Raw genomic sequence first — 60000 nt, forward strand, 5'->3', positions numbered from 1 at the left:
GCATCCTTGCTTCCTGCCCGGTATCGAAGGAATTCGAAGAAATCTACAGCCTCTAGGAAACAAATTTCCCTTCATTTCCTTCTAAGCGGGAAGCGTACTTTTAATCCCCATGGCCAAAACTTTAGGGGCTAGAAGGGAGCTGTTTGATTCCCCCCTTAGAGCAAAATTATATATGACGAAAGGAAGTGCTTTATAAATGATCCAAAAAATAAAAAAATATTCCCTGGGGCTAGAGATGATCGTCGTTTTTTTTAAAACAACCCTGCTCCTACGCCAGTGCGTCGAAAAAAGCAAATCTGCACGGTCGTAGGAACCATTTCTACTACTACCATATTCCAATACTTATTTATAGGTCACTACTAAATAGTGACTGTGTGTGTGTGTGTGTGTGAGTGTGTACTCACCTAGTTGTGTTTGCGGGGGTTGAGCTCTGGCTCTTTGGTCCCGCCTCTCAACTGTCAATCAACTGGTGTACAGATTCGTGAGCCTACTGGGCTCTATCATATCTACATTTGTAACTGTGTATGGAGTCAGCCTCCACCACATCACTTCCTAGTGCATTCCATTTATTAAGTACTCTGACACTAAAAAAATTCTTTCTAACGTCTCTGTGGCTCATCTGGGTACTAAGTTTCCAACTGTGTCCCCTTATTCGTGTCCCACCCGTGCTGAAGAGTTTGTCTTTGACAGGGTGTCCACCCTGTCAATTCCCCTGAGAATTTTGTAGGTGGTTATCATGTCTCCCCTTACTCTTCAGTTTTCCAGGGACGTGAAGTTCAGCTCCTTTAGCCTTTCCTCTTAGCTCATTCCTCTCAGTTCCGGGACGAGTCTGGTGGCATACCGCTGAATCTTCTCTAACTTTGTCATGTGTTTAACTAGGAATGAACTCCAGGCCGGAGCTGCATACTCCAGGATTGGTCTGACATAAGTGGTATACAGGGTCCTGAACGATTCCTTACACAAGTTTCTAAAGGCAGTTCTTATGTTGGCCAGTCTAGCATATGCCGGTGATGATATCCTTTTGATGTTGGCCTCTGGGGACAGGTTCGGTGTGATATCCACCTCCAGATTTTTCTGTGTGTGTGTGTTTGTACAATAGTCACAGACTAAGAAAATTTTAATGCAAATACATTGCATTACTTCTGATTTCAGCTAAGGATTTACTATCAACTTTGATCTATGATAACGACAGGGGCAATGTGCTCCTAAATTGAAGTTTAATTATCCAACAAAGGCTGTCTCTCTCTCTCTCTCTCTCTCTCTCTCTCTCTCTCTCTCTCTCTCTCTCTCTCTCTCTCTCTCTCTCTCTCTCTCTCTCTCTCTCTCTCTCTCTCTCTCTCTCTCTCTCTCTCTCTCTCTGCGTGAGAGAGGGAGAGGGAGAGAAAGAGAGAGAGAGAGAGAGAGAGAGAGAGAGAGAGAGAGAGAGAGAGAGAGAAACAGACATAAAGAATGAAAAATAAAGAATGAGACTCAAAGAATGACAAACAAACTGACTGACGCAAAAACAGCGACATACAAGAAAACAAAGACTGAAAATTTAAGGAAATATAGGGATAAATAAAGCAATGATAAAGAGATAACCGGAGAGAGCTGAACATGCGAGAGATCTTGCAAGAAAATGTATGGCAATCCGGCATGGCAGAGTGCACATAATTGCCTTGTGTGCGTTTCACTACTCGTATGATAATTATGTCTTTGTTGGGGCTCATTAGGAACAACTGAGTGGTCTTAAATGTGACACTCCGTGAGTGGAAACAAGTCAACACCTTTGTTATCTAGTTCTTGGTGTCTGTACTGGTGGGGGGTGAGCTATGATTAGGTATTCATCTTCCTTTTAAGTGTTTCATAGAATATAATATAGTTTCCTATTGTGATGGTTGAAACTACCGTCTACCATTGATATATTGTTCGACTACCTTGCGATGATTTCGGGGCTCAACGTCCCCGCGGTCCAGTCTTCGACCAGCTACTCTACAACAAATGTAAACACTCTCTGAGAAGGACGGTGATGGAATCTGTTATTGGGTAAATAAATGCGCATGTATGTGTTTACCCACGACAATGGTTCGATTCCCGGCTACCTTCACTTTTTCTCCAGGACATATCAAACTATTGTGATTCCCTTGTGTGTTTACATATTAATTTTTCGTTTGCTTACGACACCAGTGTTGACGCAGGCTGTACCAGTGACCAGTGTTGACGCAGAGTGTACCAGTGACCTGTGTTGACGCAGGGTGTACCAGTGACCTGTGTTGACGCAGGGTGGACCAGTGACCTGTGTTGACGCAGGGTGGACCAGTGACCTGTGTTGACGCAGACTGTACCAGTGACCAGTGTTGACACAGGGTGTACCAGTGACCAGTGTTGACGCAGGGTGTACCAGTGACCTGTGTTGACGCAGGGTGTACCAGTGACCTGTGTTGACGCAGGGTGGACCAGTGACCTGTGTTGACGCAGGCTGTACCAGTGACCAGTGTTGACACAGGGTGTACCAGTGACCTGTGTTGACGCAGGGTGTACCAGTGACCTGTGTTGACGCAGGCTGTACCAGTGACCAGTGTTGACACAGGGTGTACCAGTGACCTGTGTTGACGCAGGGTGTACCAGTGACCTGTGTTGACGCAGGGTGTACCAGTGACCAGTGTTGACGCAGGGTGTACCAGTGACCTGTGTTGACGCAGGGTGTACCAGTGACCAGTGTTGACGCAGGGTGTACCAGTGACCAGTGTTGACGCAGGGTGTACCAGTGACCTGTGTTGACGCAGACTGTACCAGTGACCAGTGTTGACGCAGGCTGTACCAGTGACCTGTGTTGACGCAGGGTGGACCAGTGACCTGTGTTGACGCAGACTGTACCAGTGACCAGTGTTGACACAGGGTGTACCAGTGACCAGTGTTGACGCAGGGTGTACCAGTGACCTGTGTTGACGCAGGGTGTACCAGTGACCTGTGTTGACGCAGGGTGTACCAGTGACCAGTGTTGACGCAGGGTGTACCAGTGACCTGTGTTGACGCAGGCTGTACCAGTGACCAGTGTTGACACAGGCTGTACCAGTGACCTGTGTTGACGCAGGGTGTACCAGTGACCTGTGTTGACGCAAGGTGTACCAGTGACCAGTGTTGACGCAGACTGTACCAGTGACCTGTGTTGACGCAGGGTGTACCAGTGACCAGTGTTGACGCAGGCTGTACCAGTGACTAGTGTTGACGCAGGCTGTACCAGTGACCAGTGTTGACGCAGGCTGTACCAGTGACTAGTGTTGACGCAGGCTGTACCAGTGACCAGTGTTGACGCAGGCTGTACCAGTGACTAGTGTTGACGCAGGTTGTACCAGTGACCTGTGTTGACGCAGGGTATACCAGTGACCTGTGTTGACGCAGACTGTACCAGTGACCTGTGTTGACGCAGACTGTACCATTGACCGGTGTTGACGCAGGTTGTATCACTGACCTGTGTTGACGCAGGTAGTACCAGTGACCTGTGTTGACGCAGGTTGTATCACTGACCTGTGTTGACGCAGGCTGTACCAGTGACCAGTGTTGACGCAGGTTGTACCAGTGACCTGTGTTGACGCAGGTTGTATCACTGACCTGTGTTGACGCAGGCTGTACCAGTGACCAGTGTTGACGCAGGTTGTATCACTGACCTGTGTTGACGCAGGCTGTACCAGTGACCAGTGTTGACGCAAGTGGTACCAGTGACCAGTGTTGACGCAGGTTGTATCACTGACCTGTGTTGACGCAGGCTGTACCAGTGACCAGTGTTGACGCAAGTGGTACCAGTGACCAGTGTTGACGCAGGTTGTATCACTGACCTGTGTTGACGCAGGCTGTACCAGTGACCAGTGTTGACGCAGGTTGTATCACTGACCTGTGTTGACGCAGGCTGTACCAGTGACCAGTGTTGACGCAGGTTGTACCAGTGACCTGTGTTGACGCAGGTTGTATCACTGACCTGTGTTGACGCAGGCTGTACCAGTGACCAGTGTTGACGCAGGTTGTATCACTGACCTGTGTTGACGCAGGCTGTACCAGTGACCAGTGTTGACGCAGGTTGTATCACTGACCTGTGTTGACGCAGGCTGTACCTGTGACCAGTGTTGACGCAGGTTGTACAAGTGACCTGTGTTGACGCAGGTTGTACTGTTAATACTCAAATTGTATGACAGTTGAAACATAACCAATCACATGCGAGTAGGCCTCTGACGTCATGCAAGACAGAGTGGCACCAGCCGTGCCCCGGCAGGCCTCAGTATTCTCACAGACCCAGAGCAGGTGGGACCTCGGCTGGCAGTTATACTCCTTGTTGCCTCACTCAATAAAACTACTGAAGTGTCTACTGTGTATAACTACGTCCCCAGAAGGCAACGAATACTGGTAGTTGGGGTGTGATTCAGAACTAATTTTCTGAGCTTCGAAATCTCAAGTGCCCGCATCTCATCACTGTGTCCAGCGCCTCTTGCCTCCTGCCATCCTGCCACCCATGCATCAATTATTGTGCCAGTCCGGGGTCCTGCTCTCAGCCACTACTCTAGGTCGACGATTTCAAAAGTAAGGCGCAATATTTGCAAGAGAGAACGAAATTTCCATCAGCGTAGGGAGAGGAATTCGCTGACAGCGTTTTTGAATTTCCCGCGCCATCTTGGGACCTGCATCACCCACCACCACATTCACCAACGCCGACAGCATCAAGTCTTGTGAGTGTTTCAAGCTGCTGCAATCGTCGTCTGTCATCGTCGCAAGTATCAACTGATCATTGTGTGTGTTGTACTGTTATTTAAGAGGAATTGGTGGAAAAAAAGAATTCAACCGTCTGACTAGCGTCGCCAGCTCCCCCTCATACCGGCACATTGCCTCCTCTCACCATCGCTACAGCCTTCTGCTACACCATTCTACAGTGAACCTCTGTCTACACGCTTCCATAGCAACTGGCCTTCACTCGCCATTCGATGATATAATTATTGTCACGCCCTCAACATCACACACATTCCTAGTGTGGGGTCCCCCGAGCTTCGCGCCACTGCCGCCATCAGCGCTGCCTGTTGCTTCAGATGTAAACAAACCGTGCATGTGCCTCTTCACACGCCTTGTCGCCATTTATTTCGTGTTGGCTATGGTCATATTAGCTTGGCCGCAGCCCTGAGTTAAGTAACTAAGAGCCAAGACTTCGTTTGCTATGGTTTAACGTAAATATATCCACAATATTTCATGAATTAACCATTAAGTGACTTTTTAAATATTGAAGCTGGCTCAGTACTCCACTCCCACAGTTTCTTTGAGTCATTTTCAACATTCCTGCTTCTCACAGTAATTTCATTGAATATTAATTGTGCTACTAGAGTGTTATTGGTAAATTCAAGTACCAATGAAGTAAGAAATTATTGTTTTAGTAGCAGTTAAGGATTTGCACAATAGAAATTTTTTTTTAATTCCTCCAGGCCTTATTTTGAAATTTATTCTTTGAACATTTCCCATTATAATGTTACTATAGCAAGTTATATACATTCCTGTGTCCAGTTTCTGTGCTACACCAATTTTTCTTGCATTGCCTCTTGTTGTGTTGAATCATTTTAATGAAATTTTGCAATTGCACTTTTTAGTTTTTATTCTAAATTGCTGTGCTTAGCCTGGTTTAATTATTTTACATGCTTCTAATTCCAGCCATATTCATACCAGACTGCTAATTTAACTCACAATGTTGCTTGTTCTTAATTATTTGTTGCCAAGTACAATTTAATAATTTTAATTCTGACATTTCATATATAACTTTATAAAACTTTCCCATCAGGAGACTCGAACCCTAGCCAGCACAGAATCCTCACAGCAACTGGCATAGCAGGTAAGCCTTTAACCCACTGCACCAAACTCAGACCCTTAAAAAGGATGGTAATTTCGGGGTATTTAAACCCCCCAAAGATCACCACCTCCCAACTGCAACTAGAGGTAGTGAGAGGTCACTCACGTTCTTTCATCAAGTACCTGTTAATATTGGAGATCACTGTGTCTATGCTTAATGCAAACTTGCCTAAAACACGCAAGTGAAGTTTTACAACATTAGAACACTTTTCCATCAGGAGACTCGAACCCTAGCCAGCACAGAAGCCTCACAGCAACTAAAAAAAGGCGTTTTAGGCAAGTTGTGCATTAAGCATAGACACAGTGATCTCCCATATTAACAGGGGCTTGATGAAAGAACGTGAGTGACCTCTCACTAGCTCTAGTTGCCCTTGGGAGGTGTTGGTCTTTGGGGGGTTTAAATACCCCAAAATTACCATCTTTTTGAGGGTCTGAGTTTGATGCAGTGGGTTAAAGGCTTACCTGCTATGCCAGTTGCTGTGAGGCATCTGTGCTGGCTAGGGTTCGAATCTCCAGATAGGAAAGTGTTCTCAAGTTGTAAAACTTCACTTGCGTGTTTTAGGCAAGTTAGTGCATCATCAGAGATATATATATATATATATATATATATATATATATATATATATATATATATATAATATATATATATATATATATATATATATATATATGTGTGTGTGTGTGTGTGTGTGTGTGTGTGTGTGTGTGTGTGTGTGTGTGTGTGTGTGTGTGTGTGTGTGTGTGTGTGTGTGTGGATTATACCACAATCTCCCTTATTCGTAAATTATTTTACTTTTACTTCGTATTTCTGAACAGACAGACGAACTAATAGATAGGAAGACATGTAAACAGGTAAACAGATAGCCTGATTGAGATACCCAGATAAATAAACAACCAAACAGGCAAATAATCTGGCACACAGATAATTTGACTTAACTAGACAGACAGATTTCAAGATAGATAGTCAAACTGACAGACAACCATACAGACAGATAACTAAACAGGCTGATAACCACACACACACACATAGCTAACCAAACAAATAAATATTCAGACATGCAAACACACACACAAGCCCATGCAAATGTAATGTAATGAAGATAGGTGTTGGGAGCAGGAGAACAGATACAAGGTACCATCTGGGAGATGGTACCTTGTATGAAATTCTTCAAGAGATGAAATTCTTCAAGAGTCAGAGAGAGAGAAAAACTTGGGGGTTGATATCACACCAGACCTGTCCCCAACAGCCCATATCAAGAGAATAACATCAGCCGCATATGCCAGGCTGCCCAACATCAGAACGGAATTCAGAAACTTGTGTAAGGAATCATTCAGAAATTTGTATACCACCTACGTCAGACCAATCCTGAAGTATGCAACACCAGCATGGAGTCCTTATCTAGTCAAGGATAAGACTAAACTGGAAAAGGTTCAAGGGTTTGCCACCAGACTAGTACCTGAGCTGAGAGGTATGAGCTACGAGGAGAGTCTACGGGAATTAAGCCTCACTTCGTTGGAAGACAGAAGAGTTAGGGGGGACATGATCACCACATTCAAGATTCTGAAGGGAATTGATAGGGTAGATATAGACAGGCTATTTAACATAACAGGCACACGCACAAGGGGACACAGGTGGAAACTGAGTGCCCAAATGAGCCACAGACATATTAGAAAGAACTTTTTTAGTGTTAGAGTGGTTGACAAATGGAATGCATTAGGCAGTGATGTGGTGGAGGCTGACTCCATACACAGTTTCAAATGTAGATATGATAGAGGCCAATAGGCTCAGGAACCTGTACACCTGTTGATTGACGGTTGAGAGGCGGGACCAAAGAGCCAGAGCTCAACCCCCGCAAGCACAATTAGGTGAGTACAAAGAGCAGGAATTATCCTGTAAATTAAAGTTTAACATAATGGTCCTCACAGGAGCGTAATCCCAATTTAGCTCACTTCCAAGCACAGTATTTTTTAGGGTGGGGGGGGGGGCGTGTGTGGTCTGGTGTTGCTGTGCCAGAGTGGTGTAGCGAGCCACCAAGCCTCAATTAACATAAATGGTGCCAGCACCATCTTTCCTGAACCCAGACTCAGTAATTATGGGCTAATTTGAATACATTTACTCAACAATTAATTTTTTTAAACAAATTATCTGCAAGTCTAATTGGATCTTGTTTGAACGAAAAATAATAAGCATACTCTGATAACTATTTCTGTCATCTGTACGACTAATGCTAATGTTTCTTTGATGCTATTTTTTCATGTTTGGGTACTTTTTTGTTGTTGTTAGTTAGTCAATCCGAGGAACAATTATTTAAGAATATGCTGGTCAACCATCTTTACAAACAGAAAAGCGAAAAGACACAAATGGACAAAGGTAAAGGCAGATCTAAAATTCTCATATATAACAACCACCAAATTACCCCATCCACACAAAAACAAAAACTTGTTTCAAAAGCAATTTTCCAGGTAATTAAGTTGGGTGTATCTGGTGCCAAAACCCCGCCGGGTCAGAGCGAGCATTAATATTGCCCTGAGAGTCTGCAGCTTTCATTAATCAGATCACTCAGCGTTATGAAGCTGACCTCACCACAATATTACCAGAGTCTCTCCACTATGCACTGGTCATCACATCGTATTGCACAAAGATTCATTGCCTGATTTTAGAGATAATAAGGAAACATTAACAATGTTGGCAGCCATACAACCACACATACACACACACAAGGTGTGTGTGTATGTTCGAAGGTGGGTATGTGTGAAGGTTGGGCAGACTGCATTTTCTGGACTGCCAAAAAGCCTTTGATACAGTACCGCACATGAGGCTGCTGTTCAAACACGAGAGGCAGGCGAGAGTGAGCGGAAAAGGCCCAAGCATGGGTATGGAACTATTTAACAGGAAGGAGCTAAAGAGTTACGGTGAGGGGTGAGAAGTCTGACTGACGAACAGTAACGAGTGGAGTACCACAAGGATCGGTGCTGGAACCAATTCTATTTCTAATATATGTTAACGACATGTTTACAGGCGTAGTATCCTACATGTCGAAGTTCGCGGATGACGCAAAGTTGATGAGAAGAGTTGTGACAGATGAGGATTGTAAGATCCTCCAAGAGGAGTTGAACAGGTTGAAGAGATGGTCAGGGAAATGGCTACTGGAGTTCAACACGAACAAATGTAAAGTTATGGAAATGGGACTAGGCGATAGAAGACCAAAGGGACAGTACACAATGAAAGGGAACTGCCTACCTGTGACTACTCGAGAAAGAGACCTGGGCGTTAACGTAACAACTAATCTAACTCCTGAGGCACATATAAATAGGATATCTACTGCAGCGTACTCAACTCTGACAAAAGTTAGAACATCATTCAGAAACCTAAATAGGGAAGCATTTAGGGCGCTTTACACTGCCTATATGAGGCCAGTCTTAGATTATGCCTCCTCATCATGGAGTCCCCATCTGAAGAAGCATATAAGGAAATTGGAAAAGGTTCTGAGGTTAGCAACGAGACTCGTCCCAGAGTTACGAGGGATGGGGTATGAGAAGCGCCTGAGGGAACTATGCCTTACGACACTAGAAAGAAGAAGGGAGAGGGGGGACATGATAGGAATGTATAAAATACTCAGGGGGATTGACAGAGTGGACATAGACGAAATGTTCACAGGGAATAGTAACAGAAAGAGGGGACATGGGTGGAAGCTGGAAACTCAGATGAGTCACAGAGATGTTAGGAAGTTTTCTTTTAGCGTGAGAGTAGTGGGAAAATGGAATGCACTTAAGGAACAGGTTGTGGAAGCAAATACTATTCATAATTTTAAAACCAGGTATGATAGGGAAACAGGACCATAGTCATTGCTGTAAACAACCGATGCTCGAAAGGCGGGATCCAAGAGTCAATGCTCTATCATGCGGACAAAAATAGGTGAGTACAAATAGGTGAGTACACCCACACACCACGAGCGTAGCTCTCATCCTGTAACTTAACTTAGGTAATTACACACTCAGACACACACAAACCTAAACACAACATTAATGGACTGAAAGATTGCTACTAGGGGGGCCATCTCCAGTGTAATCACCCCATTAACATGCCTATGGTAATGAGTTTGACAGCGGGAGAGAGGAGCCAGCAAGCCACCACACAGTGTGGGAGAGGAAGCTCTTGGAGTCGACAAAGTAAAGGTATTTTGAGAGAAATAAAATTCTAGAGGACACGCATTAACAGCCTCACCTCTGCGACATGGAAAAATGGCTAACATCCAAGTTTTTTTTTCGAATTTTTGGAAGGAAATATTCATGACGGTTTACATGACGTACGTCAGACCAGTAATGGGATGTGCGGCTCTGGCGTAAAGTTCATATCTCATAAAGCACTTGAGGAAACTCGAGAAAGTTCTGAAATATACACCAATACATTTTCCAAATCTGAGACAATCAGGGCACGAGGAAAACTGAGGACTCTGGATCTTACTGCATGAAGCAAGAGACGGGAAATAAGTAACGATCGCCCCGAGTACGTCCATACGACGCATTAACAAAGTGACAATCGCCACGAGTACTTCCATGCGACGCATTGACAAACGTACATAACAACGATGTGTCACAGCTGAGGTATCTGAACATTAAGAAGTACTTATTTAACCTTTGAGCGACGAACAATTAATATTATCTTGATGCTGGCACAATCGTGACACAGCCCAAGACCAGCTACCCCGACCCGCAGCCTACACAGGCCAGAACACACACACAGTCTCGTGCAAGAGTGTAGACCCCATCCCCCTCCAGGGTCTACACAAACACGCACCCAGGTCTATATTCAGATCTGGCCCCTCGCGTAAACACTTAGACAATAAACCTGAATGCGGCAGAGGAAAACTTTGTAGCGTCATCTCTCACGGCGGTCCCAACCCTGCCAGTGTTGCCTCTGGACCTTACAAGTTCTGCGGCGGCTGCTGCTGGCGAACAGTTGGTCACCCTCAACTCCCTCTACTACAGCCAGGGACACTACATTACAGACCCTTTGTTCATAGAGATCACACTCACCACCTTCTTCCACTGTGTCAGCCATCTTCGTCATCCCTCCTCGGTCATGGACATTATTTAAATAAGTTCTAATGAGTCATACATACCTGTATTAACTTCGTGAATTGACCTCGTCTACTGGGTCAAAACACTACTATCAACCCTGGTCTCCTTGATCGTAGAGATCATTTCAATTCAATTTTAATAAGGTCAAAGACATCACCTTCACCCAGTTTTAAATTCGGCTCTTATGACCCTGTTAATTCATTATATATTGGACCAATAAGTCGACTCTGACGATGATAATATTTTGCAGCTATATTTATCCTTAACACATATAAACCCGGTCCATTGAGTCATGGAGAACTCTTTCAACCATGTCTGCTGTTCAGTTCACTTTAGTGTGCAGTCGTCTTTGGATCCATTGCATTCGTGTCAATATTGAAATTTAAATTTAAATTGAAATAAGTTTATTGATGTAAAATACACACAAAGGGATGAGGTAGCTCAAGCTATTCTCACCCCGTTCAGTACATCGTGTTAATACATACATAGACACACATCACAAACAATAAACATATTTCCAAACATTCTGAGAGATAAACATCTACATTTCTTCCTTTACACAAGTAGTATGGAATCAGACGTACACACAAATACTTTTATGACCTAGGTATACTGTATAGACAATTTACAAGAGACATGCAGATAATTCAACAAAAAATTAGTCTTGGGTGTCAATATTATATAGTGAATTTGTTGATGTTTTGCATCTTATTAATCGTAGAAGATTCCCGATTTATTAACGTTATTCTATCTCCTTCTCTGTCTTTGTCTCTCTCTCTCTCTCTCTCCTTCCCTCTCTCTCCTTCCCTCTCTCTCTCTCTCTCTCTCTCTCTCTCTCTCTCTCTCTCTCTCTCTCTCTCTCTCTCTCTCTCTCTCTCTCTCTCTCTCTCTCTCTCTCTCTCTCTCTCTCTCTCTCTCCACTCTGTTCTCATAGTCCCTTTCCGATGTTCATCTTATGTTAATGTAATCATTCCTAGCTCTGACGCTTCTGATCCTGTTGTCCTCTGTCCTTTGTCGTCTGTACTTCCTCCACTCCCGCCTGCTGGTAATTTTTCCTTCCTGACATTGTCAATTAAACCATGGTTTTTTTTATTTTCTCTTATTTTTTCCCTTTACTGTTGGTATAAATCTTTCTTCGGCCTCCTGGCATTTCTGTATGACTAGGTCCATCATATCTTGGACTGTTTTTCTTCTAATTTCTTCTTCCCACTGCACTTCTCCCAGATAGTCCCTTATCCTCCTGTAGTCCCCTTCCTTGTAGTCAACTCTTATTTTCCCAGATCTCTTGTCCCATGGTCACAAGTTTGAATTCCATCATGTAGTCAAAAACTAAAACACAATGGTCGCTGGCCCCTAGAGGTATTTCATGCTCCAATTTCTCGATGTCTTCTACGTTCTGGGTGAAAATCAGGTCTAATAGGCTCGGTGCATCTTCTCCTCTTTCCCTTGCGTCTTCCTTCACATGTTGTGTTGGGAAATTCCTGTCTATAGCATCTACTAATTCGCCCCCCTCCCCCCCCCCGTTTTCGTCCCCTCCATGGGGATTTCTTGATTCCCAATTTATCTCTCCATGATTTAGGTCCCCCATGACCAGCAGTTTCGCTCTCATTCTGTGAGCTAATGTTGCTGCCTTCTGCAGGTTATCTATGCATGCCTTGTTGCTGTCATCATACTCCTTCCTGGGTCTTCTACTGTTTGGTGGGAGATTGTAGATTACCAAGATCACAATCTTCCTCCCATCTGCTGTCAGAGTTCCATGTATGAAGCTCGTGCTCTCATTGGTAATCCGATTTCCCAGGTCATCAAACTTCCATTTCTGCTTTATTAGGAGTGCCACTCCCCCTCCCTGTCTCTGTGTCCTCTCTTTTCTTATCACCTGGTACCCCGCTGGAAAGATTGCATCTGAGATCATGTCATTTATTTTAGTTTCCACTATTGCAACCATGTCAAGATCTGCCTCACTCACTCTTTCTTTTATCTCTTCTGCTTTATTAGATACCCCATCAGCATTGGTGTACCAAACCTTGAGATTCTTCATGGAAACTCTTTTACTAGATTTTGCCCTTTTTCTGGGGGTTTGGCGGGTGCCTGGGGGGATCCGGTGGGTGTCTTGGGGAACCGGGGGTGTCTGGGGGGATCAGGGAGGTGTCTGGGGGATCCAAGGGGTGTCTAGGGGGATCGGGGAGTGTCTGGGGGGATCCGGGGGTGTCTGGGGGATCCGGGGGTGTCTGGGGGGATCGGGGGGGTGTCTGGGGGGATCCAGGGGGTGTTTGGGAGGATCCGGGGGTGTCTTGGGGGATCCGGGAGGTGACTGGGGGATCCGGGAGGTGACTGGGGGGATCCGGGGGGTGTCTGGGGGGATCCGGGGGTGTCTGGGGGATCCAAGGGGTGTCTAGGGGGATCCGGGGAGGGTCTGGGTGGATCCGGGGGTGTCTGGGGGATCCAAGGGGTGTCTAGGGGGATCCGGGGAGTGTCTGGGGGGATCCGGGGGGTGTCTGGGGGGATCCAGGGGGTGTCTAGGGGGAACCAGGGGGTGTCTGGGGGGATCCGGGGGGTGTCTGGGGGGATCCGGGGGGGTGTCTGGGGGGATGCGGGAGGTGTCTGGGGGATCCAAGGGGTGTCTAGGGGGATCAGAGGGGGTGTCTGGGGGGATCCCGGGGGTGTCTTGGGGATCCAGGAGGTGCCTGGGGGGATCCAGGGGGTGTCTGGAGGGATCCGGGGGGTGTCTGGGGGGATCCGGGGGGTGTCTAGGAGGATCCGGGGGTGTCTGGGGGGATCCGGGGGGGTGTCTGGGGGGATCCAGGGGTGTCTGGGGGATCCGGGGGGACGTTTGTGGGGATCCGGGGGTGTCTGGGGGGATCCAGGGGGTGTCTTGAGGGATCCGGGGGGGGGGGGTTTGTGGGGATCCGGGGGGTGTTTAGGGGGATCGGGGGATCCGAGGGGGTGTCTTGGGAGATCCGGGGGTAGGTGTGGGCATTGGAGCAGAAGGGGGGGAAGAAGGAAATGGAGGAAGAGGTTGGGGGGTCCCACAGTCCCTCCACTGGGGGGGGGTCATTTGCCCCCCTCGCAAGGGACGGCGTCACATGGAAGGAGAGGGGATGAGGAGGGGTGAGGGCTGGGCGGGTTTTGGGGGTTGAGGGGATGAGGGCTGGGCGGGTTTTGGGGGTTGAGAGGATGAGGGCTGGCCGGGTTTTGGGGGTTGAGGGGATGAGGGCTGGGCGGGTTTTGGGGGTTGAGGGGATGAGGGGGTCCATGGAATGTGGGATGAAGCAGATGGATTTGAATGCAGTGGGGTCAGAGGGGGCAGGGGAGGTGTTGTGTGTGTGTTTGTGTGTACTCACCTATTTGTATTCACCTATTTGTGCTTGCGGAAGTTGAGCTCTGGCTCTTTGGTCCCGCCTCTTAACTGTCAATCAACTGGTGTACAGGTTCCTGAGCCTATTGGGCTCTATCATATCTACACTTGAAACTGTGTATGGAATCAGCCTCCACCATATCACTTCCTAATGCATTTCATTTGTCAACTACTCTGACACTAAAAAAAATCTTTCTAATATTTCTGTGGCTCATTTGGGCACTCAGTTTCCACCTGTGTCCCCTAGTGCGTGTGCCCCTTGTATTAAATAGCCCGTCTTTATCTACCCTGTCAATTCCTCTGAGAATCTTGTACGTGGTGATCATATCCCCCCTAGCTCTTCTGTCTTCTAGCAACGTGAGGTTTAATTCCCGTAGTCGCTCCTCGTAGCTCATACCTCTCAGCCCGGGTACTAGTCTGGTGGCAAACCTTTGAACTTTTTCCAGTTTGCTCCTATGCTTCACTAGATATGGACTCCATGCTGGAGCTGCATACTCCAGGATTGGTCTGATATAGGTGGTATACAAAGTTCTGAATGATTCCTTGCACAAGTGTCTAAATGCCGTTCTTATGTTAGCCAACCTGGCATATGCCGCTGATGTTATTCTCTTGATATGGGCTTCAGGGGACAGGTCTGGCGTGATATCAACCCCCAGGTCTTTCTCTCTCGCTGACTCGTGTAGAATTTCATCCCCCAAATGATACCTTATAACTAGCCTTCTGCTCCCTACACCTATCTTCATTACATTACATTTGCTTAGGTTAAACTCTAACAACCATTTGTTTGACCATTCCTTTAGTTTGTCTAGGTTTTCTTGAAGCCTCAAGCAGTCGTCTGTCTTTATCCTTCTCATAATTTTGGCATCGTCAGCAAACATCGAGAGGAATGAGTCTGTACCATCCGGGAGATCGTTCACATATATCAGAAAGCGGATAGTAACTAGTACAGATTCCTGTGGGACTCCACTGGTGATTTTACGTCAATCTGTGGTCTCACCCCTCACTGTAACTCTTTACTTCCTATTCCTTAGGTATTTCCTTATCCAGTGGAGCACTTTACCAGTTACTCCTGCCTGTCTCTCCAGCTTATGTACCAGCCTCTTATGGGAGACTGTATCAAAGGCTTTCCGACAGTCCAAAAAAATGCAGTCTGCCCAGCCTTGTCTTTCTTGCGTAATCTTTGTCACCTGGTCGTAGAATTCTATGAAGCCAGTAAGGCAAGATTTACCCTCCCTGAACCCATGTTGGTGTTTTGTCACGAAGTCCCTTCTCTCCAGATGTGTTACTAGATTTTTCCTCACGATCTTCTCCGTCACTTTGCATGCACACACACATACATGTGTGTGTGTGTGTGTGTGTGTACTCACCTATATGTGCTTGCAGGATCGAGCATTGACTCTTGGATCCCGCCTATGTGTGTGTGTGTGTTTGTACTCACCTATTTGTGCTTGCGGGGGTTGAGCTTTGGCTCTTTGGTCCCGCCTCTCAACTGTCAATCAACTGGTGTACAGGTTCCTGAGCCTACTGGGCTCTATCATATCTACATTTCAAACTGTGTATGGAGTCAGCCTCCACCACATCACTGCCTAATGCATTCCATCCGTTAACTACTCTGACACTGAAAAAGTTCCTTCTAACGTCTCTGTGGCTCATGTGAGTACTCAGTTTCCACCTGTGTCCCCTTGTTCGCTGTGTCCCCTGTGTGTGTGTGTGTGTGTGTGTGTGTGTGTGTGTGTGTGTGTGTGTGTGTGTGTGTGTGTGTGTGTGTGTGTGTGTGTGTGTGTGTGTGTGTGTGTGTGTGTGTGTGTGTGTGAATGTGTGACTATACATGTAGGCTTATGTATATAAGTGAATGAATGTTTCTGCAATGTATTAGGCAAATATATGTATAGAACCTTTCAAGAGCTCTCCCGCGACTCTCAGGTATGGCTCTACACCTGACAGCTGCACGAAGCCCCAGAATTTATAATGCCTTTCTTTAGTGCTGAGTTCGAGGCCTTTCACCCGCGGGAGGGTTATTAAGGCCACCATTATTACTTACGTATAATTTATTCACTTTAATGACTAAAGTATACATAGCACTTATTAATTTTGTCTTGAACACAGACCAGAACTTAAACAAACTCATAGTGTATACAGTGATAAGAAAGCTATGCTTGTCGGTGTATATCTTAGCCTGATGTATGAGAAATAGAAGTATTGAAGAATGAATAGTATACATTTCCCATCTATGTCTTGCTGTGCGCCGAGAAACTTAAAGTAATATGTTTTAGACATTTATCTCGCACATTAATATAAATTAATGAATGTATTTACATCCTAATTAGCAGCGGAATTCGAATAAGCTAATTAAAAGAGTTATTATCCAAATATATATTTTGTATATCCTTATCATTGCTATTAAGTTAAGTTCAAATTAAAGCTGTAAGTAAGTTTGGGCAGATCTGAGGTAAGTGGTGAGCGGCACAGACGTCCCTCCTATTGTCAACTTAGGGGCAGACCACCTTAGGCCCAGGATCATCGTGCACACGTTGTTGTTGTTGTTTCAGGTTTAGCTACTCAGAACGAAGTGTCCATGTAGCACGGGCTATGGTGAGCCCGTAATTGACTTCGGTTATTCGCGATAACCTTGTAACTGTGATATTTGGGTTAATGTTTTAAATGGAGGTGGGGATTCCTCCGTTTTCCCGGTTTATTTCTCGCTTCTGTTTTAGTGCACTGGTTTTAGTCTTGTTTTAATAACATTATCTTGATGGCGAATGCAGAATGCTCACTAGTGAGTCCCATTCCTCAACGGCATTTCTAATCATCGTAGTCGCGGTGTAATGTGTATCTAATGCAGCTGCTGTCGTTGGATTAATGTTGAGTTTGATGCGCAGGGCTTCAGTAGCTTCACATTCCAGTAAGTAGTACAATAGCGGCGCCTCTGCTTCTGTTTCACAGATATGACACTCTTTAACTATTGGGTTCATTACCTCCCAGCAGCACTTGTAACCAAGTCTGAGTCTGTGTATGGCTACTGCAATGTCTCTGGATATATTTTTGTCAGGCTTGAAAGAGGAGTAACCAGTGGCTTGTTCGTACCATATCCCAGTGGATCTTCCTTCCGCTACTTTGGTTCTGTGGCGACTATTGATAGTTAGTATTTTCTTCTTGATTTACTCCTTAATCTGTGAAAAACCTGAAGGTATTTGAACATGTACAACAGGTAGAGCAGTGGCAGTTTTTGCTAGTGAGTCTGCCTTTTCATTACCATCTCTGCCAATGTGACTTGGTATCCAATTTAGGGTGATTGACAGCCCTAGATTATGGGCTTCTTTTCCGATATGTTGGATTTCTGTGAGGAGTTGTATATTATCTTTGTACTGACTGGATAACAATGCATGGATCGAAGATTTAGAGTCGGTATGAATGATGACATCATGTAAATTATTCTCAATTGTATAGTTTATTGCCTCCTTCAGGGCATATAATTCTGTTTGCAATGTTGAGCACCCACTATTCATGCTCCAGTAAGCTTCATGGTTGGTAGTGTAAACTGCTGCCCCAGCAGAACCTCTTTCTTGATCAACTGATCCGTCTGTTAAGATGTGAGTCGTTGTAGGTCTTGAAATGGTTTCTATTTATTGTTCTGTGACTGCTTCAAGCCTCTGCGAGTCACATGCTGATTTTTTAACTGGTAATCCTTTAATGATTATCTCTAGACTCGATTCTTCCCATGGAGGAGGCTGCCGAAAGTGTTGATATGGTCTATCTTCTCCTTTGTTTTTGTTGGTCCATTTCAAGTCCACGTTCTCTAGAATCTTGACCAGATTATCACTTGTTCTATATTGAAGGTTTTTCCTGAAGCGATCTCTGTATGCTGTCTTTAATTGACAGTCTGGCGGTGGTTCCAACAAGTTTTGCTGTTATGGTGACTATCCTTCATTTGATCCTGTTTTCTAATGCTGGTAAGTTGGTTTCCAATCTTAGATTTTCGCTACGCATCCCTATAGGTGCTCCCAGCATTGTTCTGAAAGCATCATTTTGAGACACTTCCAGTTTCTCCCACTGGTTATCACTGAGGGATGTAAGAGCAGGAGCAGCATAGTCGATGAGTGACCTAACTGCTTGAACGTAGTACATTTTGAGTACTGGTAGAGATGCACCCTCTCTAAGACTGGTCAGGGAGTGCAAAGCTGAGTTTCTGGCTTTACAACGTTGCCAAAGATATTAAATTTCTTGAGTGAATTTCAACTGGTTGTCTATTATGATTCCTAAGTATTTAAAAGAGGTAACCCACTCAATTTCTTGTCCTTGTATTGCCAGTCTGATGTCTTTAGTTCTCATTTTAACGGCCATTGCTTTTGTTTTATTGCTGTTTATTTTCACTGCTATACGTTCCGCTTCCCTGCTGATAATATCTAGGCATTTTTGTGCATGGTTCCTTGCACCTTTGTCATTGATGATGACCACAAAGTCGTCTGCATAGTTAAGAAGTTTGGCTTTTGGTGACTTGAGCGTCATGAATTGCTCCATGAGACAGTTGAAGAGGAAGGGGCTTAGTATTTCTCCCTGCGGAGTTCCATTTTCCAGCCTCTTTGAGGTCGATGTTTTTTCTTGGAATTTGACTTTAGTTTCTCGGTTTAGCAGGCTTCCTTTGGCAAAGGTAAGAGCGTGTCCTTTGATTTCCTTATCCACAAGGCAGCACAGTGTAGCTGGAGCACTGGCTAACTCGAAGGCTTTTTCAAGGTCAAGAAAAATAAGGATTCCAGGTTTGTCATTGATTTGATCCAGCAAGGAGGTAAGGCATTCTGTGGTTCCAACACCTTTTCTGTAAGCAAACATGTTTTGGTGTAGTGGATTGGCTTTCCATTCAGTTCGATTAAGGGACATTCTTTCTGCAGTTTTGGCCAGACAGCTTGTTAATGAGATGGGTCTTGGATTTCCTGGGTCTTTAGGTTTTGGAATGGGAACTATAATTGCACTGTTCCAAGAGAGTGGTCGGGTTCTTGTCACCCATACTCTGTTGATGAGACTCAAGAAGGCTTCTTCGCCCTTTTCCCCATAGCTTGGCTAGCATGTTGTAAGTGATTTTGTCCTCGCCTGGAGCTGTATTTTTTTTTCTTTGTAGCACTTCTGAGTTCTTTCAAATTGAATGGTTGGACTGGTTCGTCAGGTAAGGCTAAAGCATCATCTATTTTTTCCGTCTTGCTGCTTGAAGTCTTTGTCGGTGAGTCAGAGTTGCTTGAGGAAGTTGAGTGGAACTGGCTCTTGAAGCAAATAGATTTGCTAACCTTTCTGCTTCGTGCTCTTGATGAACATGATGTGGCAAAGCAGGCGGCGGTTTTCCTTTGGCCTTGTTGATCTGCCTCCAGATGTCGCCCAAGGATGTATGCTGATTTAGCTTGGAACACCACTCGAGTCATTTTTCTTTTCTAATTTTTGCTGTTTGTTCGTGCCCATGATCTCGGACAGCTCTAAGAAGTCCTAGATTAGCTTCGGTTCTATCTTTTCTAAAATTCTTTCATGCACCATTTAGTCTGTTATGTAGTTCTTTGATCCTATCACAGTGATACCAATGGTCCTTGTGTTGTTGGGTAATTGTTTTCCTCTTGGGGATGGCGTGATTTGCTGCTCTATGTATTGCATTTACTAAATCTTTTTCCATTTCTTCGGTGTTGTCAGGAGGAAACTTCGTCCAATCTGCTGTGATAAAGTCCCATCCGGGCTCGGGAGCTCGAGGTCTGGGAGGTAGTTCTATATTAATACTTGTTTTTGTAGCAAAGTTGTCACTGGTCAGTACACGGTCAACTGACTAATGACACAACTCATATACTGGTGGAAACAAACGTGAGATCCAACTTTCCCCCACCAGTGTGGGTTGGTTCCGTCGAATTAAGCAGACTGATTTCAGGCACTTCATCCAAAAGGTGTTCAATATGTTTTCCGTTGGCGTCGGTTCTTGGTGAATCAAGTAGTAATTCACTATGAGCGTTGAAGTCGCCAGAGATGATAGTAGGTGTAGTGACTGCTATTTCAAAGATTACTGAGAGATCCATGTCGTGTTCTCCATGGCTCTTGTATACATTGAAGATGGACAGCGTTGAGTTCCTCATAGCGAGATTAACTCCCATAATTTTGACGTTCTCGCCACAGTTTGGCAGGTCTGTGATTGCCGTGGCATTGATACGATTTCTTACTAGAATTGAAATGCCTCTGGTGCCACCTTGTGCCATAGGGCAGTGGAAACCTTGATATCCTGGGATATTGATATTTCTTTCAGTCCTGGTGAGTGTTTCTTGAAGTAGAACAATATAAATGTTGTCCTTGAGAAGCACTGCTCTGAGTGTTTGTGCCTTGTTTTTGAATCCTTGAATATTCCATTGTATAATCTTGAGATTGTCCATTATTCTGTTATAGTGGAATCATTGAGTCCATGGTAGTTTTTACAGTGCTGATTTTACCAACGGCTTGTGTCTTCTTGGCTGGAGTGGAGACTTTATTCTTGGTGGGTGAGGAGACTCTTGGTTGGGTTGAAGCATCTTTGCTACATCCAGCTACTGGGGCATTTGATGATGTAGGGATCATCATTTCTGCTTGGGAGGTCTTGGAGGCAATAACAGGTATATTCGTTTTGCTGCCCTGATCTATTCTGTTGCTGTTGCCTTGTGGAGTAGTACTTTGTTTTCTCCAATTATTGGAGGCCCTGTTCTTGCTCAGACTAGAAAGAATTGGTGTGTTAGTCTGTTGCTGATCTTCATTTATTCGGACTTGCCGAGGAGTGCACCACTGGCTTTTTATCGAGGGTTTGGTCGATTGTGGTCAAGAAGTTGTGACTTTGGGTTGCTGGGTTGATCCGAAAGCTAGTATTCTTTTTACTTATTCTGGATATCGTTTGTTCCAGGCGTGATGTGTATCCCCGCAGTTTGGACATTTTGCTTTCGTTTGTTTACCTTCTTTATGCAGATTCTTGCATATGTCGGTGTTGTGGAGCTCGCTGTATACTCCACATTATTCCGGGCCTCTGCAGCTATCTTTTTGGTAGCCGAAGCGCTGACATCTGTAACATCGCATGGGTTCTGGATTGTACAGCCTTAGACTGAATTGACCATACATCCCAACATTCAGAGTGTTAATGCCAGGTCCTTTTATTGTTAAAAAGACCTGTCTTGTATCTACATTGTTGTGCTTACATCTTTCCGCCGTTGTGACATTTAGGCATTCTGAGAGTCTGTTAGCATAAACTTCAACCGGGAAATGTTGTACTATCGTTTTGGGGATTTTTTCCTCTGGTTTCAGTTCAATTAGGTCTTCCGTATTCCTGAGGTTTGTAATTATATCTGGATTAGCTGTGGATATGTTATATCTGCCTCAAATGTCAGGTTTTGCTCTAAGATCTGATCCTGGATGATCCTTTTCCAGTGCAGCAGTGTAAGCATAAGTGGGACCATCTACTGTTTTTCTGGGTTTGAAGATGTTCCTTGGCATTGGTTTGGGGGCTGCTCTTGAGTTCTGGTTGGCTTCTAAATTGGTTTCTTTGGGCGTTTCTTCGGTTCTTCTTCGTTTGTTTGTCTTTCAGTTTCCTACAATTTGCCACGGTGGTTCATTGAGGGTTGGGTCATCTTCAGCAATTTTCCTTACTCTTGCTACGAGATCGCTGTGTTCTTCTGACGTTAATAATTTCAGAAGGATGGTTAGGAAAGTCATATCCTGGGGAGACTATCCTGGGGGGACATGGTTGCACTGTGCTATAAGAGTAACTGAGGGAGTAACTGTAACTGTGTATTGCTACACTCAGTAGTTGGTTGAGCATGCAAAAGGTGCATAAGGGTTAATATAGTCTTGCTTAGGTGAACCGCAGCCAGGATAGCTGGCTGGTTTGGTTTGAGTGAGTGGTTGTGGTTGTGAGTGGTTGGTGAGCGGAGTGATGGTTTCACAAGAGGGTGGATGACCTGGCCGGAACCCACGAGTGGGTTAGGCGGCGGTCGGAGGGACCCCCATGCGCATACATGATATCCCTCCCTCTCCACGGCCTTGTTAGGAGCTTCCACTATAAATAGTTTTTTCCAACTATGCCGATGTCAAGTCACCAATCCTGCCACTTAGGCAGCTTGTTGTTTTGCCATCAGCTTTAGTGCTTTTTAATGATATACTGTGCACCTCTCCCTCTGTGTGCCGTGTCCCATATAAGAAAAACGAAATACAAGAGAATTTTCCATTTTGTGTATGTTATTTTTGTGTTATTATTGTGTTTTATCATTATCATCTTAACTCTTGTGGGTTGTGATGAGATCTGCCATTTATGTGTATTTTAGTTTGTGTTTGATAGGGTATTAGGTATGCTTAGGGGCGCCTTCTCGCCATGCCCTGTGGCTGGGGGGATTGGTGCCCTGAAGCTACATAAACACTCTATACCACCTCCCCCCCCCCAAGTGGCAAGGGGAGTTAGGGGACAACAATAGTGTTTAAGAAGAGTTACATCTTTAGGGTAGATATTCTACCGATCCTACTGTTTAGATAGTCCTTTTTATAACCGCTACTGGACCATCACACATACATAGAAGTAATGGACAATTAGATAGTAGAATTTGGTACTATTGGCTTTATAGATTCTCCAAAAATAAAGCTTAACACGAAACTTATATATTACAATACCTTGTAGAGCACATATATGAATTATATTTGGCTTCACAAAGCCTGTATTAGGCCTAGAAAGGTTAGGCTAGGTTAAGATTTCTTCGCAATATCAGTACCAAAATTTGTTCAGGATTGTCCAAATGTTTAGTAGTACCGATTTCTTAATTTCTAATTGCGTGTCACGTCAGTATATGAAGGATGGCCTCATCGTTACTATAAGTTCTACCAGAACAGGAGGCTGGGCTCTCATATACGTGATCACAATATATGAGATGTGTACTGGAGCGTTGTGGTATGTGGCGCCTTCCTTAATGGTGGTGGTTAGTGTGGGATGTGGTGAGGTGCAGGAGATGTGATCTTCTGACCTGGAAGTGATGAGTATGTGTGACCTGGGAGTGATGGTGATGTGCTGATCTCGGAGTGATGGTGATGTTCTGATCTGGGAGTAATGGTGATGTGCTGATCTGGGAGTGATGGTGATGTTCTGATCTGGGAGTAATGGTGATGTGCTGATCTGGGAGTGATGGTGATGTTCTGATCTGGGAGTAATGGTGATGTGCTGATCTGGGAGTGATGGTGATGTGATGATCTGGGAGTAATGGTGATGTGCTGATCTGGGAGTGATGGTGATGTTTTGATCTGGGAGTAATGGTGATGTGCTGATCTGGGAGTGATGGTGATGTTCTGATCTGGGAGTAATGGTGATGTGCTGATCTGGGAGTGATGGTGATGTGATGATCTGGGAGTAATGGTGATGTGCTGATCTGGGAGTGATGGTGATGTTCTGATCTGGGAGTAATGGTGATGTGCTGATCTGGGAGTGATGGTGATGTGATGATCTGGGAGTAATGGTGATGTGCTGATCTGGGAGTGATGGTGATGTTCTGATCTGGGAGTAATGGTGATGTGCTGATCTGGGAGTGATGGTGATGTGATGATCTGGGAGTGATGGTGATGTGCTGATCTCGGAGTGATGGTGATGTTCTGATCTGGGAGTAATGGTGATGTGCTGATCTGGGAGTGATGGTGATGTGATGATCTGGGAGTAATGGTGATGTGCTGATCTGGGAGTGATGGTGATGTGCTTATCTGGGAGTGATGGTGATGTGCTGATCTCGGAGTGATGGTGATGTTCTGATCTGGGAGTAATGGTGATGTGCTGATCTGGGAGTGATGGTGATGTGATGATCTGGGAGTGATGGTGATGTACTGATCTGGGAGTGATGGTGATGTGCTGATCTGGGAGTGATGGGGATGTAGTGAGCTGGTAATCGATATATATATATATATATATATATATATATATATATATATATATATATATATATATATATATATATATATATATATATATATATATATATATATATATATATAACTGAAAACTCACACCCCAGAAGTGACTCGAACCCATACTCCCAGGAGCAACGCAACTGGTATGTACAAGACGCCTTAATCCACTTGACCATCACGACCGGACATAATGAGGTGATAGCCGAAGCTATTTGAACCACGCCACCGCCGGCACTCGGATGGTAATCTTGGGCATAGCATTTTACCAAATCACCTCATTCTTTGGGGCACACGTGAGGAACACAAATGCGAACAAGCCTGAATGGTACCCAGGACAATATGCAACTGAAAACTCACACCCCCAGAAGTGACTCGAACCCATACTCCCAGGAGCAACGCAACTGGTATGTACAAGACGCCTTAATCCACTTGTCCTGGGGACCATTCAGGCTTGTTCGCATTTGTGTTCCTCACGTGTGCCCCAAAGAATGAGGTGATTTGGTAAAATGCTATGCCCAAGATTACCATCCGAGTGCCGGCGGTGGGGTGGTTCAATAGTATGGGTTCAAATAGCTTCGGCTATCACCTCATTATATCCGGTCGTGATGGTCAAGTGGATTAAGGCGTCTTGTACATACCAGTTGCGTTGCTCCTGGGAGTATGGGTTCGAGTCACTTCTGGGGTATGAGTTTTCAGTTATATATATATATATATATATATATATATATATATATATATATATATATATATATATATATATATATATATATATATATATATATATATATATATATATATATATATATATATATATATTATATATATATATATATATATATATATGCGAACAAGCCTGAATGGTCCCCAGGACAATATGCAACTGAAAACTCACACCCCAGAAGTGACTCGAACCCATACTCCCAGATGCCACGCAACTGGTATGTACAAGACGCCTTAATCCACTTGACCATCACGACCGGACATAATGAGGTGATAGCCGAGGCTATTTGAACCACCCCACCGCCGGCACTCGGATAGTAATCTTGGGCATAGCATTTTACCAAATCACCTCATTCTTTGGGGCACACGTGAGGAACACAAATGCGAACAAGCCTGAATGGTCCCCAGGACAATATGCAACTGAAAACTCACACCCCAGAAGTGACTCGAACCCATACTCCCAGATGCCACGCAACTGGTATGTACAAGACGCCTTAATCCACTTGACCATCACGACCGGACATAATGAGGTGATAGCCGAGGCTATTTGAACCACCCCACCGCCGGCACTCGGATAGTAATCTTGGGCATAGCATTTTACCAAATCACCTCATTCTTTGGGGCACACGTGAGGAACACAAATGCGAACAAGCCTGAATGGTCCCCAGGACAATATGCAACTGAAAACTCACACCCCAGAAGTGACTCGAACCCATACTCCCAGATGCCACGCAACTGGTATGTACAAGACGCCTTAATCCACTTGACCATCACGACCGGACATAATGAGGTGATAGCCGAGGCTATTTGAACCACCCCACCGCCGGCACTCGGATAGTAATCTTGGGCATAGCATTTTACCAAATCACCTCATTCTTTGGGGCACACGTGAGGAACACAAATGCGAACAAGCCTGAATGGTCCCCAGGACAATATGCAACTGAAAACTCACACCCCAGAAGTGACTCGAACCCATACTCCCAGATGCCACGCAACTGGTATGTACAAGACGCCTTAATCCACTTGACCATCACGACCGGACATAATGAGGTGATAGCCGAGGCTATTTGAACCACCCCACCGCCGGCACTCGGATAGTAATCTTGGGCATAGCATTTTACCAAATCACCTCATTCTTTGGGGCACACGTGAGGAACACAAATGCGAACAAGCCTGAATGGTCCCCAGGACAATATGCAACTGAAAACTCACACCCCAGAAGTGACTCGAACCCATACTCCCAGATGCCACGCAACTGGTATGTACAAGACGCCTTAATCCACTTGACCATCACGACCGGACATAATGAGGTGATAGCCGAGGCTATTTGAACCACCCCACCGCCGGCACTCGGATAGTAATCTTGGGCATAGCATTTTACCAAATCACCTCATTCTTTGGGGCACACGTGAGGAACACAAATGCGAACAAGCCTGAATGGTCCCCAGGACAATATGCAACTGAAAACTCACACCCCAGAAGTGACTCGAACCCATACTCCCAGATGCCACGCAACTGGTATGTACAAGACGCCTTAATCCACTTGACCATCACGACCGGACATAATGAGGTGATAGCCGAGGCTATTTGAACCACCCCACCGCCGGCACTCGGATAGTAATCTTGGGCATAGCATTTTACCAAATCACCTCATTCTTTGGGGCACACGTGAGGAACACAAATGCGAACAAGCCTGAATGGTCCCCAGGACAATATGCAACTGAAAACTCACACCCCAGAAGTGACTCGAACCCATACTCCCAGATGCCACGCAACTGGTATGTACAAGACGCCTTAATCCACTTGACCATCACGACCGGACATAATGAGGTGATAGCCGAGGCTATTTGAACCACCCCACCGCCGGCACTCGGATAGTAATCTTGGGCATAGCATTTTACCAAATCACCTCATTCTTTGGGGCACACGTGAGGAACACAAATGCGAACAAGCCTGAATGGTCCCCAGGACAATATGCAACTGAAAACTCACACCCCAGAAGTGACTCGAACCCATACTCCCAGATGCCACGCAACTGGTATGTACAAGACGCCTTAATCCACTTGACCATCACGACCGGACATAATGAGGTGATAGCCGAGGCTATTTGAACCACCCCACCGCCGGCACTCGGATAGTAATCTTGGACATAGCATTTTACCAAATCACCTCATTCTTTGGGGCACACGTGAGGAACACAAATGCGAACAAGCCTGAATGGTCCCCAGGACAATATGCAACTGAAAACTCACACCCCAGAAGTGACTCGAACCCATACTCCCAGATGCCACGCAACTGGTATGTACAAGACGCCTTAATCCACTTGACCATCACGACCGGACATAATGAGGTGATAGCCGAGGCTATTTGAACCACCCCACCGCCGGCACTCGGATAGTAATCTTGGACATAGCATTTTACCAAATCACCTCATTCTTTGGGGCACACGTGAGGAACACAAATGCGAACAAGCCTGAATGGTCCCCAGGACAATATGCAACTGAAAACTCACACCCCAGAAGTGACTCGAACCCATACTCCCAGATGCCACGCAACTGGTATGTACAAGACGCCTTAATCCACTTGACCATCACGACCGGACATAATGAGGTGATAGCCGAGGCTATTTGAACCACCCCACCGCCGGCACTCGGATAGTAATCTTGGGCATAGCATTTTACCAAATCACCTCATTCTTTGGGGCACACGTGAGGAACACAAATGCGAACAAGCCTGAATGGTCACCAGGACAATATGCAACTGAAAACTCACACCCCAGAAGTGACTCGAACCCATACTCCCAGATGCCACGCAACTGGTATGTACAAGACGCCTTAATCCACTTGACCATCACGACCGGACATAATGAGGTGATAGCCGAGGCTATTTGATCACCTATCACCTCATTATGTCCGGTCGTGATGGTCAAGTGGATTAAGGCGTCTTGTACATACCAGTTGCGTGGCATCTGGGAGTATGGGTTCGAGTCACTTCTGGGGTGTGAGTTTTCAGTTGCATATTGTCCTGGGGACCATTCAGGCTTGTTCGCATTTGTGTTCCTCACGTGTGCCCCAAAGAATGAGGTGATTTGGTAAAATGCTATGCCCAAGATTACTATCCGAGTGCCGGCGGTGGGGTGGTTCAAATAGCCTCGGCTATCACCTCATTATGTCCGGTCGTGATGGTCAAGTGGATTAAGGCGTCTTGTACATACCAGTTGCGTGGCATCTGGGAGTATGGGTTCGAGTCACTTCTGGGGTGTGAGTTTTCAGTTGCATATTGTCCTGGGGACCATTCAGGCTTGTTCGCATTTGTGTTCCTCACGTGTGCCCCAAAGAATGAGGTGATTTGGTAAAATGCTATGCCCAAGATTACTATCCGAGTGCCGGCGGTGGGGTGGTTCAAATAGCCTCGGCTATCACCTCATTATGTCCGGTCGTGATGGTCAAGTGGATTAAGGCGTCTTGTACATACCAGTTGCGTGGCATCTGGGAGTATGGGTTCGAGTCACTTCTGGGGTGTGAGTTTTCAGTTGCATATTGTCCTGGGGACCATTCAGGCTTGTTCGCATTTGTGTTCCTCACGTGTGCCCCAAAGAATGAGGTGATTTGGTAAAATGCTATGCCCAAGATTACTATCCGAGTGCCGGCGGTGGGGTGGTTCAAATAGCCTCGGCTATCACCTCATTATGTCCGGTCGTGATGGTCAAGTGGATTAAGGCGTCTTGTACATACCAGTTGCGTGGCATCTGGGAGTATGGGTTCGAGTCACTTCTGGTGTGTGAGTTTTCAGTTGCATATTGTCCTGGGGACCATTCAGGCTTGTTCGCATTTGTGTTCCTCACGTGTGCCCCAAAGAATGAGGTGATTTGGTAAAATGCTATGCCCAAGATTACTATCCGAGTGCCGGCGGTGGGGTGGTTCAAATAGCCTCGGCTATCACCTCATTATGTCCGGTCGTGATGGTCAAGTGGATTAAGGCGTCTTGTACATACCAGTTGCGTGGCATCTGGGAGTATGGGTTCGAGTCACTTCTGGGGTGTGAGTTTTCAGTTGCATATTGTCCTGGGGACCATTCAGGCTTGTTCGCATTTGTGTTCCTCACGTGTGCCCCAAAGAATGAGGTGATTTGGTAAAATGCTATGCCCAAGATTACTATCCGAGTGCCGGCGGTGGGGTGGTTCAAATAGCCTCGGCTATCACCTCATTATGTCCGGTCGTGATGGTCAAGTGGATTAAGGCGTCTTGTACATACCAGTTGCGTGGCATCTGGGAGTATGGGTTCGAGTCACTTCTGGGGTGTGAGTTTTCAGTTGCATATTGTCCTGGGGACCATTCAGGCTTGTTCGCATTTGTGTTCCTCACGTGTGCCCCAAAGAATGAGGTGATTTGGTAAAATGCTATGCCCAAGATTACTATCCGAGTGCCGGCGGTGGGGTGGTTCAAATAGCCTCGGCTATCACCTCATTATGTCCGGTCGTGATGGTCAAGTGGATTAAGGCGTCTTGTACATACCAGTTGCGTGGCATCTGGGAGTATGGGTTCGAGTCACTTCTGGGGTGTGAGTTTTCAGTTGCATATTGTCCTGGGGACCATTCAGGCTTGTTCGCATTTGTGTTCCTCACGTGTGCCCCAAAGAATGAGGTGATTTGGTAAAATGCTATGCCCAAGATTACTATCCGAGTGCCGGCGGTGGGGTGGTTCAAATAGCCTCGGCTATCACCTCATTATGTCCGGTCGTGATGGTCAAGTGGATTAAGGCGTCTTGTACATACCAGTTGCGTGGCATCTGGGAGTATGGGTTCGAGTCACTTCTGGGGTGTGAGTTTTCAGTTGCATATTGTCCTGGGGACCATTCAGGCTTGTTCGCATTTGTGTTCCTCACGTGTGCCCCAAAGAATGAGGTGATTTGGTAAAATGCTATGCCCAAGATTACTATCCGAGTGCCGGCGGTGGGGTGGTTCAAATAGCCTCGGCTATCACCTCATTATGTCCGGTCGTGATGGTCAAGTGGATTAAGGCGTCTTGTACATACCAGTTGCGTGGCATCTGGGAGTATGGGTTCGAGTCACTTCTGGGGTGTGAGTTTTCAGTTGCATATTGTCCTGGGGACCATTCAGGCTTGTTCGCATTTGTGTTCCTCACGTATGCCCCAAAGAATGAGGTGATTTGGTAAAATGCTATGCCCAAGATTACTATCCGAGTGCCGGCGGTGGGGTGGTTCAAATAGCCTCGGCTATCACCTCATTATGTCCGGTCGTGATGGTCAAGTGGATTAAGGCGTCTTGTACATACCAGTTGCGTGGCATCTGGGAGTATGGGTTCGAGTCACTTCTGGGGTGTGAGTTTTCAGTTGCATATTGTCCTGGGGACCATTCAGGCTTGTTCGCATTTGTGTTCCTCACGTGTGCCCCAAAGAATGAGGTGATTTGGTAAAATGCTATGCCCAAGATTACTATCCGAGTGCCGGCGGTGGGGTGGTTCAAATAGCCTCGGCTATCACCTCATTATGTCCGGTCGTGATGGTCAAGTGGATTAAGGCGTCTTGTACATACCAGTTGCGTGGCATCTGGGAGTATGGGTTCGAGTCACTTCTGGGGTGTGAGTTTTCAGTTGCATATTGTCCTGGGGACCATTCAGGCTTGTTCGCATTTGTGTTCCTCACGTGTGCCCCAAAGAATGAGGTGATTTGGTAAAATGCTATGCCCAAGATTACTATCCGAGTGCCGGCGGTGGGGTGGTTCAAATAGCCTCGGCTATCACCTCATTATGTCCGGTCGTGATGGTCAAGTGGATTAAGGCGTCTTGTACATACCAGTTGCGTGGCATCTGGGAGTATGGGTTCGAGTCACTTCTGGGGTGTGAGTTTTCAGTTGCATATTGTCCTGGGGACCATTCAGGCTTGTTCGCATTTGTGTTCCTCACGTGTGCCCCAAAGAATGAGGTGATTTGGTAAAATGCTATGCCCAAGATTACTATCCGAGTGCCGGCGGTGGGGTGGTTCAAATAGCCTCGGCTATCACCTCATTATGTCCGGTCGTGATGGTCAAGTGGATTAAGGCGTCTTGTACATACCAGTTGCGTGGCATCTGGGAGTATGGGTTCGAGTCACTTCTGGGGTGTGAGTTTTCAGTTGCATATTGTCCTGGGGACCATTCAGGCTTGTTCGCATTTGTGTTCCTCACGTGTGCCCCAAAGAATGAGGTGATTTGGTAAAATGCTATGCCCAAGATTACTATCCGAGTGCCGGCGGTGGGGTGGTTCAAATAGCCTCGGCTATCACCTCATTATGTCCGGTCGTGATGGTCAAGTGGATTAAGGCGTCTTGTACATACCAGTTGCGTGGCATCTGGGAGTATGGGTTCGAGTCACTTCTGGGGTGTGAGTTTTCAGTTATATATATATATATATATATATATATATATATATATATATATATATTTATATATATATATATATATATATATATATATATATATATATATATATATATATATATATATATATATATATATAAGAAGATTGTTATGTTGTTTGATAAGTTTTCTGGTTATCTCTCCCAACTTTACACTGTGGATGATAGGTGAGAGGGGATAGTTACTGGCGATTTGCGATTGTTAATAATATTAATAATGAATGAAATTGATTATTATTAACAGTGTTAGTAAAATAAATGCTGATTTTGAATGTTTTGGGAAGCACGTTGCATTAAAAAATAATTGGGATTAAATAATTGGGATTAATTAAAAAAAAATTACACGAGACGGTACATAAAATCTTGTAATGTGTATATTTAAATGTAGGAAAATTTTTATCCAAGTAATCCTTCCGATGATTATAGATATAACGAGGGTAAAATTAATATAAATTATGAGATTAATGTTTTAGGCCATGTTCAAGATAGATCCTACGATGGGGAAGAGCAGGTAATTTGGGGACATTGTGGATCCTCCAGCAGTACTTAGTGATTGTGAACGTGGAGATAATTACGCCTGTTAGTGGGAAAGTGTAGTTGATTGTCACGCGAAAGTACACACACGCAAACACATTCTCTCTCTCTCTCTCTCTCTCTCTCTCTCTCTCTCTCTCTCTCTCTCTCTCTCTCTCTCTCTCTCTCTCTCTCTCTCTCTCTCTCTCTCTCTCTCTCTCTCTCTCTCTCTCTCTCTCTCTCTCTCTCTCTCTCTCTCTCTCTCTCTCTCTCTCTCTCTCTCTCTCTCTCTCTCTCTCTCTCTCTCTCTCTCTCTCTCTCTCTCTCTCTCTCTCTCTCTCTCTCTCTCTCTCTCTCTCTCTCTCTCTCTCTCTCTCTCTCTCTCTCTCTCTCTCTCTCTCTCTCTCTCTCTCTCTCTCTCTCTCTCTCTCTCTCTCTCTCTCTCTCTCTCTCTCTCTCTCTCTCTCTCTCTCTCTCTCTCTCTCTCTCTCTCTCTCTCTCTCTCTCTCTCTCTCTCTCTCTCTCTCTCTCTCTCTCTCTTGCTCACACACATACACACACGTGTGAGGCACTCATAGGGTCCTCGCGACTGAGTGGACTGCGCTCTCGGTCGTAGTTCAATGGTTCCGGGTTCGATCCCCGGCAAAGGCAGAAACAAACCGGCAGAGATTCTTTCATCCCGATTTACCTATTCACCAAGCAGTAAATAGGTCCCTGGAAGTTAGACAGCTGTTACGGGCTAGTTCCTGGGAATATGTGTGTTCTCAGGTAATGAGAAAGAATCTAAGAGGCATATAAGTTACGAAGAAATGTAGCGTGAACTGCACCTCACGTCGCTGACAGAAGAGCTCGAGGAGACATGGTCACCACGTACCAAATTCCCAGGGGAATTGACAGGGTTGACAATGCTGAATTATTTAACAAGAAAGAAGGTGTGAGAAACTTTATGCCCATTTGTCTCCGCCTCCACCGGGGATCGAACCCGGAATCTCAGGACTACAAATCTAAAACGCTGTCCACTCAGCTGTCAGGTGCCCTGTCGCCTGACAGCGGAAATTATAAACAACATTAGAAATAACTTTTTCAGTGTCAGAGTAGTTAACAAATAGAATACACTAGGAAGTGACGTATTGGAGGCTGACACTATACACAGTTTCAAATGTAGATATGATAGAGCTTGAAAAGCTCAGGAATCTGTACACCAGTAGACTGACAGTTGAGAAGCGGGAACAAAGAATTAAAGCTCAATCCCCGCAAACACAACTAGATGAATACAACTGGGTGAGTACACACACACACACACACACACACACACACACACACACACACACACACACACACACACACACACACACACACACACACACACACAAACACACATACCTAAGCAACAGGAATTACAGTGAGGAGTGAGACCTCATATTGGCGTGAAGTCACCAGTGAAGTCCCAAAGGGCTCTGTACTCGGTCCTATCCTGTTTCTGATATATGTAAATGATCTCCCGGAAGGTGTAAACTCATTCTTCTTAATGTTTGCTGACGACGCCAAAATTATGAGAAGGATTAAAAAAGAGAAAGACTGCTTGAGGCTTAAAGAAGACCTAGACAAACTGAAGGAATGGTCGAACAAATGGTTGTTTAACCCAAGTTAAATGTAATGTAATGAAGATTACATTACATTTATAGACTGAGTTTATAAATGATTTATAGATTATAGATTACATTTTAGATTGAGTTTAACCCAAGCAAATGTAATGTAATGAAGATAGGTGTAGGGAGCAGGATGCCAGGTACAAGGTATCCTTTGAGAGATGAAATTCTTTAAGAGTTAGAGAGAGAAAGACCTGGAGGTTGATATCACGTCAGACCTGTCCCCTGCAGCCCATATCAAGAGGATAACATCAGCGGCATATGCCTGGTTTGCCCACATAAGAACGGCCATTAGAAACTTGTGTAAAGAATCATTCAGAACTTTGTATACCACATATTTTTGATTGATTGTTGCCGCCGATGGCGGCTAGTTTATTGTGCACCCCATACTCATCCTGTGAGCGGTAGCGCAAAAGCATTACAGAGGGCACAAAAGGTCTTTATCAGACCTCATCTTAGATTATTACATAAACAATTTCTTCAATCCTTCACACCTTATAGATACAATGTCAGCTAGTTATAGAGAAAGTGCTATTACTGTATACCACATATGTCAGGCCAATCCTGGAGTATGCAGCCCCAGCATGGAGTCCATATCCAGTCAAGGATAAGACTAAACTGGAAAAGGTTCAAAGATTTGCCACCAGACTAGTACCCGAGCTGAGAGGTATGAGCTACGAGGAGAGACTACGGGAATTAAACCTCACTTCGTTGGAAGACAGAAGAGTTAGGGGGGACATGATCACCACATTCAAGATTCTGAAGGGAATTGATAGGGTAGATAAAGACAGTCTATTTAACACAAGGGGAACACGTACAAGGGGACACAGGTGGAAACTGAGTGCCCAAATGAGCCACAGAGATATTAGAAAGAACTTTTCAAACAAATGGAACAAATTGGACAAATGGAATGCATTAGGAAGAGATGTGGTGGAGGCTGACTCCATACACAGTTTCAAGTGTAGATATGATAGAACCCGATAGGCTCGGGAATCTGTACACCTGCTGATTGACGGTTGAGAGGCGGGACCAAAGAGCCAGAGCTCAACCCCCGCAAACACAACTAGGTGAGTACAACTAGGTGAGTACACACACACACACAGGAATGAGTATGTCAGGGTGAGAAGAGAAGCAGAGAAAATTTATGAAAATGATATAGCAAACAAAGCCAAGACCGAACCAAAGCTACTCCACAGTCATATCAGAAGGAAAGCAACAGTGAAAGAACAGGTAGTGAAACTTAGAACAGGCGAGGACAGGAATACAGAGAATGACAAAGAGGTGTGTGATGAACTCAACAAGAGGTTCCAAGAGGTCTTCACAACAGAACAAGGTGAGGTCACTGTGCTAGGAGAAAGGGAAGTAAACCAGGCGGCCTTGGAAGAGTTTGAAATTACGAGAGAGGAAGTCAAGAGACACCTGCTGGACCTGGATGTTAGAATGGCTGTTGGTCCAGACGGGATCTCGCCATGGGTACTATAAGAGTGTGCAGAGGCACTTTGCTTGCCACTCTCCATAGTGTATAGTAGGTCACTGGAGACGGGAGACCTACCAGAAATATGGAAGACGGCGAATGTGGTCCCAATATACAAAAAGGGCGACAGGCAAGAGGCACTGAACTACAGGCCAGTGTCCTTAACTTGTATACCATGCAAGGTGATGGAGAAGATCGTGAGAAAAAACCTGGTAGCACATCTGGAGAGAAGGGACTTCGTGACAAATCGACAACATGGGTTCAGGGAGGGTAAATCTTACCTGACGGGCTTAATAGAATTCTATGACCAGGTAACACAGATTAAGCAAGAAAGAGAAGGCTGGGCGGACTGCATTTTCTTGGATTGTCGGAAAGCCTTCGACACAGTACCGCATAAGAGGCTGGTACATAAGCTGGAGAGACAGGCAGGTGTAGCTGGTAAGGTGCTCCAGTGGATAAGGGAGTACCTAAGCAATAGGAAGCAGAGAGTTACGGTGAGGGGTGAGACCTCCGATTGGCATGAAGTCACCAGTGGAGTCCCACAGAGCTCTGTACTCGGTCCTATCTTGTTTCTGATATATGTAAATGATCTCCCGGAGGGTATAGATTCATTATCTCAGTGTTTGCGGACGATGCCAAAATTATGAGAAGGATTAAGACATAAGAGGACTGTTTGAGGCTTCAAGAAGACCTAGACAAACTGCAGGAATGGTCGAACAAGTGGTTGTTAGAGTTTAACCCAACCAAATGTAATATAATGAAGATAGTTGCAGGGAGCAGGAGGACAAATACAAGGTATTATCTGGGAGAGGAAATTCTTCAGGAGTCAGAGAAAAAAAAGGACTTGGGAGTTGATATCATGCCAGACCTGTCTCCTGCAGCACATATCAAGAGGATAACATCAGCGGCATATTCCAGGCTGGCCAACATACGAACGGCATTCAGAAATTTGTGAAAAGAATCATTCAGAACTTTGTATACCACATATGTCAGGCCAATCCTGGAGTATGCAGCCCCAGCATGGAGTCCGTATCTAGTCAAGGATAAGACTAAACTGGAAAAGGTTCAAAGATTTGCCCCCAGACTAGTACCCGAGCTGAGAGGTATGAGCTACGAGGAGAGACTACGGGAATTAAACCTCACTTCGTTGGAAGACAGAAGAGTTAGGGGGGACATGATCACCACATTCAAGATTCTCAAGGGAATCGACAGGGTTGATAAAGACAGGCTATTTAACACAAGGGAAACACGCACTAGGGGACACAGGTGGAAACTGAGTGCCCAAATGAGCCACAGAGATATTAGAAAGAACTTTTTTAGAGTCAGAGTGGTTGACAAATGGAATGCATTAGGAAGTAATGTGGTGGAGGCTGACTCCATACACAGTTTCAAGTGTAGATATGATAGAGCCCAATAGGCTCAGGAACCTGTACACCAGTTGATTGACGGTTGAGAGGCGGGACCAAAGAGCCAGAGCTCAACTCCCGCAAGCACAACTAGGTGAGTACAACTAGGTGAGTACACACACACACACACACACACACACACACACACACACACACACACACACACACACACACACACACAAACACACACACACACATATACACACACACACACACGCACACACTACCAGGGGTCTAGTAGCTGAGTAAACAGCGAGCAGGACTCGTAATTCTGTGGCCCGGGCTCGATTCCCGGACCAGGCAGAAACAAATGGCCAAAGTTTCTTTCACCCTGATGCTCCAGTTACCTCACAGTAAATAGGTACCTGGGAGTTAGACAGTTGTTACGGAGTTGCTTCCTCGGTGTTTGTGTGTGTGGAAAAAAATTAGTTAGTAGTTAGTTACAGTTGATTGACTGACAGTTGAGAGGCGGGCGGAAAGAGCAGAGCTCAACCCTAGGTAAATACAACTAGGTGAGTAAACATTCACACAAACACAACAGGTGTTGTGCCACTTAAGCAATATTAGCAAAGTTTCGGAGTCAGTGAAGGTTAATCATACAGAGATGAGTTACATTTACGCCTCTATGTACATTCATCATATTCCTGATTGTTGGGAATGATTGTGCTTGATGAACGGTTTCATTTCCTGCTGCTAAGGGAAAATAAAACGAAATTATTTAACACAATGAATTAATTGGAAGACTTTTCGAATATTTTTTCCATAACCAGAGGATATCTTGGCTACCCGATCACCTAATGAAGGAATATTTCATTCATTTAGATCATCTGAAGTTAGAAGTCGGGTTTAATGTGTCAGTTTTGTTCCAGTTATTTACTTCTCGGACCCATCGTTATCGTGAACATTTAGGGTCCGGTTTGACATCTCCGATGATCCAAGTGAATGATGTATTACTGCGCACACTAATGAATAATTGTATATATTTCTATGAAAAATATCTGTTTTCATTTATTTTTTTCAAAATATTTTCGTAGGTATAGTGGCGGGCAGTTCCAAAAATCGTCGTGGGGGTCTGAATGTGACCCCGACACGCTGTTCTCGTTTGAATTCTGGTGACACCGACCATCCTATGTTCATCCCACACCCCAGACCACTCTCTGTGTGAATTTGAGTGAAACTTTGCCCAAGTCTCTGGCGTCAAACTTGGGACTGACACACTGACAAACATTACTGACACAACAGGATGTCTACTAAATCAAGTCCATGTATATAAACCCACATTAGTAATAGAGTTAATTACTTCATTGCCCCAATATATTTTCTTACTAATATCACGCTAGTGTGAGTTCCTTCGGTACTTGAAGCTGGAGCGTCATTGGTGGAAGGACTCTACTGTCTATACCAGAGTGCGTGGGGGGGGGGGGGGCGTATGAGTAACACCTGGACTGTTTACATATAAGTCAGGTATACACATAGCTATATACACATATAGGTTACATACATAACCGCATGTGTATAATGTGGCTATAGTAGAGGTCTCCAGACGTCCTGTGGATTATTTTGATTTCCAGATTGTATAACTCTTGCCTTGAGAGTCGCGGCATTGCAGTCACAACGTCGAGGGTTCGATCCCACATATTGCTCCATCTGATTTTCACAGTACCAATATTAATATTACTACCAACATTGCTGTTACCACCGGAGCCACGCCAGGTACTCATGGTACTCAAGGTACTCCTGGTACTCATGGTACTGAGGGTACTCAAGGTAATCATGGTACTCAAGGTACTCATGGTACTGAAGGTACTGAAGGTACTCATGGTACTGAAGGTACTCATGGTACTGAAGGTACTCAGGGTACTCAAGGTACTCATGGTACTCAAGGTACTCACGGTACTGAAGGTACTCATGGTAATAAAGGTACTGAAGGTACTCAGGGTACTCAAGGTACTCATGGTACTCAAGGTACTCACGGTACTGAAGGTACTCATGGTAATGAAGGTACTGAAGGTACTCAAGGTACTCAAGGTACTCAAGATACTCATGGTACTAAAGGTACTGAAGGTACTCAAGGTACTCAAGGTATTGAAGGTACTCAAGGTACTCATGGTACTCAAGGTACTGAAGGTACTGAAGGTACCCAAGGTACTCATGGAACTGAAGGTACTCAAGGTAATCATGGTACTCAAGGTATTCAAGGTATTAATGATACTCAAGGTACTCATGGTACTGAAGGTACTCAAGGTACTCAAGGTACTCATGGTACTGAAGGTACTCAAGGTACTCATGGTACTGAAGGTACTCATGGTACTGAAGGTACTCAGGGTACTCAAGGTACTCATGGTACTCAAGGTACTCACGGTACTGAAGGTACTGAAGGTACTCATGGTACTGAAGGTACTCATGGTAATGAAAGTACTCATGGTACTGAAGGTACTCATGGTACTCATGGTACTGAAGGTACTCATGGTACTCAAGGTATTGAAGGTACTCATGGTACTCAAGATACTCATGGTACTGAAGGTACTCAAGGTACTCAAGGTATTGAAGGTACTCAAGATACTCATGGTACTCAAGGTAATCAAGATACTCAAGATACTCATGGTACTCAAGGTACTCATGGTACAGAAGGAACTGAAGGTACCCAAAGTACTCATGGTACTGAAGGTATTGAAGGTACTCAGGGTACTCATGGAACTGAAGGTACTCAAGGTACTCAAGGTATTCATGATACTTAAGGTACTCATGGTACTGTAGGTACTGAAGGTACTCAAGGTACTGAAGGTACTCAAGGTGCTCAAGGTACTCAAGGTACTCATGGAACTGAAGGTACTCAAGGTAATCATGGTACTCAAGGTACTCAAGATACTCATGGTACTCAAGGTACTCCTGGTACTCATGGTACTCAAGGTACTCATGGTACTCAAGGTACTCAAGGTATTGAAGGTACTCAAGATACTCATGGTACTCAAGGTATTCAAGTGACTCATTGTACTGAAGGTACTCAAGTTACTCATGATACTCAAGGTACTCCTGGTACTCATGGTACTCAAGGTACTCATGGTACTGAAGGTACTCATGGTACTGAAAGTACAGAAGGTACTCATGGTAATCAAGGTACTCATGGTACAGAAGGTACTCATGGTACTCAAGGTACTGAAGGTTCTGAAGGTACTCATGGTACTCAAGGTACTCAAGGTACTCATGGTACTCAAGGTATTGAAGGTACTCAAGATACTCATGGTACTCAAGGTATTGAAGGTACTCAAGGTACTCATGGTACTCAAGGTACTCAAGGTACTTGTGGGATATTTGGGTTTGATTCTGATTAATTAATAATTAAAGTAGTAAATTAAATTACGAAGGACCACCCGCTTTTAAAGTAAAGAGGGAAACTGAGAATTTCCGATCATTAGATAAAATTCTAGAAGAAACCAGTGACTATGGATATGACTAGAAGGTATGATCATAAGAATAATTAATGGGCTGTATTATTAAAACCAAACCTCAAACACCTACATTGGGGGGTTATTACTGGAGGTCAGTACGTCCAGGAATCAGTGTGGTTCGTTCACTAATTCTATTAATAATAATCTAATCCTATAATTAATGTTGAATATAATATTATTCATACAAAGAAGAACATGAATATGAGCATAATAATGAATTACAGTAAATCACACATTATGTTGAAAACATTCTTAATGTATCAAATTGCAAAGTTATGAGTAAAAGAAATAAGCCTTAGCTGGTAATAGATTCCTTTAGATAACCCTGGCAGTCCTCTTAATCTCCAAGTCTGGTACACCGACGTCTGACACGGTTAACATGGAGAAGACAGCATGAGGAATTCGTCTCTCGAGCTGCAAAATAAATAACTACCAGTAGCAATTGATTTAACTGCTCAATACATATTCAAGATTATTGATATCTACAGAGAAATTTCTAATCACCTGTTATTAGGTGTTGTCGTGCCGCGTGACGCGCAATCACCCCGCTATTATTAAACCTGTAAATGATGCATCAAATAAAAGGTACTTAGCTGTGGGCACTGTGTAAGTATTAAGATTGCCGTAATTTCGCATCCCAGGCTCCGGTGAACCTATCCTGGATTGATGCGTTTCAAGTTGGCTGATCACGTGTCGTCAGGAACCAAGTCTAGGGGTCCCTTATTTAACACCAGCACTAGTTGAAGATATTATCTGCAAGGTCGTTCACGCCTCACAGTGGCGGCTTTCATCTGTAGATAGACACACGTGTCCTATTTGCTGGACAATGGCGTCTTTTGTGAGTACGGTAAGCGTGGCTTTGCCGCCTTCTGGCCTTGCACGTGTCCGCTTCCCGACACCGTCACCGACTGAGCATGGCGTCGCGTCCCTCCCCCCACGCCGAGTCGACGTTCATTACACAAATTATTGGCATGAACATTAATATTTCTCGCATTCGCGCTTGAAACTCTAAAGACTGGACGGGTTTATTATTTAGAGGAACGAAATATTATTATTTAACTATTTAAGAATAGTAAAGATACAAGGGAGAGGAATTAATGTCTCCCCATAGCATTCATTGATGACGTTAACACTATCGCGAGGTAGACGGTATAATTCTAACGCTCTATTCGGCTTTTAGTTAGAGAACAATTCGTCTGCAATCAGTTGTCATACAGAATGCTTTAATTATGGAGAATCGTATTTAATTCTCACACAAATTGTATATAATGTGTTTTACTGTAAAGAAATCTGACGCAATACTGGCGTCAGATGACGTGAGAATTCTAGCCTAATGCACAGATGAATTATTAGTACAGGAGAATTCTACGAGTTGTTAATTTTACTTACTACAATATTAATATGGTTAGTAATAAGTAATGAGAATACAACAATGCTGTATTCGCTGTTGGAAATATCCAACATAACTCCGGGGGGGGATTCCCAGGGTCGCAGTGTACTGTGTTGTACTGACCTATCCCGAAGTGATATTAAGATTAATACATTAGTATGTTAGTAGGTTAGTATGTTGGTACACACATAACGAACGTCCCGGATTTATCAAGGACTTACAAGAATTTGAGTCTTGCTATTTACATGTCGAATGAAACATGTTGTTTGTAGCCTACACAATATTTATAGAATTCAACTCTCCCAATTTAAACTAACAGAATCTACGGTGATGCGATATCCTGGGTCATAGTGACGTGTAAGGTTTCGTTACGTGATATCACATCGTAGCATCATCACAGTTTTCTCAGTGGGAAGTGAAAGAAATTACTCTTGTTCAGAGTTGTAATAGGCTTGCAGTTTCCCTTAGTGGAAACATGCATGAAATATTGAAACATTAAATGATTAAGTTATCGGTAATCAGGAACACTCTAAAGCTCACAATAAACTCAACAACTAGGGTCGCAGTGACATGTAATGGTGTATTACGTAGCTGCTGAATCGTAGGTAAACTCAGAATAAGTTCCTAAGAACTGATAACACTATTGTATGAATATACAGTAAAGTATTATTAGTCATTCAAGATCAAGGAGACTATGACACTACAATGAGGTCACTGTCTAGGGTCGCTGTGACTTGTAACTATTGAGTTACTAGACAGTAACATCACGCAGCATCACGATCACCTCAAATTCAAATGAGGAAGTTGAATTTAATGTGCACTGCCGTGCAGTAGTCATGCTGACTGATGGTACAAATAATTTGCTAACTAGCTAAATAATAGAAAGTAGAGAACTGAAAAGTTTATTCATTAAAATCAAGGAAAATTCTGAGTCGACAGTGAGATTAGTAGCCTAGTCATTCTGACTTATGAGCTAATTAAATGGCAGCTCATAGGCTTGACACTGTAAACTTGTTAAAACGAAATCACCTTTACATGAAATTGAGTTTATTAAATCAGTCTCTATAAGTATAGTCAACTGTAATTAATGGTGGGTACAGATTAGGCTAGTACTCAGTTGACACTACTAAAGTCCCTAAGCCTACCTAAATAAATGGTTTGAATTTCTAACCTACCTAAGTAGGGGACTAAGCTAAACGTGAGCAAAAATGTACACAAATTAACATGGTGAGCAGTATTGAGCTCATTAACAGGTCGAGTTATATTAAACTCTTGAACATGGTGAGCTACAGTGAGCTCGTCAGCAGTGCTGACAGGGTGAGTTACAGGGAACTCGTCAACAGTGTTGACAGGGTGAGCTGCAGTGAGCTCGTCAGCAGTGCTGACAGGGTCAGCTACAGTGAGCTCGTTAGCAGTGCTAACAGGGTGAGTTACATGGAACTCGTCAACAGTGTTGACAGGGTGAGCTGCAGTGAGCTCGTCAGCAGTGCTGACAGGGTGAGCTACAGTGAGCTCGTTAGCAGTGCTAACAGGATGAGTTACATGGAACTCGTCAACAGTGTTGACAGGGTGAGCTGCAGTGAGCTCGTCAGCAGTGCTGACAGGGTGAGCTACAGTGAGCTCGTTAGCAGTGCTAACAGGGTGAGTTGCAGTGAACTCGTCAACAGTGTTGACAGGGTGAGCTGCAGTGAGCTCGTTAGCTAGTGCTAACAGGGTGAGTTGCAGTGAACTCGTCAACAGTGTTGACAGGGTGAGCTACATTGAGCTCGTTAGCTAGTGCTAACAGGGTGAGTTGCATTGAACTCGTCAACAGTGTTGACAGGGTGAGCTACATTGAGCTCGTTAGCAGTGCTAACAGGGTGAGTTGCAGTGAACTCGTCAACAGTGTTGACAGGGTGAGCTGCAGTGAGCTCGAATAAACGAGGTGGAGTTTTGTCATTCAATTATCATGGCGAGCAATATTAAGCTCGTACGCATGGTGAACAAGCACTCATATTATTACGTTAATTCTAAGGTGAGCTAAATTAAGCTCAGGAAGCATGTTAATTAACAATGTTAATGTTTAACGATAATGCATTAAACATATTAGTTCTCTGTAAATTCACTTACATATTAGTAAGTGTGCAAGTTTGTTCGTGCTGCGCTCCTACACTAAATAAGCAGAAACGAAAGAAAACAACTCAAACAATTAATGCAAGTATTTATCACTAACTCTTAGTGCAGAAAACATGGTATTAAGAAGGTTTTCTTGGCAAACCTTTAAGCGCAAGTATAGTGGACCAGTGGTCCTAGTGAATTTATAATTAAATTCAGGAAATGCCAGTGGCATTGAGTGCTAGATTCTCTAGCCTAACATGATTAATTCCTAGGGAGTACTAGTTTCTCTAGCCTAACATTACAATTTAACTAGGAAGACTGAGTGTGGTCAATTACTACTTGTCGAGAATAATTCTAGGTCTGCAGTGAGTTCAATGGCTTGGTCGCTGTGACTTGTACTTGTTTGAGTACGGACCATTGATTTTCACTGAGAGCCATGAAACATCTCAGCGAGTATCAATTGCACTACATTCAATCTGAGTTTATTACTCAGCTGTGTTTCTCCTTTTAGCTTGCTGCTGGAGAATTGATTTTCGGCTGACTAATTTATTATTGGCAGGCTTAGGCTTGTTCACATTCAGAACTTTACCAGTAAGTAAGTAGCCTCCTGCAGATTGGAGCATATTCATTCCCAATCGTTTAACATGTCCAGTTATGAACTGGTAATAGTAGTCGGCTCCTACTAGTACATCTACATTATTAAGGCGGTCAGACATTAATTTGTTGTCAGCCAATTTAATTTCACGTTCCTGCAGGAAGTGGGCTGTGTACCCCAGACCCTTAATATGTAAGTCTAAAGGTATTTGATCTACAACAATGGCTTGGACAGCCTTGGCTTGACTACCTAGTCGTACAAGCGGTTGAACTACTGTGTATTCATGGGTTCCTCGATTTATCATGGACCCTGACAAGTTTAGTTTTACCTGTCCTATTGGTTGTAAATTAAGTGCCTCTGCTGCCCTTTGAGTAATGAAAGTTCTCTGGGAACCTTGATCAAATAGTCCACGTATGGTGATCTTGGTTCCTCTGTTCTTCACTTGAAGTTGGGCAGTAGGCAAAGCAGCATCTACTTGAGATGCTTGGGAAGTTACGCTGTACACATCTCGCACCTTGCAGCACTGTACTGGTGTAGATTCTCTACGTCCTATTCTAGGATTGACATAATTAGCCCTAACTAATTTGCACAGTGCAGCATGATGCTTGCCCCTTCTACACCTATTGCAGGTGTTCAGTGGGGTGTCACAGCTGTTAACATCATGTGGTTTGAGACACCTAGTACATTTGTGTAACTGTTTGAGTCGTCTGACTCTTGTGTCTCTATTAGGATAATTAGTACATTTGTACAGAGAATGTTTTTGATTGCAAAACAAGCATATTCCCCATCCTACAGATCGTTTAGGGTTTACCGGTTTAGGTAAAACAGTATTTGCAGGTTGGGATGGTTTTGCTGCTTGCATTTGCTTGTTATTTATTCTCTTGTGAGTACTTGGTGTACTCTGGGGAACCATTAACAGGCTCTTGGGAGTGCTCTTTGGACTATTAGGTCTCTTAGGAGCACCTGTGGGACTCTTAGGCCTCACTGATGAATCAGTATTTGACTCATTGTTGTTACATTGAGTATTAGCACCTTGGTTACCTAGTGACAGTGTCACTTTAGGAGTTTCAGGCAAGGAAACTGATGTAGGTACAGTTTTGGTGCATTCAGATTTAGCATTAATTGCTTGGTCTGCTGTACGATTGCTCATATTACGCAAACCTGTAAATATATCCTGCATTGACAGGGTATTACCATTCTGGCATACATATAATTTATTAAGTGTGTCACCAGACAATTTTCTCTGGATGATAATTTTAGTCATCCACTCAGTAGTGGGGTGATCCACCTCTTTACTGAAAGAATTTATCAGTGACTCAAGCTGAAAACTAAAGTCTTGTAAAGAGTCACCTGATTGCTCTGGTGAAGATAAATTTAATAATTGGTGCACAAGGTTTATAATAGTCTTCTCATTGTTAGCACTTACTTTAGAAGGCTGTTGTGAGCAATTGTGACCATTACTTGTGTTACTTAAGGCTTCTTGCTTAGCCTCAGTTTTGATTACAGCTTCGACTGCTGCTGCAGCATTAGCTTTATCATTTTCTGGTTCAGATTCACTGATCATTGCAGCTTCACTTGTTTCATCGGCAGCTTCACTTGTTTCTCTGGGTTCTGGTGATAAGCTAGTTAATTCAGTAGCATTATGTATCGAACTTATAGAATCCAGGGAACATTGAGAAGAGTGGTCTGAAATTTGATCAGACTCTGTAAACAAATCATCACATGAAGCTGTCTTAGATGAGAGGTTAGAAAATGAAGGTTGAACTTCAGTTGTGGATCCTGTGTAGTGATCCGTATTGATTAGAGGATTCTCCTCGTCTTGATTTAGCTCAAGTATTTCATCTGAGCTGAGTGTTAGCTTGGATACAGGTCTATTAATGATCTGATCCACCCACTCGGGAATATCTTGTCTCGCAAGCACCTCCTTATATCGGTCTAAACTGGTTTGAACAAAATGTTCATAGTTATCGAGATCAGATTCTGTTAGACTTAAGTGGTCTGAGACAGTATGACCGGCTTGGAGTAAATTCCTGTGGGTCTCGATTACAGTCTTGATATAGTCATATTTTTGGCTGGCGATCCTTATGGAACTTGCTAGTCTGTAGACGTCACCTGGGTCAGTTTCGACACAGAAATGACATTTCACAAGCAGTTTTCCTAAAGGGTCTTGAAGAGCTCTCAAGAATCTTGCGTTCCTTTCTAAAGGATTCATTCTTGCGGTAAATTGAGCCTGATAGGGCTTATGTAGCTAGTGGTATAGCTATAATCTGCTCCTTGATGTAGAGCAGGTATAAGTATTGACAGCCTGGTAGGGCTTATGTAGCTAGTGGTATAGCTATAGTCTGCTCCTTGATGCAGAGCAGGTATAAGTATTGACAGCCTGATAGGGCTTATGTAGCTAGTGGTATAGCTATAGTCTCTGCTCCTTGATGTAGAGCAGGTATAAGTATTGACAGCCTGATATTTCTTGAGGCTGGTTATAATTTACCTCATTTAGAGGTTAGCTACCTACCTAATAATAAGCAACTAAGATTTGAGTGGTACCTTGGTCTCACTACAGGTGTTCCTCAGCTTAGCTCTTCTAAATCAGCTTCGGATGGGTAGTGGACTTACAGTAACACTCAAAGACATACATAGAAATATGCAATAAAATAATTACACAATAAATGGTTAATCCCACCCTTGATAGGGTCAGCACAAAAGAATAATATGTCACTAACTAGCTTAAGCCTAGTCGTGAGAATTTCTACTTGAGAAACTACAACTATATTTAGTCTGTGCTTGTGCCAGATTCAACACAATCACAGCCTAAATTGCTACCTACTGAAGGTTGGCAAAGATTATATTATGGTGCAGTAATGTGCAAATAATTGTGCTGTGTTTTTGGGTTTTTGTATTTTATATAATATACACTTGTGTAATTATGTGTATAAGAAATTAAATGAACACAAAGGAATTAATTGTGTTTGGCAAGTATTCTACTGCCGTAAATATTACCTAACTCCTAAATGTACTCCTAATTGTGGAATAAAATGTTATCAGGGTTAGTAATGATTAACTAATATGAGATCAGTAATTTATATTAGTATACTGGATCCCTAAATGTTAATGATCCACTGACTTGAGTGAACCAGTAATTATAACATGGATTCAGGCTATAATGGACAGTCTGCTGACAGCCATGTATTGAAACATTGGTATAGCCTAAATGGTTAACACTTAATTGGTGTTAGTGATTAATATAAGGTTATGAGCTGTTGCTCTTGGTGACCTAAGGTTTCTACTTCAGTATGAAGTGTAGGTCTAAATGTTGTGGGTAATTGGTTATGACCCACTAAAGCTATGTATAAGGTAGCTATGTTAGCGTGATCTAGGCTAACTGATGTGTTACACTGTTAGTTGACACAATTAATTAAATAGTTAGTCTAGCTTCTATCACACAAGGATTAGTTATTAATGGTTAATATTTTAATTATAAATTTAATGCCTATCCGGTTCGATAAGGACCATAATGTGGGATATTTGGGTTTGATTCTGATTAATTAATAATTAAAGTAGTAAATTAAATTACGAAGGACCACCCGCTTTTAAAGTAAAGAGGGAAACTGAGAATTTCCGATCATTAGATAAAATTCTAGAAGAAACCAGTGACTATGGATATGACTAGAAGGTATGATCATAAGAATAATTAATGGGCTGTATTATTAAAACCAAACCTCAAACACCTACATTGGGGGGTTATTACTGGAGGTCAGTACGTCCAGGAATCAGTGTGGTTCGTTCACTAATTCTATTAATAATAATCTAATCCTATAATTAATGTTGAATATAATATTATTCATACAAAGAAGAACATGAATATGAGCATAATAATGAATTACAGTAAATCACACATTATGTTGAAAACATTCTTAATGTATCAAATTGCAAAGTTATGAGTAAAAGAAATAAGCCTTAGCTGGTAATAGATTCCTTTAGATAACCCTGGCAGTCCTCTTAATCTCCAAGTCTGGTACACCGACGTCTGACACGGTTAACATGGAGAAGACAGCATGAGGAATTCGTCTCTCGAGCTGCAAAATAAATAACTACCAGTAGCAATTGATTTAACTGCTCAATACATATTCAAGATTATTGATATCTACAGAGAAATTTCTAATCACCTGTTATTAGGTGTTGTCGTGCCGCGTGACGCGCAATCACCCCGCTATTATTAAACCTGTAAATGATGCATCAAATAAAAGGTACTTAGCTGTGGGCACTGTGTAAGTATTAAGATTGCCGTAATTTCGCATCCCAGGCTCCGGTGAACCTATCCTGGATTGATGCGTTTCAAGTTGGCTGATCACGTGTCGTCAGGAACCAAGTCTAGGGGTCCCTTATTTAACACCAGCACTAGTTGAAGATATTATCTGCAAGGTCGTTCACGCCTCACAGTGGCGGCTTTCATCTGTAGATAGACACACGTGTCCTATTTGCTGGACAATGGCGTCTTTTGTGAGTACGGTAAGCGTGGCTTTGCCTCCTTCTGGCCTTGCACGTGTCCGCTTCCCGACACCGTCACCGACTGAGCATGGCGTCGCGTCCCTCCCCCCACGCCGAGTCGACGTTCATTACACAAATTATTGGCATGAACATTAATATTTCTCGCATTCGCGCTTGAAACTCTAAAGACTGGACGGGTTTATTATTTAGAGGAACGAAATATTATTATTTAACTATTTAAGAATAGTAAAGATACAAGGGAGAGGAATTAATGTCTCCCCATAGCATTCATTGATGACGTTAACACTATCGCGAGGTAGACGGTATAATTCTAACGCTCTATTCGGCTTTTAGTTAGAGAACAATTCGTCTGCAATCAGTTGTCATACAGAATGCTTTAATTATGGAGAATCGTATTTAATTCTCACACAAATTGTATATAATGTGTTTTACTGTAAAGAAATCTGACGCAATACTGGCGTCAGATGACGTGAGAATTCTAGCCTAATGCACAGATGAATTATTAGTACAGGAGAATTCTACGAGTTGTTAATTTTACTTACTACAATATTAATATGGTTAGTAATAAGTAATGAGAATACAACAATGCTGTATTCGATGTTGGAAATATCCAACAGTACTCATGGTACTCAAGGTATTGAAGGTACTCAAGATACTCATGGTACTCAAGGTACTCAAGATACTCAAGATACTCAAGATACTCATGGTACTCAAGGTACTCAGGGTACTCATGGTACTCAAGGTACTCATGGTACAGAAGAAACTGAAGGTACTCAGGGTACTCATGGAACTGAAGGAACTCAAGGTAATCATGGTACTCAAGGTACTCAAGGTATTCATGATACTCAAGGTACTCAAGGTATTCATGATACTCAAGGAACTCATGGTACTGAAGGAACTCAAAGTACTCATGGTACTGCAGGTACTGAAGGTACTCAAGGTACTCATGGTACTGAAGGTGCTCAAGGTACTCATGGTACTGCAGGTATTGAAGGTACTCAAGGTACTGAAGGTACTCAAGGTACTGCAGGTACTGAAGGTACTCATGGTAATCAAGGTACTCATGGTACTGAAGGTACTCATGGTACAGAAGGTACTCATGGTACTCATGGTACTCAAAGTACTCAAGGTACTCATGGTACTCAAGGTATTGAAGGTACTCAAGATACTCATGGTACTCAAGGTATTGAAGGTACTCAAGGTACTCATGTTACTCATGGTACTCAAGGTACTCATGGTACTCAAGGTATTGAAGGTACTCAAGATACTCATGGTACTCAAGGTACTCAAGATACTCATGGTACTCAAGGTACTCAGGGTCCTCATGGTACTCAAGGTACTCATGGTACTCAAGGTATTCATGGTACTCAAGGTACTCAAGGTATTCATGATACTCAAGGTACTCAAGGTATTCATGATACTCAAGGTACTCATGGTACTGAAGGTACTCAAGGTACTCATGGTACTGAAGGTGCTCAAGGTACTTATGGTACTGCAGGTACTGAAGGTACTCAAGGTACTGCAGGTACTGAAGGTACTCAAGGTACTCATGGAACTGAAGGTACTCAAGATACTCATGGTACTCAAGATACTCATGGTACTCAAGTGACTCATTGTACTGAAGGTACTCAAGTTACTCATGGTACTGAAGGTACTCAGGGTACTCAAGGTACTCATGGTACTGAAGGTACTCATGGTACTGAAGGTACAGAAGGTACTCATGGTAATCAAGGTACTCATGGTACTGAAGGTACTCATGGTACAGAAGGTACTCATGGTACTCAAGGTACTCAAGGTACTCAAGGTACTGAAGGTTCTGAAGGTACTCATGGTACTCAAGGTACTCAAGGTACTCATGGTACTCAAGGTATTGAAGGTACTCAAGATACTCATGGTACTCAAGGTATTGAAGGTACTCAAGGTACTCATGTTACTCATGGTACTCAAGGTACTCATGGTACTCAAGGTATTGAAGGTACTCAAGATACTCATGGTACTCAAGGTACTCAAGATACTCATGGTACTCAAGGTACTCAGGGTACTCATGGTACTCAAGGTACTCATGGTACTCAAGGTATTCATGGTACTCAAGGTACTCATGGTACTCAAGGTATTCATGGTACTCAAGGTACTCAAGGTGCTCATGGTTATCTTGAGGTTATCTTGAGATGATTTTGGGGCATTTTTTAGTGTCCCCGCTGCCCGGTCTTCGACCAGGCCTCCACCCCCAGGAAGCAGCCCGTGACAACTGACTAACACCCAGGTACCTATTTACTGCTAGGTAACAGGGGCATAGGGTGAAAGAAACTCTGCCCATTGTTTCTTGCCGGCGCCTGGGATCGAACCCAGGACCACAGGATCACAAGTCCAGCGTGCTGTCCGCTCGCCCGACCGGCTCCCTAGTCCCTATGGTAATCAAGATACTTAAGGTACTCATGGTACTGAAGGTACTCAAGGTATTCATGGAACTCATGGTACTGAAGGTACTCATGGTACTGAAGGTACCCATTGTACTAAAGGTACTCAAGGTACTCAAGGTACCCATTGTACTAAAGGTACTCAAGGTACTCATGGTACTGAAGTTACTGAAGGTACTCAAGGTACTCATGGTACTGAAGGTACTCATGGTACTGAAGGTACTCATGGTACTCAAGGTACTCATGGAACTGAAGATACTCAAGGTATTCATGGTACTCATGGTACTGAAGGTACTCATTGTACTAAAGGTACTCATGGTACTGAAGTTACTGAAGGTACTCAAGGTATTCATGGTACTCATGGTACTCAAGGTACTCAACGTACTCAAGGTACTCATGGTACTCAAGGTACTCATGGTACTCAAGGTACTCAAGGTACTGAAGGTACTCATAGTACTGAAGGTACTCATGGTACTGAAGGTACTCAAGATACTCAAGGTACTCATGGTACTCAAGGTACTCATGGTACTCAAGGTACTCAAGATACTCAAGGTACTCATGGTACTCATGGTACTCATGGTACTCAAGGTACTCAAGGTACTCATGGTACTCAAGGTACTCAAGATACTCAAGGTACTCATGGTACTCATGGTACTCAAGGTACTCAAGGTACTCATGGTACTCAAGGTACTCAAGGTACTTATGGTAATCAAGGTACTCAAAGTACTCATGGTACTCATGGTAGTCATGGTACTCAAGGTACTCATGGTACTGAAGGTACTCATGGTACTGAATTTACTCAAGGTACTCAAGGTACTCATGGTACTCAAGGTACTCAAGATACTCAAGGTACTCATGGTACTCATGGTACTCAAGGTACTCAAGGTACTCATGGTACTCAAGGTACTCAAGGTACTTATGGTAATCAAGGTACTCAAAGTACTCATGGTACTCATGGTAGTTATGGTACTCAAGGTACTCATGGTACTGAAGGTACTCATGGTACTGAATTTACTCATAGTACTGAACGTACTCATGGTACTCAAGATACTCAAGGTACTCATGGTACTCATGGTATTCAAGGTACTCAAGGTACTCATGGTACTCAAGGTACTCAAGATACTCAAGGTACTCATGGTACTCATGGTACTCAAGGTACTCAAGGTACTCGTGGAACTCAAGGTACTTATGGTAATCAAGGTACTCAAAGTACTCATGGTACTCATGGTAGTCATGGTACTCAAGGTACTCATGGTACTCAAGGTACTCATGGTACTGAATTTACTCAAGGTACTCATGGTACCCATGGCACTCATGGTACTGAAGGTACTCATTGTACTAAAGGTACTCATGGTACTGAAGTTACTGAAGGTACTTATGGTACTCATGGTACTCAAGGTACTCAAGACACTCAAGGTACTCATGGTACTCATGGTACTCAAGGTACTCATGGTTCTCAAGGTACTCAAGATACTCAAGGTACTCATGGTACTCATGGTACTCAAGGTACTCAAGGTACTCGTGGAAACTCAAGGTACTCAAGATACTCAAGGTACTCATGGTACTCATGGTACTCAAGGTACTCAAGATACTCAAGGTACTCAAGGTACTCAAGGTACTCAAGGTACTCATGGTACTCATGGTACTCAAGGTACTCAAGGTACTCGTGGAACTCAAGGTACTCAAGATACTCAAGGTACTCAAGGTACTCATGGTACTAATGATACTCAAGGTACTCAAGATACTCAAGGTACTCAAGGTACTCATGGTACTCATGGTACTCAAGGTACTCAAGGTACTCGTGGAACTCAAGGTACTCAAGATACTCAAGGTACTCATGGTACTCATGGTACTCATGGTACTCAAGGTACTCATGGTACTCAAGGTACTCAAGGTACTCAAGGTACTCATGGTACTCAAGGTACTCAAGGTACTCAAGGTACTCATGGTACTCATGGTACTCAAGGTACTCATGGTACTCAAGGTACTCATGGTTCTGAAGGTACTTAAGGTACTCATAGTACTGATGGTACTGAAGGTACTGAAGGTACTCAAGGTGCTCATGGTACTCATGGTACTCAAGGTACTCAAGGTACTCAAGGGTAGCCAAACTTGACTCCAGAAACCTCTGAGGGAAAGTCAACCATCGATACTAACATATATGACTTTAACAAAAAACTCATCTTTGGCTCTTTTTCGTGATGATAAATGACAATTACGTTGTGACAGCATGTATAACAGATGTGTTGGTGGGAATATGCTGCAACGAGCCAAACACAAATGATAGAAAGCCACAAACACAGAGAAACGAAGACAAATCAATAGAGAACATTAAGATGCAACTTAAAAATGACTGGTTACTCACCCCAGTCTTCTTCCTCGGCCGCTAGTGTGAGGCCTCGGCCCGGGCTGGTGGGCACGGAGGTGACGGCCAGCACGGCCATACACGTCCACACCACGCCCCAGTCCTGCCCTCGGCCGCTCCGGCCCCACCACATGTCTGGGCCACCTGGCGGGTCGAGAGCTGGCCGACACCATGCAACCTTCTCTCAGGTGGAACACTCTCTTATCCAGCTCTTCTCTCGCCTGCTCCTCTTCCTCGGGTTTCTCTCCTTTCTTGTTTTCTCCTTCTCTTCCTCTTCTTTTGTTTCTCTCTCTTCCACTTCTTCACGCAGAAGTAGCGTCACTTTTTTGTGATTTTTGGTAAGTTTCATCTCTCTTACTTTCGTGTTTGGCTTTATTGTTTACCTTCTCCTCTTTAAATTCCGGTTCTTTATAGGGCAATGTTTCTGTTGTGCCTCTCATGAGTGTTTGTCTAAGCTTCGTAAAGTATATATGTAGCTGAGATTGTGGTGTGTGTGTGTGTGTGTGTGTGTGTGTGTGTGTGTGTGTGTGTGTGTGTGTGTGTGTGCGCGAGCGCGCGCACGCGAGGGGACGCCAGAGGGTAGAAATGACGCGTCAGAGCACACCCCACAGCGAGGATGTGGCTCCCCTGATACCACTTCCTATGTTTTCCTAATGCACTCTTTCTCTCTCTCCCTCTCGTGTTAGAGCCACTGTTGGAGCCTCGCAGCATCCAGATCCTCCTCCCTATCTCTATTGCACTCTCACATCAACTCTCTTTTCAAATTATTTCATAACTATCGCCTTTATTCTTTTCCATTTTAAGAGCCCTTATGGAGAAGGTAAATTCTCCAAAGAAGATATAGCCAGTTTTACGGTCAGGGTGTCAAAGTGTTCATCTCTAGACTGGTAATATATGTGCAGATCTCCTCACCATAACGCCTCCATCATATTCCAGGAGCCAACTTGACAGCAAACCTTGTCTCAGAACACAAGAGCACTACACTGTGGTTCATCTCATGGACACATCCTGTTCCTGTGAGAAGATCCGTAGAAGAAGTGATGAGGGTTCGAACCTATGCAGAGGGTGTTCCTACACACATTTTTTCATTTACGCAATCACGTTAGTCTGATTACTCTTTGTGTGTCGTGGTTCGTGTGTCGTCTGCTTGACTGTGGTGACGGTGAAGGGCAGGATGTCGGGTTTCCTTTGTGGCAACGATCTGTGGGGAAAGAAAACAAATATTAGAGAATATAAACAATAAATTGCAAGCACCCACATCACACCTCTATGTTGCACATCCACGTATAATTAATTATAATTAGGTGGTATACAAAATTCTGAATGATTCCTTGCACAAGTGTCTAAATGCCGTTCTTATGTTAGCCAACCTGGCATATGCTGCTGATGTTATCCACTTGACATGGACTTCAGGGGGACAGGTCTGGCGTGATATCAACCCCCCAGGTCTTGCTTTCTTTCTGACTCTTGAGGAATTCCATCTCCCAAATGATACCTTGCAACTGGCCTCCTGCTCCTTACACCTATCTTTATTACATTACATTTGCTTGGGTTAAACTTTAACAACCATTTGTTCGACATTCCTCTAGTTTGTCTAGGTCTTCTTGAAGCCTCAAGCGATCCTCCTCTGTCTTAATCCTTCTCATAATTTTGGGCGTCGTCAGCAATCATTGAGAGGAATGAGTCTTTACCCTCTGGGAGTTCGTTCACGTATATCAGAAAAAGGATAGGACCGAGTATAGAGCCTTCTGGGACTCCACTGGTGACTTCACGCCAATCTGAGGTCTCACCCCCTCACTGTAACTCTTTGCTCACACACTGTGTGTGTGTGTGTGTGTGTGTGTGTGTGTTTTGTTGGGATCGAATTGTTGACAACCCAACACATTTAATTTAGGTTTATTCTGAATGTCTATCCTAATGCTTCGTTGTACTACAACGGGGTACATGAATCTGAACAGGTGTCAGCCTCAGCCGGACCTGTTGTCAGGTGCGACACACTTTGTGCCGAGGTCTGACAAAGGACAAGAAAATAAGATGGTATAAAACTTCATCATGGATATATTGTGATATATCTCTAATCACCTTATATAAAATATTTTACATGTATATATATATGTGCATTGTACACAAGTACAGTTAAATATATATATAGAGAGAGATACAACGACCATGCTACGGTCGTCTCTTGTCCGATTGATCTTCCCACTTATAAATCATCTACTTTCCTGCAATTTGTACCGCTATCAGGAAAATCGTTACCTCCACGCCGACCTCTAAATCTCACAGCTGTTATCTTCCATAACTTTCAAGAGCGTCGACCATGCCTCGAGGTCCTCTTCCTTCATGAGGGTGGAGCACACTAACAGTTGGGTCGGTTGGTCACACATCCAAACGCGACGACAGCCTGTTGACTCAATGGAGGGGAGTAGATGTCTGTCTCTCCACATGCTCCGGCCAGCACACGTTACCTCGCCCGGTGGTTCTGATTGGCTAACAGACATTCCCGCCACCGGACGAGCCACACCGTGCTGACAGTTAACGACCTCCATGGTTGTTAACCTCGTTCTTCCTGTAATAATGAACGTATGACTTAAATAATCGTGCCTTTATGCGATGAAATAACACGAAATACGATATACCGTAACAGTGTGTGTGTGTGTGTGTGTGTGTGTGTGTGTGTGTGTGTGTGTGTGTGTGTGTGTGTGTGTGTGTGTGTGTGTGTGTATGTATGTGTGTGTGTGTGCGGGGGCATTTGTGTATAAGGGGGAGGGAGAGTGGGGGGGTGTCTTGGGAGAGTGTGATGCGTGGGAAGTTGGTGGGATGGGTGGACGGTCACCAGGACCTGTGTAGCATCTAAGTGTCAAGAACCTGTACCCGGAATGAGCCACCGGAGTTTGTAGGTCTAAATATCTCAGGTACACTTTAAATTAATTATTTTAAGTCACTCTGTACACCTTATTGATGACCTAGATAGGAGTACCTACCGTCAGCTCACCCCGAGCAAGCACACCTAGGTGAGGTTGAGGAGATGTCCATATGACGGGGTTGGTCGCCTGTCCTCTCCTCAGCCCTGGTATCAATGTTGTCTCCACGTGCTCCTAGCTGTCTCCACGTGCTCCTGGCTGTCTCCACGTGCTCCTGGCTGTCTCCGCGTGCTCCTGGCTGTCTCCACGTGTTCCTGGCTGTCTCCACGTGCTCCTGGCTGTCTCCACGTGCTCCTGGCTGTCTCCACGTGTTCCTGGCTGTCTCCACGTGTTCCTGGCTGTCTCCACGTGCTCCTGGCTGTCTCCACGTGTTCCTGGCTGTCTCCACGTGCTCCTGGCTGTCTCCACGTGTTCCTGGCTGTCTCCACGTGTTCCTGGCTGTCTCCACGTGCTCCTGGCTGTCTCCACGTGTTCCTGGCTGTCTCCACGTGTTCCTGGCTGTCTCCGCGTGCTCCTGGCTGTCTCCACGTGCTCCTGGCTGTCTCCACGTGCTCCTGGCTGTCTCCACGTGCTCCTGGCTGTCTCCACGTGCTACTGTTGTCTCCACGTGCTCCTGGCTGTCTCCACGTGCTCCTGGCTGTCTCCACGTGCTACTGTTGTCTCCACGTGCTCCTGGCTGTCTCCACGTGCTCCTGGCTGTCTCCACGTGCTCCTGGCTGTCTCCACATGCTCCTGGCTGTCTCCACGTGCTACTGTTGTCTCCACGTGCTCCTGGCTGTCTCCACGTGCTCCTGGCTGTCTCCACGTGCTACTGTTGTCTCCACGTGCTCCTGGCTGTCTCCACGTGCTCCTGGCTGTCTCCACGTGCTCCTGGCTGTCTCCACGTGCTCCTGGCTGTCTCCACGTGCTACTGTTGTCTCCACGTGTTCCTGGCTGTCTCCACGTGCTCCTGGCTGTCTCCACGTGCTCCTGGCTGTCTCCACGTGCTCCTGGCTGTCTCCACGTGCTACTGTTGTCTCCACGTGCTCCTGGCTGTCTCCACGTGCTCCTGGCTGTCTCCACGTGCTCCTGGCTGTCTCCACGTACTCCTGGCTGTTTCCACGTGCTACTGGCTGTCTCCACGTGCTCCTGGCTGTCTTCACGTGCTCCTGGCTGTCTCCACGTGCTCCTGGCTGTCTCCACGTGCTCCTGGCTGTCTCCACATGCTCCTGGCTGTCTCCACGTGCTCCTGGCTGTCTCCACGTGCTCCTGGCTGTCTCCACGTGCTCCTGGCTGCCTCCACGTGTTCCTGGCTGTCTCCACGTGCTCCTGGCTGTCTCCACGTGCTCCTGGCTGTCTCCACGTGCTCCTGGCTGCCTCCACGTGTTCCTGGCTGTCTCCACGTGCTCCTGGCTGTCTCCACGTGTTCCTGGCTGTCTCCACGTGCTCCTGGCTGTCTCCACGTGTTCCTGGCTGTCTCCACGTGCTCCTGGCTGTCTCTACGTGTTCCTGGCTGTCTCCACGTGCTCCTGGCTGTCTCCACGTGCTCCTGGCTGTCTCCACGTGTTCCTGGCTGTATCCACGTGTTCCTGGCTGTCTCCACGTGTTCCTGGCTGTCTCCACGTGCTCCTGGCTGTCTCCACGTGTTCCTGGCTGTCTCCACGTGCTCCTGGCTGTATCCACTTGCTCCTGGCTGTCTCCACGTGCTCCTGGCTGTCTCCACGTGTTCCTGGAATACTATTTGTTCCTATCTTCCTCACTGATCGTCAATCAATATGCGCAACATAGTATACATTCCTGAACGGTGCCCACACTTTGGGGGATCAATCAGTATGTATGCTATAATCCACTTCACAACACAATACTTGGCAAGGCAAATCGTTGGTCCTGGCTAAACTGTCCCTCGGTACCACTGATTGGGCCACTCTTCCTTATTTATGTTTTCTTAATTGATCTACCGCTGTAGGAGCTCACTATAGACGTGATCACTGCGTTTGTATACACTCCCGTGACAAGAAAACTATGTTTCTTGTCTCTGTACCACTTCAATGTCTCGAGGTATTGATGTTATTCGCGGACCCTACTGACACACGTATGCCTATTATGGACGTTAGTCTCCCGAGTGTGTGTGAGTGTGTGTGTGTGTGTGTGTGTGTGAGTGTGTGTGTGTGTGTGTGTGTGTGTGTGTACTCACCTATTTGTGCTTGCGGGGGTTGAGCTTTGGCTCTTTGGTCCCGCCTCTCAACTGTCAATCAACTGGTGTACAGATTCCTGAGCCTACTGGGCTCTATCATATCTACATTTAAAACTGTGTATGGAGTCAGCCTCCACCACATCACTGCCTAATGCATTCCATCCGTTAACTACTCTGACACTAAAAAGTTCCTTCTAACGTCTCTGTGGCTCATGTGAGTACTCAGTTTCCACCTGTGTCCCCTTGTTCGCGTCCCACCAGTGTTGAATAGTTTATCTTGTTTACCCGGTCGATTCCTCTGAGGATTTTGTAGGTTGTGATCATGTCTCCCCTTACTCTTCTGTCTTCCAGTGTCGTAAGGTGCATTTCCCGCAGCCTTTCCTCGTAACTCATGCCTCTTAGTTCTGGGACTAGTCTAGTGGCATACCTTTGGACTTTTTCCAGCTTCGTCTTGTGCTTGACAAGGTACGGGCTCCATGCTGGGGCCGCATACTCCAGGATTGGTCTTACATATGTGGTGTACAAGATTCTGAATGATTCCTTACACAGGTTCCTGAACGCTGTTCTGATGTTAGCCAGCCTCGCATATGCCGCAGACGTTATTCTTTTATGTGGGCTTCAGGAGACAGGTTTGGTGTGATATCAACTCCTAGATCTTTCTCTCTGTTCGTTTCATTAAGTACTTCATCTCCTATTCTGTATCCTGTGTTTGGCCTCCTATTTCCACCACCTAGTTTCATTACTTTGCATTTACTCGGGTTGAACTTCAACAGCCATTTGTTGGACCATTCACTCAGTCTGTCTAGGTCATCTTGTAGCCTCCTACTATCGTCCTCAGTTTCAATCCTCCTCATAATTTTTGCATCATCGGCAAACATTGAGAGAAACGATTCTATACCCTCTGGAAGATCATTTACATATATCAGAAACAGTATAGGTCCAAGGACTGACCCCTGCGGTACTCCACTCGTAACGTCTCGCCAATCTGAGACCTCACCCCTCACACTGACTCGTTGTCTCCTGTTACTTAGGTACTCCTGTATCCAACGGAGTACCTTCCCTTTCACTCCAGCCTGCATCTCCAGTTTTTTCACTAACCTCTTGTGTGGCACTGTGTCAAAGGCTTTCTGACAATCCAAAAATATGCAGTCTGCCCACCCTTCTCTTTCTTGCCTTATTTTTGTTGCCTGGTCGTAGAATTCAAGTAACCCTGTGAGGCAGGACCTGCCATCCCTGAATCCATGTTGATGCTGTGTTACAAAGTTCTTTCGCTCCAGATGTTCCACTAGCTTTCTTCGCACAATCTTCTCCATCAACTTGCATGGTATGCAGGTTAGGGACACTGGTCTGTAATTCAGTGCCTCCTGTCTATCCCCTTTCTTGTATATCGGGACTACGTTAGCTGCTTTCCAAATTTCTGGCAGTTCCCCTGTTGCCAGTGATTTGTTATACACCATGGAGAGCGGGAGGCACAGTTCTTCTGCTCCTTCCTTTAGTATCCAAGGGGAGATTCCATCTGGACCTATAGCCTTTGTCACATCCAATTCTAGTAAACACTTCCTTACTTCCCCGCTGGTAATCTCAAACTCTTCCAGTGGTTCCTGGTTAGCTATTCCCTCTCTTATCTCTGGGATTTCTCCTTGCTCCAAGGTGAAGACCTCCTGGAATTTCTTATTCAGTTCCTCACACACTTCCTTGTCGTT

General features: G+C 44.5%; 1 protein-coding gene across 1 annotated transcript; it reads right to left on the reverse strand.

Annotated features, from left to right (window-relative positions):
* Window positions 1–20689: 20689 nt before the first annotated feature.
* Window positions 20690–53333, reverse strand: LOC138368057 (uncharacterized). The gene is made up of 4 exons (XM_069330354.1): window positions 53201–53333; window positions 23278–24151; window positions 21469–21641; window positions 20690–21045 (listed from the first exon to the last, which is right to left on the reverse strand). Exons 1-4 carry the CDS (start codon window positions 53331–53333, stop codon window positions 20690–20692), a joined length of 1536 nt encoding a protein of 511 aa, XP_069186455.1.
* Between the last annotated feature and the right edge of the window lie 6667 nt (window positions 53334–60000).

The sequence above is a fragment of the Procambarus clarkii genome, chromosome 24 (genome assembly GCF_040958095.1).
Source record: "Procambarus clarkii isolate CNS0578487 chromosome 24, FALCON_Pclarkii_2.0, whole genome shotgun sequence".
NCBI lineage: Eukaryota > Metazoa > Arthropoda > Malacostraca > Decapoda > Cambaridae > Procambarus > Procambarus clarkii.

Excerpts from the sequence above, each read along its gene's own strand:
- LOC138368057 (XM_069330354.1), bottom strand. The coding sequence starts at position 53,333 with ATGTGGTGGGGCCGGAGCGGCCGAGGGCAGGACTGGGGCGTGGTGTGG. Across the intron at positions 21,642-23,277 it reads CACATACTCATCACTTCCAG|ATATAACATATCCACAGCTA; the intron begins GTCAGAAGATCA and ends CATTTGAGGCAG. Across the intron at positions 21,046-21,468 it reads TGTCACAACGGCGGAAAGAT|TCCGAATAAATGAAGATCAG; the intron begins GTAAGCACAACA and ends CTCCTCGGCAAG.